At 48.2% G+C, this 70940-nt stretch overlaps 1 protein-coding gene across 1 annotated transcript; it reads right to left on the bottom strand.

The window, feature by feature from the left end:
* Positions 1 to 34880: 34880 nt before the first annotated feature.
* On the bottom strand, positions 34881 to 59700 carry ACTR2 (actin related protein 2). The gene is made up of 8 exons (XM_054383659.1): positions 59554 to 59700; positions 52344 to 52559; positions 47393 to 47465; positions 43381 to 43517; positions 40183 to 40332; positions 38854 to 38999; positions 37708 to 37840; positions 34881 to 35064 (listed from the first exon to the last, which is right to left on the bottom strand). Exons 1-8 carry the CDS (start codon positions 59698 to 59700, stop codon positions 34894 to 34896), a joined length of 1173 nt encoding a protein of 390 aa, XP_054239634.1. The 3' UTR covers positions 34881 to 34893.
* Positions 59701 to 70940: the final 11240 nt, after the last annotated feature.

Genomic DNA, 70940 nt, shown 5'->3' with positions numbered 1-70940 from the left:
ATCATACAGAGAGTGTAATATGAAAGTGATGTTTCTTTCCCTGTGTTTTAGAAGGTTATGTCCCAATGAGCTGCAGAACTGGCCAACAGCTGTTTTGAGGGACTGCTATCAGGCTTCCCAATCTGATCAGGCATTTTTTCTGATTTTCACACTCATTCCTCCACTTCAGCGTTGTGCCAGTGTTAGCTTATTAACTCTTTAAGCTCTCGGTGTGAGAATTCAGTCTCACCAAAAAAAAAGAAATAAAAAAACCCAAAGAACAGGGATAAGGAAGTTGTCAGTGCAAACACTGAGATCCTTGATGAGGAGGAGTCAGGACTGATGTGTTCCCAAAGGTATTCTGTCTTACAAGGTTTCCAGTATTCAGGTTACGTTTAGCTCCAACCTGATTCAGAAACTAAAAGCTCAGGCACTTCTAAAATTTGAAGCATTCATGTCCCTGTGCCCTCAGGGCCATTTCCAACCTTAAAAGCCCAATTCCAGAACTACTAAACTCAAGTGATTTCACTTTAAAAGTGCTTACTCTTTACAGCTTCCTGAGAGCGGTCATAAAAGCCAGGTTAAAAAGCAGAACTTCCAAATGCATTGTGCCACAACTGAGAGCATTTTGGTGTGCACAGCCTACGGAAGGGCTCTGCTGAGTTTGTTCATCAGACTGAACAAAATGAGTTTGTTTCAGAAAACTGAGCAGCTGAAAAGACAGAGTAGAAGGTAGGACTGAATGCAGGTACATGGCTCATCCCAGACATGAAATATATGGAGGGAAGGCTCTACAGAGGGGACCTGGCCAGGGTGGATTGATGGGCTGAGGCCAGTGGGATGAGATTCAACAAGGCCAAGGGCTGGGTCCTGCACTTGGGCCAAAACAACCCCATGAATGCTCCAGGCTTGGGGCAGAGTGGCTGGCAACTGCCCAGCAGAGAAAGACCTGGGGGTCTCCTGGCTGGAGATGAGCCAGCAGTGTGCCCTGCTGGCCAAGAAAGTCAACAGCATTTTGGCCTGGATAATGAAGAGTAGGACCAGTAGGAGGAGGGCAGTGATTGTTCCTCTGTACTTGGCACTGGTGAGGCCACACCTTGAGTACTGTTTTCACATTTAGGACCCTCACTCCAAGAAGGACATTGAGGTGCTGCAGCAGGTCCAGAGAAGGGCAAAGATGGCAAAGGGCCTGGAGAACAGGGCTGGTGAGGAGCAGCTGAGGCAACTGGGGTTGTTTAGTGTGGAGAAGAGGAGCCTGAGGAGAGACCATATTCTCTACAACTCCCAGAAAGGAGGTTGGAGCCAGGTGGGGCTTAGTCTCTTTTCCCTAGTAACAAGTGATGGGAGGAGAAGAAATGGCCTCAAGTTGTCCCAGGGGAGGTTTAGGTTGGAGATTAGAAGAAACTTCTTGACTGAAAGGGTTCTCAAAGCCTGGCACAGACTGCCCAGGGAGATGGTTGAACGCTCATCCCTGGAGCTGTTTCAAAGACTCAGAGATGTGGCTCTGAGGGCCATGGTTTAGCCCCAGCCTTGGTAGAGCTAGAGAGTGGTTGGACTGGAATGATCTTAAAAGTCTTTTCCAACTGAAACAAATCTCTTTCAGCTTTTCTGAGTGGTACCTAAACTGATGCTCCCAGCATTACCATGATGTATGGGGCCTGATGTTCAAGCTGAGGTACCTCCAGCAGTTTCCATGTGTTCCTGCCAGGAAGGGCAGATGGTCTGTGCCTCTGAGAATGCTTCTGTTAAGACCAACAATGCAGCTCAGGCTGCCAAGCAGGAAATGTACATACACATATGTATGCTTGTGAATCCTGCTGGAGCAGCAATCTGAAACTACCAGCAGGAGCTACAAACCCAAGTGATCCTTATCCTTGAGAGAAGTAACTAAGCAGATAAAACTCCAGCTGTGTGGCTGACCCTGGTGGCTTGGCAACAATGAATGGGCTTTTCTATGCAGTAGCCCCCAGTTTTGGGTGTCTGTGCAGGATTTCTCTGCTCCCTGAGTGAACAGACCTCACCGAAACTCCTCATCTTGGGGGAAAACCCCAGCACCACATTAAGGGCCTGAGCCAGACACAGAAATGGGAAGGCTTCCAAAGTAGAAAGTGTAATATTAGCAGCAGGATGAAGCAGAGAGGTCTCTTCTGCCCAGAGGAGTTATCTGCTCTGCTGTGACTTGAGGGTCATGTGCTGAGTGGTCAGTGGCTCTCTTTCTCTGAGGCCAGTGAGGAAACCACAGGCATTTTGGTGACCAGGACAGACAGTGCATTGATTCCTCTGCCTGAAATGGAGAGGCTTGCTGCAAACCATTTGGCCAGAGCAAGGCAGCCTTGGCAGTGATGCCAGCACCACAGTTTCCATCTGGTTTCCCCCATCTGTAGTTCCAGGTGTGGCCAGAAGTGCCACAGGTCTGCAGCAGGCTGCTGGGTGAGGCTTTGCAGGGATTCAAAGGGCTGCAACATGTCAGAGAGGTAGCAAGAAATGCCACATACTTTTTATTTCAGAGCTCTAGCACCCATCAGAGATGCCACACTGTGTACTGCATTTCTGCTTCCCTAGATTTGGAAGAAATGGACTCCTTCCAGCACCAAGTAGGAGAAGACTGGGGAGGAACAGCCCACTCAGTGCCAGGAGATTGCCTTCCCCACTTCCCTGGGGGAAAATCCTGACTCCACTTAAGTCAGTGGCAAAAATCCCATACACTTAGATGAAGCCAGGATTTGTCTCCTGGGATCTGCAGGATTTGGATGCCAGTATCTCAAGGCCTGGCACTCCAAGTACCGCCTGCCCTGGCAGCTCCCTGAGGTGAACTCTCCACAGTCTTCGCCCTCCTCCGTTCTCCTAAGGAGTACAGCACAATGACAGCAAAAGTCCTTGCAAATGAAGTTATTATCTTATACAATGAACAACTTCCTACTCCTATCTTTAAAGGGCTCTGTCTGAAATAGGAGGCACTTCCTGCTCCTACAAAGTTGCAAGTAGATGACTGAGGAGCAAGAACGTCCTGCTGAGAGCAGGACTCCACGAAGCACTGGTTTTAGTCTTAGCACTTAGCTCATCACCCTTTTTCCTGTGCCCAGTTGGTTACCCACAACTTGGACCTCCACAAACTAACTCAAAAAAAATCCAAAACAATAATGCATCTGGAATCACAGAATTGTCAGGGATGGAAGGGACCTCAAGGATCATCCGGTTCCAACACCCCTGCCATGGGCAGGGACACCTCACACTACAGCAGGTTGCTCAGCCTGACCTTAAAAACCTCCAGGGATGAGGCTTCCACCACCTTCCTGGGCAACCTTTGACAGGCTCTCACCACCCTCATGGGGAAGAATTTATTCCTAACATCCAATCTGAATCTCCCCACTTCGAGTTTTGCTCCATTCCCTCCAGTCCTATTACTCCCTGACACCCTCAAGAGTCCCTCCCCAGCTTTCTTGGAGCCCCCTTCAGATCCTGGAAGGCCACCAGAAGGTCTCCTGGGAGCCTTCCCTTCTCCAGATTGAAGAACCCCAACTCTCTCAGGCTGTCTCCATAGGAGAGGACCTCCAGCCCTCTGCTCATCCTCATGGCCCTTCTCTGGACACCTTCCAGCACCTCCAGATCCTTCCTGGAACAGAGGCTCCAGAACTGGATGCAGTGCTCCAGGTGGGGTCTGAGCAGAGTGGAGCAGAGGGGGAGAATCCCCTCCCTGGCCCTGCTGGCCACACTTCTCTTGCTGCAGCCCAGGCTCTGCTTGGCTCTCTGGGCTGCAAGTGCACATTGGCTGCTCATATTGGTAGTGACAAGTTGGCAGGGGCATTCCCTCAGCCACCTTTCACTCATTCTTGACAGCATGGAGGGTTTCCAGCTGGCAGCAGCTCTTTCCAATATTGGGCTGAATTTCCCATCCCAGATTAAGAGGCTGAAAAGGGTGCCTGTGTGCTCACACACACGAGAAAAGGGTATCAAAGAAGCACCCATGAAAGGACTGTGTTTTCAAACCCACTCCCATACATAATGTTTTAAGAGCTGTCACCATCAGAGCACATTTTATGGCCAGTTCCTGAAGGAAGTGGTTGTAAAGATGTGGCATGAAGAGGAGAAAACCCAGGTGCTGAGCAGAGAGCTTTTGAACTCGACAGCAAACGCGTGATGCTTTCTTCTAAGCAGAACAACTGCTGCTTGTGACCATCTGAACTTTGAGCTACAAGAAAATGTCTTTGGGGGTTGTCAGGCTGATATCCTGTCTGTAACCACAGCCTGTACCAGATACTTCAAAGGGAGAGAATACAAGAAACTCTGTATTGGAATCATCTGCCAGCAGAGGAAATTTCTTCCCAGCAGCAGACAATTTGTCATTGATTTATCCCCTCAAACAGGAGTTTATGTGCCTCTTAGAAAAAAAACAAAACAAAAACAAAAACAAAAAGCCCCCCAAAAAAGTCAACAGTAAAACAAATAACTCCAACTCAATGTAACAGCAATGTGAGATTATTCCTTAAGACTAACAAATTTTTCCTGGAATGTTATTTGCTTTCTCCCAGATTCCGTAACAAGCCTTCTACCATTTTTCTCTGGAGATTTTTTCTAGTCCTGGATTGATAGTTTGAGAGGCTTTCCCAGATGGAATTTTATACAGATAGCCCTGCAAATGTGATGATGTTCAGGAGCTGCAGCCCTAGAGCAGCCATTTTGCAAATGTCAGTGCCTCCTCCTGCAAATCCTTCTTTCGGTAAGTGGTTTTAGTCCCCTTTTATGGATCCTCTAACCTTCATTTTCTTATTGTTGAGAGGATATTATGTTATTGTTACACAGTTCCTTTGAAGCATCCTATGTGTCTGAGACAAGACAGATTAAGGCTATGAAGTGGGTAGGGAAAAGACAGCAAATGTATTGGTTTGGATTTTGTCAGATTGCTGACATCAAGCTGGATTTAGAATACTTGTTTTGGAGGACTCAGATCGCCTGAAAGACAGCTGTGCTGTAGCTGTGAATAAAAATCCTAGAAGGCAAACCCGATTCTGGGCTGCTTCAAGAGGACTGTGGCCAGCAGGGCAAGAGAGGGAATTCTGCCCCTTTACTCTACTCTGCTGAGACCCCACCTCCAATCCTGCCTCCAGTTCTGGTGAGCATGAGAAAGACATAGAACTGCTGGAGTGAGTCCAGAGGGGGCCACAAAGATGATCCTAGGGCTGGAGCACTTCTCCTTTGAGGACAGGCTGAGAGTTGGGGCTGTTCAGCCTGGAGAAAAGAATACTCCAAGGGGACCTTAGAGCTGCCTTCTAATGCCTGAAGCAAGCCTGCAGAAAGGCTGGAGAAGGACTTTTCATAAGGGTGTCTAGAGATGGAGTAAAGGGGAATGGATTTCAGCTGAGGAAGGGCAGTTTTAGACTGGATCTTAGGAAGAAAGTCTTCAGTATGAGGGTGGTGAGACTCTGGAATGGGTTACCTAGGGACATTTTGGATGGCTCCTTCCCTGGAGATGTTTAAGGCCAGGTTGAATGAGGCCTTGGACAACCAAGTCTAGTTGAGGGACATTCCCCCCCATGGCAGGGAGGATGGAAGTAGATGATCTCTGAGGTCCCTTTTAGCCTAAGCCATTCCATGATTCTGATGATAAAAACCCAGATGAAGTGGGTGGCTGAGTTGAAGGTGTGCAAAGCCTCTCCTAAGTTACAAGTTGCTTGGCTGAGAGAGGTTTTGAATGCTTTGTTTTCTTCCTGAAACCTAGACAATTTCCCAACTGGGTAGGTGTCAAACACTGAGGTCAATGGCAAACTTCCCATTGGCTTCACAGAATCAACCAGGTTGGAAAAGACCTCAGAGGTCATCAAGTCCAACCGATTACCTAATCCCCAACACCTCACAACAACTAAACCATGGCTCCAAGTGCCACATCCAATCTTTTTTTAAACACCTTGCACTTCACCAAGAGATAATCACTCCCCAAATACAGGGTTAGGCCACTAATTCCTGGCAGCTCTTTTTTGAAGAGCCTGGCTAATACAGAGAGTACTAAAATGCCTCTTTGTGTTTAGTTCGTTGTGCAGAGCTCCTCTATGAGGTTTCCCATTCTTTAAAGAAACACAGAAACATTTTGCAGCTCTCATGGTGACTGCCATCATCTATTTCAGGCTCATCTCTTTGGTCTTAGCCACAAGCAACCCAAGTTAAAGACAGGCTTTGCTTAAAACAAGGCCTGGGCAGGTTCAGCCAAATAGTAGAAACTTAGAGGCTCTGATACAGAAACTCGTTGGGTGATGTTTGTGTCTTCCACATGATACTGCTAATTTGGTTGTTTAGTCATTGTTGGTTGTTTCAACATGATCTACAGATGATCTGAGGAAATCCAGCCAGAGATCACTAAAACTAGTAAGTATAGGGGAGGTTTTAAGGTGTGGGTCCTAAGGCTCTGCACTTCATTGAGTTTAATCACAGCTTGGAGTAAAGAGACACTCAGAGATTCAACCATGGCTTGGTTTCTAACAAAGCTGAATTTACACAGTCAATCTACTGCTTGTTCTACTTCTGTGATGGTTAATGAACCACACAGTCAGTGATAATCAAAAGGAGGCCTTAAAGAAAGTAATGTCCTACAGGCTTCCCCATCTACTCTGTTCTGGTGAGACCCCACCTGGAGCACTGCATCCAGTTCTGGGGCACCCAGTATAAGAGGGACATGGAGGAGGTCATAAAGATGCTCAGAGGGCTGGAGAGCCTCCCCTGTGGGGACAGGCTGGGAGAGTTGGGGCTGTTCAGCCTGAGAAAAGAAGGCTCCAGGGAGACCTTACAGCAGCCTTCCAGTACTTGAAGGAGGCTATGAGAAAGCCAGGAAAGAACTTTTGACAAAGGATTGTAGTGACAGGATGAGGGGCAATGGACTGAATATCAAGGAGGGCAGATTAAGACTGGATTTTAGGAAGAAATTCTTGGCAGTGAGGGTGGTGAGACACTGGAACAGGTTGCCCAGGGAGGTCGTGAAGTCATGAACACCCTCCCTGGAGGTGTTCAAGGCCAGGCTGGAAGAGGCCTTGAGCAACCTGGGCTAGTGGGAGCTCACCCTGCCTAAGGCACGAGGGTTGGAAGTAGAGGATCTTCAAGGTCCCTTCCAACCTAAACCATTCTATGAATCTGTGAATCTATGAAAATAGGCAGCTGGCTGAAATGGAGACCTGTTAGTAGACCTGCTGAGGCAAAGCAAAGCCTGAGCTCATTCCAGAGCAGACACCAGGAAAACAAAGTAGGAAAAACCTTGTAGTGAATGCCCGTCCTTTGGCTAAACTCTCAGCTGCCAGTCATGCCCTACTGGTCACTGAACATCCACCCCACAAGCGCAGCTTTGCTTCCACACCATACCTCTGCCATAAACAGACAGCCATGCTCAAACACATCCTTTGGAAACCAAGCACTGTTGTTCTCATGGCTTGTGGAATCCTTGTTTTAATGTACACCAGTGGTAGCCACGAGGGAAGTGAGAGGTTTTTTCCCATCAGGGCAAAGAAATATGTCAAGTATGCCCTGTTTTCTTCCACTCTGGGTCTAGCTGCTAAAGCGTCTGCTTCACAATTTGTTCTCTCAGCTGAGAATGTTGGCTGCAGCTTTGGAGGGCTGTAGGTGGCTGGGGGTTTGGGTGGGTATTGTTGTTGTTGTTGCCAGATTGAAGAAGATTTAGCCTGGGGAAGGGGAGACTCAGGGGAGACCTTGTGGCAGTTTACAACTACCTGAAGGGAGGTTGTAGCCAGGTGGGGGTTGGTCTCTTCTCCCAGGCAACCAGCAGCAGAATAAGAGGACGCAGTCTCAAGCTGTGCAGGGGGAAGTTTAGGCTGGAGCTTAGAAAGAAGTTCTTCCCAGAAAGAGAGATTGCCCCTTGGAATGTGCTGCCCAGGGAGGTGGTGGGGTCAGCATCCCTGGAGGTATTTAAGAAGAGACTGGATGAGGCACTTAGTGCCATGGTCTGATTGATTAGATAGGGTTGGGTGATCAGTTGGACTTGATGATCTTGGAGGTCTCTTCCAACCTGGTTGATTCTGTGATTCTGTGAAGTCTGCTTTCATCTTTTTTTTGCCTTGTGCATCCATAAAAGTATCTCTCCATTTATGAAATTAAATTATTGCACCTGGAAAGTTAATCACAAAATCTCAGAATCTCTGGTTGGAAGAGACCTTCAAGTTCATCTAGTCCAACCTTGCACCCAGTGCTGCAAGGTCACCACTAAGCACCAGGTCCACACATCACTTAAACATCTCCAGGGATGGTGATTCCACTACCACCCTGGGCAGACTATTTACAAGCAGGAACACAGGAGGTTCCACTTCAACATGAGGAGAAACTTCTTTCCTGTGAGGGTGCTGGAGCCCTGGAGCAGGCTACCAGAGGGGTTGTGGAGTCTCCTTCTCTGGGAACATTCAAAACCCACCTGAATGTGCTCCTGTATGGCCTGCACTGGGTGACCTTGCTCTGGCATTGGGGTTGAACTAGAGGCCTCTTCCCTCCCCTAACATTGTGTGATTCTGTGATTCCAATGTTTGAGAACCCTTTCGGTGAAGAAATATTTCCTAATATCCAACCTGGCACAGAGATCTCCTTGGACTTCCGCTCGCATGATTAGAGAGATTCCTGGGCTCCAAAAGACTTAAACTGTTTAAGTCTTACTAGCAATAACAACCCAAAGGGAACAGTCCAGCTGACTGTATGTAGGCCAGATTTAATCAATTAACACACTGAAAGAATGACATAGCAGCTTATAGAACCTCTTAAATACCATCATGTATGAAGACAGCCACTGGCTACGGGAGGTCTGATGGCTTCACAAAGGAAACAGCACAGAACTGCCAACATTTAGATGTGGGGTTTGCAGAAAGCCACCGAGATAGAAGGGCAGCAGCACTTTCTGAGGAAACCACAGGATCACAGAATGTTAGGGGCTGGAAGGGACCTTGAAAGATCATCCAGTCCAAATCCTCTGCCAGAGCAGGGTTGCCCAGGGCAGGGCACACAGGAACACATCCAGGCAGGTCTTCAATATCTCCAGAGAGGGAGACTCCACAAGCCCCCTGGGCAGCCTGCTCCAGGGCTCTGCCACCCTCACAGGGACAAAATCTCTCCTCCTGTTCCCATGGCACTTCCTATGGCTCAGCTTCCACCACTGCCCCTTGTGCTGGCACTGGGCATCCCCCAGCAGAGCCTGGCTCCAGCCTCTGGGCACTCCCCCTGCACATCTTTAGCACCAGCAATGAGCTCACCCTCAGGCTCCTCCTCTCCAAGCTCCAGAGCCCTCAGCTCCCTCAGGCTCTCCCCATGAGGAAGATGTTCCACTGCCTGCAGCATCTTTGTGGCTCTGTGCTGGACTCTCTCAAGCACTTCCCTGAGGTCCTTCTTGAGCTGAGGAGCCCAGACCTGGACACAATATTCCAGATGTGGCCTCAGCAGGGCAGAGCAGAGGGGCAGGAGAACCTCTCTGACCTACTGACCACAGCCCTTCTGATTCACCCTAGGCTGCCCTTGGCCTTCTTGGCCACCAGAGCACATTGCTGGCTCATGGCCAACCTCCCATCCACCAGGACCCCCAGGGCCTTTTCCCCTTCCCTGCTCTCCAGCAGCTCAGTCCCCAGCCTCTCCTGCTCCATGGGATCGTTCTTTCCCAGGTGCAGGAATCTCCCCTTGCCCTTCTTGAATTTCATTCAATTTCTCCCTGCCCAGCTCTCAGCCTGTCTAAGTCTGGCTGAATGGCAGCACAACCTCCTGTGTCAGCCACTGCTCCCAGTTTGGTGCCATCAGCAAACTTGCTGGCAGTGCCCTCTGTGCCCTCATGCAGATCACTGATGAATATATTGAACAGTCCTGGTGTGTCTCTTTCTGTGCTAATAGCTAAGCTGAAACCACAATAAATAAATAAATGTCTTTCACCTGTGGTCCTTTATGGCTGGTGGCTGCAAGCTGATACCTGTTGGAGTTGCTCAGCCCTAGTCCATGGGACCATTCCTGCAGGACAGGGCCCAGGTATGGAAGTGTTGCTTGCTTTGGGAGCTTTGGCCGAGTGTGCCTCTCTATTGTCAGAGCTCCTGTGAGTGGAAGTTTGTGTAACAGCTCTTTAAGAAGTGGGCCTCAAAATGTCAAAGGGAGCCCCCTTTCATGTAAAAGATGAAAGCCACGTTGTCTTGGCTGAATTCCAGCATCTATCCTTGTGTGTTCAAGCGGATGATGGAGGTTTGCTTGTGGTGGCTCCTGAACCGGTTGCCCTTTTACAGCCAATAAAGCTAAGTCGATTTGCTTTGACTGCTGTGGCATAAACCTCCTTCAAAGGGGTTACAGTAAACTCTTAACTTGTGACTGCTTCAGTATCTGAGCACTTAGCTCACCCATCTGCATGATGTGTCCAGAGAAGGGCCATGACGATGAGCAGAGGGCTGGAGCTCCTCTGCTCTGGACGCAGACTGAGAGAGTTGGGGTTGTGCAGGCTGGAGAGGAGAAGGCTGCCAGGAGACCTTCTTGTGGCCCTCCAGTATCTTAAGGGGGCTCCAAGAAAGCTGGGCAGGGATTTTTAAGGGTGTCAGAGAGTGATAGGTCTGGGGGGAATGGAGCAAAACTAAAATGGGTAGATTCAGATTGGATGTTAAGAAGAAATTCTTCCCCATGAGGGTGGTGAGACACTGGAACAGGTTGCCCAGGGGGGTGGTGGAAGCCTCATCCCTGGAGGTTTGTAAGGTCAGGCAGGATGTGGCTGTGAGCAACCTGCTGTAGTGTGAGGTGTCCCTGCCCATGGCAGGGGGGTTGGAATTGGCTGAGCCTTGAGGTCCCTTCCAACCCTAAAAATTCTGTGATTCTGTGATTCTATGGGTGCAAAAAAAGGAGTCCCTCCTTTTCAGACCTTTTTGCCTAATCTGGTTGGATTGTAATATCTTGCAGGCAGAGATTGTTACCACACCATAATGGGGGCAAAAGGGGGGGTCCCTGCCTTTCAGATCCTATTGTCTAATCTGGTTTGACTGTAAGATCTTGCAGGCAGAGATTGTTACCACATGGTTGCATGTTGTCTATGAGGATGGGGACCCTGGTCCTAGTGGTAAATAACAGCCTTCAGCACTTTCTCTCACGTGAATAAAATACGACCAGCAAAGTGATCCAAGTCATCTATCAAATAACCCACAGCTCCACATGCCTACAGCTCCTCCATATGAATCCTGAGCTTAATTAAAAGAATCTGAAGAATGATGGGGTTAGGGTGATTTTGGTTGAGCACTGAAGAATGATGTATCTCACAAGATCCTCCTGCTGTTCCTTTGGGGTAGAGGCTTTTCACAGAATGGCTTTAGTTGCCCAAGGCCTCACCCAACCTGGCCTTAAACACCTCCAGGGAAGGGGCATCCACAACCTCCCTGGGCAACCTCTTCCAGTGTCTCACCACCCTTGTACTGAAGAACTTCTTCCTAAAATCCAGTCCAACCCTGCTTTCCCTCAGCTTCAAACCATTCTCCCTTTTCCTGTCTCTGGACACCCTTAGGAAAAGTCTGTCTCCAGCTTTCCTGTAGGATCCCTTCAGGCATTGGAAGGCAGCTCTAAGGTCCCCATGGAGTCTTCTCTTCTCCAGGCTGAACACCCCCAGCTCCCTCAGCCTATCCTCATAGCAGAGGTGCTCCAGCCTTTGGATCATCCTTGTGGCCCTCCTCTGGCCTCACTCCAAGAGCTCTGTGACCGTCTTATGCCTCCAGAACTGGAGGCAGCATTTGTTTTACATGGTTGCTGGTCAGTCCTCAAAAGGCCAGCTAGGTTTCTAGCTGCTCTGTGCAGGCTCTGCCAAACTGCAGGTTTAAATATTCATTGCATTCTTCACAGGCCAAATCATCTAAGTTGGAAAGCAGGAGCCCAAGATTTTGCAAAGCTGCTTTTGCACATAAAGACCATTAAAAATTCATTGTGGCAGGGAAAAAAAAACAACATTGCCAGTAGTAGGGAACTTCATGTTGATTTGGCTAATGCTGTGTGAGGCTAAGTTAGAGCTAACCACATTAATCCACTTAAATGGAAGGGTGAGCCTGATCCAGTAAAAGCAATAAATCCTCTTTAGAACTGACCAGACTCGGGTTGCACTAAAGGAGAATGGGGCTGAATGGCAAACAGTTGGCAGGAGGTAACTGGATGGGGCCTGAATTTCCAATGTGCCAGGTAATTTAACCCACAGCATCCCCTTTCCCCCTTATGCACAAGCAGGTTGTGGGTAGGACCACATCACAAAGCTCTTGGTGCCAGAGGGGGAATGATAGACTGTGGGGAAGGGGAACTCCCTGCCAATCCACAGCTGGAAAGGTTGAGAGAGCTCTCCATCATCACAGGGAGTAGGTACCCAAGGTGCCTGCATTGGCAGCATTATTATCCCAGACAACTGGAGCAAAAGGGGTGAGATGCAGGGAGCAGAGATGGACAAAGACCTGGCCTGGAGCTAGTGAGACTCTGCCTCACCTTGGAGGCAGCCTGCAGGCATCAGGAGAGAAGGGCCAGGTGCTGCTGCTTTGCTGTGGGTGAGGGGCTGCCTGGGTTGCTGACAAATTCCCCAGAAAGACCTCTGAAGCTGAGCTGGCTGGGGAGCAACAGAGCTGCGTGCCCGGGAAGCGGCTGGCGCTATCAGAGAGCGATTTTCTCAAGGCTGACCCCAGGCGCGGAACTCAACCCAGGCCGGGCGAATCTCTCTTGTTTCCTTATTCCTCTGAGAAACCCAGCCCGAATTTAAAAGGCTGCTTAACACTTTGAAGCCACCCACAGCTCTGTCTTTGCCTCCCACGCAAGGAACTGAGTCATTCCCGCCGTATTTTGGGCTGCGCGTGGATCCCGCTGGCAACGCAGGAAGATCCCCGCTCAGCCAGGCGAGCTGAGTGCACACTGTGACTGGAACTAGCTGGGCTTGAAAAGGTTTCTCCACGCCGACTCACAGCCCACTGTATCTGCAGACATCTGGCCTGCCTTCTAAAGTAGAGCAGGAACCAGATTCTTTAGTGAGCTGGGTAATTTATGCCCCGGCTGCTGCTTCGCTATTCACAATGCTTCCTTAACGTCGACTATGAAATAGCTGTCTGTAGAAATAAGTGGCACTGTCATCTGCTTTTAAATGAAAAGGGGCCTGCTCTAGGAGCAGGCATTCACCTCTCCTCTCACTGTTCTCCCTGGAAAACTCCTGTGGCTTCTCTTCCCATGGGGATGCTGCTTGGAGTTTTGCAGTGCTATAAAGGGTGCGAGTGATGTGTTCACAGCTCAGGAAAATCAACCAGGCTTTCTGCAAGGGGAGACCTAGGGTTGTCCCTCAGTCATAGAATCATAGAATCACAGAATTATTAGGGTTGGAAGGGACCTCAAGGAGCATCCAGTTCCAAACCCTCTGCCATGGGCAGGGGCACCTCACACTACAGCAGGCTGCTCACAGCCACATCCTGCCTGACCTTAAAAACCTCCAGGGATGAGGCTTCCACCACCTCCCTGGGCAACCTGTTCCAGTGCCTCACCACCCTCCTCCGGAAGAACTTTTTCCTAACATCCAATCTGAATCTACCCACTCCTAGTTTTGCTCCATTCCCCTTAGTCCTATCCGACACCCTAAAAAGTCTTTCTCCAGCTTTCTTCTAAGCTCCCTTCAGATACTGGAAGGTCACGTTAAGGTCTCCTGGGAGCCTTCTCCTCTCCATACTGAACAGCCCCAACTCTTTCAGTATGTCCTTATATGAGAGGTGCTCCAGACCCTCTGATCACTCTCTGCCAGTCTGCTGAGCTCAAAAACTCTTCCCAGTCTGGACTACAGTCCTCATATCTCTGGATTTCTCACTTGCTAATTCTTCCACTGCTGAGGAAAACAACTCACTTCTTGTTGACATCACACTGTCCTCCCGCTGTGCTGTATCCACTGACCCTTTAAAGCTTCATGCTATGCCTGAACAATTACACCCACGTTTTGGCTGGGAAACAGAGACAAATGAAAGCACTTAGAAGGAGGACATGGGAGCCCTGCCTTCCGTTTTCCTGTTCACACTGGGCTCATCGCTGCCACCTTTTCTCCCTGCCCGGCAGCAAATCTCCAGCAGAGACCTGTTGGGTCACTGCTCTGTGCCTTTCCCTGCTTCCCTGTAGGAGACATCTCTGGTCTCTTTGGGTTCTGGACCACTTCTGCATGGCGTGACACCCATGGCACATTCTTTACAGATAAACATTTGCTGGGTTTTGAGCTCGCTGTATGGTTAGAGAAGAGAGGGGGAGTAAACATCCGTCTCAGTACAAAGGAATTGTCAACAAACTCGGAGAAGGAGAGAAATGTCCAAAGCCTTGCTCCAGTTTTGGCTTGTTGCATTTGGTCTCCTTCGTGCAACTCGCTGAATGTTTGCCTCTCTCTGCAAAAATCTGGGGCAAAGGCTTGGCTCTTGTCTGCACTATTAGCTAACGAAGACAGGAATTTACCTCTGTCACCACCTGGGAATTGAATAATGTAAACCCCATCCTGCTGGCACTGGGCTGAGTTCCATTAGCTCCTGAGGAGCTTTTTGGAGTGCAGAGTCCTGACCTGCTCACAGTGGCTAGTATTAGCTGAGACATGAATAAACAATAAAGGAGATAAAGGAGAGGCTGGGTTGAAAGCAACAGCTGTTTCCTATGGACTTCTGAATAAATTCAGGCTCCTCTTGCTGAGGGGCTGGGCTTTTGTCCTTGTGCAAAGGAATGAGCTGCTCTGGGAGCTGCATTCTGATACAGGAGCAGAATGGGATCTGTTTATCAAATGCAAAGAGTCAAATCAAACAGTTTTAAGAAGAAGGGAAAAAAATGCCTATTTTAAAATGTGTTTATTTCAGGTAGTTACAAAACTTTTAGCTGTGTTATCTTGCTCTTGGGAGCAGGGTTACACCCCAGACATGCACGTGTAGATCCTATATGGCAAAGAGCAAAGTCCTTGGCCTGAGATAGCCTTTTGCTGACTTCAGATGTGCTTTCCTGCCATAAACTCCTTTGGAGGCCCAGTGCTACATTACATAAGCCACTCAGTGTTTTTAACATTTCAACAGCAGGAGCTATCCTTCCTCTGTGTAACTAAGCAAAAGGTTTGGCTTGAGCCTGTTGCTATAACGAATTTCTGAAGCCTGGCTTGTGGGAGTGACTCCATCAGCAAAGCATGAGCTTCTGCTCTGCTCTGCCCCTAGGAGAGCACAGAAAGGCTCAGAGCTTTAGGCATTTACTCCTCATTTCCAACAGCGGAGCAGAGAGAAGAGATTGACCAGGAGAGGTGGATATGAGTCCAGAGAAAGGGCAATGAAGCTCATAAAGGGTCTGGGGAACAGGTCTTGTGAGGACCTGAGGGAACTGCAGTTGTACCATCTGGAGAAGAGGAGGCTGAGAGGAGACCCTCTTACTCTCTACAATTAAGTGAATGGAGTCTGGAGACAGGTGGGGGTCAGTCTCTTCTCCCTAGTAACAAGTGATGGTGCAAATTGAAACGACCTCAAGTTGCACCAGGGGATGCTTAGGTTGGATATTGGAAGAAACCTTTTCATTGAAAGGGTTCTCAACCACGGGAATAGACTGCCCTGGGAGGTAGTTGAATCCCCATCCCTAAAGAAGCAGAGATGTGGTGCTGAGGGACATGGTTTAGCACCAGCCTTGGTAGAGCTAGAGAATGGTTGGACTCTATGATCATCAAGAACCTTCATAATCAAAACAATTCAGTGATTCTATGATTTTCCTGGTACTTCACTTGTGTAAACCCAACCATTTGTGTGGAAATCAAGCCTTTCTTCTTTCACAGGGAGATAGAGCATTCAGTTATCTCAGCAGTGCAGCAAGAGGAAATTCTAACATTGTGATCTGGAAAACCAAAAAATGCAATCTCTCTTAATGCAACAGTCTCCTTCTCAGTTACTACTACTAAGTTACTATATCTGAAAATCCTTTGCAGACTCTATTCACTCAGGTAATCTCTTAATTTGTTGAGGGCTGCTTTTGCTTGCATGTATAAAACCTGCAACAAATTTGGATTCCAGATTAGCCAGTCCCTGTCCTCCCCCTCTGCTTCCCATCTGCAGAAGGGTAGCTGCAGACTGCAGCAGTTTGCTTTCAGTGGCATTGGTGCTGTCACCACAGAGACTTGCCCCACAAGAACTAGAGTTTGGAGATTTTGTAGGGTCTGATGTGGGTCACCAGGGTGTATCTACCTTTTCAATACAAAGGCAATTGGTTGCAGCTGCAATAGGAATTCAGGGCAGCTGGGGCTAGTGGGCTGTGCCAGGGGCCAAGGCAGCCACAGATGCAGTGAGTTTGTGGCTCTTAGGTGTGGCTGCAGGGTAAGAGGGGTGCTGGCAAAGTGTCTGCCTAGGGAGAACAGATCATACCAGCCCCTTCTCCTCAGTGGAACTGGTACTGAATGGTGAACGGGAGCTGTGACTGCATCTGTGACATCCAGGTTGTTTGTATCTTCCTTTCTTTGTTGTTTTTATCTTCCTTTCTTTGTTGTTTTTAAGTTGGTTTTATTTTTGGAGGGGAAGGAGAGTTAAATTCCTGGAAAAGTAAAATCTGAGGGTAACCAAGCCTTGTAAACCATTCTGCTATTTGTATGTTTGAAATGAGTGATACCTTGCCTTAAGACAAACCTAAATGTATAGAAATACAAGCCTGCTAACTTTCTAATGCTGCTTCAGAAGAGAGCAGCTTTGGTTTGAAGTTTAATGTTAGCTAGAACTCAGATCCCTTCAGCATTTCCTTTTCTTTCTCTTTCCTATTTTTCACCAACTCTTGCCCATCTCAACTACTTTCCTGAAGCTTTTTTTTTTTTTTTTGTTTTTTTTTTTTTTTGTTTATCCTACACAATTTCCTTCCTTCCTTCAAGTCCAGACCCCCTTGTTCCCCTGGGGCTTCCTATGATAGCTAGGCACTAATCATGTACTTCTGCCTCAGAAGCACAGATAGAGGCTTCCTCCCCCTGCTTCCAGTCAAAGGAGGATGTAAGGCATAATGGTAATCTTAAACAACACTGCTATTCATTGTTTGGGAGATCTGGGAAATATCCTTTAATTCAGCTTGCTAAATTAGCTGCTTCTTGAGTAACCCACAGCTGCTGCCTAGCTGTCCCATTCCCTGTTACAAAAATGCAGCAGTTCTCATTGCATGTGATACTCTCTCAACATATGGACCTTCCATTAGTTTATGTCTCTCTCTCTCTCTCTAGCTCTGTTGCCATGAATGTATACACAGAAACACTTTCTTTTGTACTTAAAAAAGAGAGAGAATCTAACAACCCAAACCCAACAGTTCTTGAAAAGAGATTAAAGACAGACAGTTGCCATTATTCAGATGGAGAGGAGATGGTGGAGTGCCTCAGAAGACAGCCTCTGTCAGGAGCCAATGCTTAAATGAGAATGTTGCTCCTGGCAGTAAAAGTGCAACTGGCGGTGGGCTTAAGGCTTCATCCTTAAGGCACGTGAATATCTGCCTTGAAGTTGGCAGATGTTGCCTTGTGTATGCAGCTAGTGAGAGTCAGAAGGACCCTGGGTGGAAGGTAATGCTTCACCACCTATCTGAGGCTCCTAAGGAGGCAGCGACAAGGTTTGGGGATTTGGCCTTGTGTTTGCTCCTTCACGGTGATTCACAGGGGGATTTGGTTTGAAAGAAGATGGGTCCCTAGTGTGAGTGGATTTACACTCTCTGTCCTTTTAAGAACTTCTTTGCATGAGCAGGGAACTTGAGCAAACTTTGGGGAGAAAGGTTTCTCTCTCCCCCCTGAGTGAGCATCTAGGCTCTCACAGTGAAGCTCTTTCCAGCAGATCGAAAAAGGTTCTCCTCCCCCTCTACGCTGCCTTGGTGAGACCTCACCTGGAATATTGCATCCAGTTCAAGAGGGACAGGGATCTAGTGGAGAGAGTCCAAGAAAGGGCTATGAGGATGATAAGGGACTGGAGCATGTGCTCTGTGAAAAGAGGCTGAGTGCCCTGAGGCTTTTTAGTCTGGAGAGGAGAAGACTGAGAGGGGGTTTAATAAATGTTTATAAATATCTGATGGCTGAGTGTCAAGAGGGAAGGGACAGGCTCTGCTCAGTTGCACCCTGGGATAGGACAAGGGGTAATGGATATAAACTACAGCACAGGAGGTTCCACCTCAACATGAGGAGGAACTTCTTCACTCTGAGGGTCACAGAGCATGGGAACAGGCTGCCCAGGAAGGTTGCGGAGTCTCCATCTCTGGAGACTTTCAAGACCCGTCTGGATGTGTTCCTGCATGACCTGTGCTGGATTCTGTGGTTCTGCTCTGGCAGGGAGGTTGGACTTGATGATCTTCGAAGGTCCCTTCCAAGCCCTAACATCCTGTGATCCTATGAAGGTTCTCAGTGTTAAGAAGAGAGATGGAGAGAGGATTAATATATGATCCTATTAAAACCCAAACTTCCATCTTTGCTGCTCTCCCTCTGAAATAGCTGGCTCCAGCAAGATGGAATCCTTGATGCATCAAGTACTTCAAATAAAAATGCAATGCTAGAACAAGTGAAAATTTCCCTTGGGCCCCCCGGAGCACTGTTTCATTGACTTCAGAAGGAGTGTGGCCAGGGTGCTCAGCTCTGAGCATTGGGGAAAGTGCCACATGTTTAAACACTGACCATTGTTACCTTCCACAAAACAAGGGGAGACAGACCATGGTCCTCTGAAGGGCACCTTGGGTTATGCTTGACTGTGCAGGCATCAGCAAGGGCCAGCAAATGTGTCTATGACAGTGGTCTTGACTGTGTAACTGTGGTTAGTAAGCCAGTAGTATCCATTTCATTGCCCGCCTGCCTGCCTTCCTCCTACCTTCATCCCCTTTGTTGTCCCTCTCCCTGCCTCTCTCTTGTTCTCTTTGGTTTTCTTGAGTTATATTTTCCTTGCTCCATTTCTGCCTTGCCATGAACTGATGACCTGACTCACTTCTGTAACTACACATAGGGCCTCCTTTACTCCTGCATCTGAGCCTTCTGCAACATGCTTGTATCTGTACCTGCTTAGTGCTCCTGTGCTGCAGGAGGAGGGGGGAGGATCCTCTCTCTCTCACAGGAGCTACAGAGCAGCTGGAGACCTGAGTTTCCAGGGATGTGGCTCCTGCAGCCTGGGGCAGCTGCTAGTGGTAGAGGTTGTCAGGTACCCCATCTCTTTCAGGAGTCAGTTGCTGTGTGCAAGGGACTGCCAAAACCTGGCAGATAGGAGAGGCTGGGGACACTGTGGTGTTTTCTTGAAGCCATTCAGGTGCCTAACTCTGTGTTCTGAGGAGATCTCACAGAATCAGCCTGGCTGGAAAAGACCTTCGAGAACATCAAGTCCAACCTATCACCCAACACCTTCTAATCAACTGAACCATGGCACTAAGTGACTCATCCAGTCTCTTCTTAAACATGTCCAGGGATGGTGACTCCACCACCTCCCTGGGCAGCCCATTCCAATGGCCAATCACTTTTTGGGAAGAATTTCCTCTTAACACCCAGCCCAAACCTCCCCTGGTGCAGCTTGAGACTGTGTCCTCCTGTCATTGGTTGCCTGGAAGAGAGACCACCCCCCCACCCAGCTACAACCTCCTTTCAAGTATTGCAGAGAGCAATAAGGATGTGTCCTCCTTGTCAGGATGATACAAACTGAATGTAGAAGGTTCCACCTCGACATGAGGAGAAACTTCTTTACAGTAAGGCTGCCCAGAGATGCTGTGGAGTCTCTTTCTCTGGAGGCTTTCCAAACCCACCTGTCTGTGTTCATGTGTGACCTGCCCTGGGTGTTCATGCTTTGGCAGTGGGGTTGGACTTGATGATCTCTGGAGGTCCCTTCCTACCTCTAACATTCTATGATTCTATGCATGGGCTCAGGAGCTCTTTGCAAGAGAGGCCCCTCCTGTGAAACAGAGGAAGTGGCTTTGGCTTTCCTTTCAGTGGGCCTCCACATCATTTGTCCAGAGCACAGAACTGTCTTTTCCTGGAGGTACTCAGGCCCATTCCTTTAGAAGTCATCTCTGGTTGTGTTAGTATTTGTGCATAAATGAATATTAATGGCGAATGTGGTCTGACTACTGCGCCCATTTCCTCGCACAGCTGCTTTTGTGTGAGACCTGATCCAAAAACATCTTGCACACACATCTTCCAGCCTGGCTCTGCAGGCAGGCTTGATGGAGAAGGCTTTGCTAGTAAAGCTTGTTGTGGTTTAGGCAGGGACACAGCACATAGCTGCTTGGTGTTGTCAGGGTCTCATCAGGATTGCCTTCGCCTCACAGCAGACATTTAGGTACCCAGGGAATTTGTGTTTTAACTGGAAAAAAAGCTTCTGTGCCAGAGGCCTCCCATTGTAAGGCAAGCTGCAGCTGAGCAGAGGTTTTGGAGGGGCTGAATGCTGGAGTTCACTGCTCCAGCTGGCAAGGAAGGCCACCCACAGCTTAGGTGGCATTTCAGGCTCTGGATTTCAACCTGGGTGCCAGCATCTGAAATCAAGCATTGAAACACCTGCATTATAACACTTCCATTTGGCTACAGTTCTATGTGTGTGTTTCTACATTTACCCTTTTTTTTTTTTGTAGATTTATCCCAAAGAGGTTGCTGGGACTGAGCTCTGAGACTCCTGCAGGAAAAGATGGTCTCAGAGACAACAGGTTCTGAGAACAAATACTCCCAGCATTCCGTTTTTTAATCATTAAATGACCGTAACCTTACAGACTGAAATTTATTCAAGTAGGGGAAGGGATTTGTTGTATGACTCACATGTCTGAACTAATTACTACTCATGTTTTTTTGATGCAAGCCCCCTCAGAACTGCTTATGAACAATAATCTGCAGTGGATGTGTGTGCTTGGAAACTCTTGAGCAAGCCATTTTGGACCTGAGAAGGTTGTCTGCAGGTGACGTCCATGCCAACCACTTCGGTTGAGACAGGGCCTCATTTAGAGTGTACAGCAGGCAGCAAAAAGGTTCCCATTGCCCAAAACTAGTCACAAATAATTTGCCTGGCTCTTGGATTTTAATCAGGTGGTCCAATTACAACAATCCCATCCATATGAAATAAATGTTCCCACCTTGGAATATTTTGCTGGTGTGGAAACCCACTCAGAGCATCACGCCTGGCCATTTGCATGTCAGGCTTCTGTTGCAAAAGGTGAAGGGAGATGGAGGAAGGATGGTTGGTGAAACATGTGGCTTGAAACCCCTTCTTTTGGCCCAAAGTGAGAGCAGGGCAGCCCACAGAGATACTGTCACAGATCCAAGCTGGCTGGGGTTAAACGGTTTCCTCAGCTTTTCTCCCTAAATCAATTTGAATAATCTTGGCAAGCTCTGTTACTATGCATGGTGGGCAGCTGTGATTCAAGCAGGGATTTTATTTCTCTCTCCCCCCGCTACCCCTTTCTACTGTCCCAGTCTTCCTGTCTTGTGCAGATGTGATCCTTTCCCTCTGTCTGCCTAACAGCTAATTATTTTACCAGACAAGCCAATAGTCTGAAGAAAACAGACCCTGCATATTCTTGAAAGCAACAACTGTGTTACAACGTGAGGGGGGGATGGGAAATTTCAGGAAAGAAAAAAAAAATAACCAAAAAGAGTCACTTCCTTCTGACCCATTCCACTCCTTAAGAAAACCTCCCAAAATAGCCAGGGTTCTGATTTATAAAGGACCAACCTACCTTTCAAGTTAGTACTCCCCCTACCACCACCACCCCACCCTCAACAGAAGAAAACTTGCACCATGTAATTGGGGAAAGTGGGGAAACAGTCAGCTTGCATATAAAAGCCATCCAGCTAACAGCTCTGTAATCAACAGCAACCCAAAAATGTACACACCCTTGTTACTGCAAGAATGTGGACAAGAGCACATCAGCTGCTCCCCAGAAACAACTGCTGCTGCTGCTGCTGCTGCTGCTGGGCTCACCGAGATTTCACTCCGAGTCACCACTGCGCCTCGCTGATTCGAAACATGGGGCTGGGAAGGGCACAGAAGGCCAATGGCATCCTGGCCTGGAGCAGGAATAGTGTGGCCAGCTGGAGCAGGGAAGTCATTCTGCCCATGTACTCTGCCCTGGTTAGGACACACCTTGAGTACAGTGTCCAGTTCTGGGCACCTCAATTCAAGAAAGATGTTGAGATTTTGGAACATGTCCAGAGAAGGGCAACAAAGCTGGGGAGGGGTCTGGACCACAGCCCTATGAGGAGAGGCTGAGGGAGCTGAGGTTGTGTAGCCTGGAGAAGAGGAGGCTCAGGGAAGACCTCATTGCTCTATGCAACTACCTGAAGAGAGGTTGTAGCCAGGTGGGGGTTGGGCTCTGCTCCTAGGCAACCAGCAGCAAAACAAGAGGACACAGTCTCAAGCTGTGCAGGGGGAAGTTTAGGCTGGAGCTTAGAAAGAACTTCTTCCCAGAAAGAGAGATTGCTCCTGGGAATGGGCTGCCTAGGGAGGTGGTGGGGTCGACGTCCCTGGAGGTGTTTAAGAAAAGATGCAATGAGGCACTTAATGCCATGGTCTGGTTGATTCGTTAGGGTTGGGTGATCAGTTGGGCTTGATGATTTTGGAGGTCTCTTCCAACCTGGTTGATTCTGTGATTCTGTGACTCCACATTCTGGTTTTGGTGGTTCTGTTTGAGGAGGCTTTTCTGGTACAGAGAGATTCTTTAACAGTGAGGGTGGTGAGACACTGGCACAGGTTGCCCAGGGAGTGTGTGGATGCCCCTTCTCTGGAGGTGTTCAAAGCCAGGTTAGATGAGGTCTTGAGCAAGCTGGGCTGGTGGGAGGTATCCCAGCCCAGAGCAGGGGTGTTGGAACTGGATGAGCTTTAAGGTCCCTTCCAACCCAAACTATTCCATGAATCTATGAATGTGGGCCTTGCAGCCCACCCCAAGCCTAACAGCTCTAAAGCAGTGTCAGGCATGTCCCAGGTGTCAGCTGTGAGCTGGAAGAGAGCACCACAACAGTGCAGTTGTGCTTGGTGTTCTGTGGGCTTTCTTTTGTGAATCACAATGGTCGAGGATGGAAGGGATCTGAGATATCTACTTGAACAGGGGCACCTCTCAACTAGACTTGGTTGTCCAAGGCCTCATCCAGTCTGGCCTTGAACACCCCCAGGGAGGAGGCATCCACAACCACTCTGGGTAACCTGTTCCAGAGTCTCATCATCCTTGTAGTGAAGAACTTCTTCCTACGATCCATTCTGAAACTACTGTTTCTCAGCTTCAAACCATTTCCCCTTGTCTTGTCTCTAGACACCCTTGGGAAAAGTCCTACCCTGTAGGCTCCGTTCAGGTATTGGAAGGCAGCTCTAAGGTCCCCCTGGAGTCTTCTCTTCTCCAGGCTCCCTCAGCCTATCTTCATAGGAGAAATGCTCCAGCCCTAGGATCATCTCTGTGGCCATCCTCAGGCCTCACTCTAACAGCTCTGTGTCATCCTTCTGCTGGGGACACCAGAACTGGACACAGTAGGAGCCGGATGAGGTAGGCAAGACAAGCAGAGGAATGCTTCCACATCCCACAGAAACTCAGCACCAGTCTCTGCCCAGAGCACCACTGTGACACAAGAGCTGTGCTGTCCTACTGAGACCTGCTGAGTCACACTCCTCACCTACCTTGATCCCAGAGCAGTGAAGAACAGCAGGTCAGGGTCAGTTGCTGGCTGGTGTGTCCCTTGTGTTCAGGGGAGCCTGGTTCAAGCAGAGAGGTGTCTGGTAGTTTTGTGAGTGGGGCAGTAAGCAATCAAATGGTGAAAGGCAGGAACAAGAGCTCTGAAGCACCTTGAGATGAGGTAGAAGTTGTCTGGCACTTTTTGGAAAGTTAAATTAGAGCCTTGGGTGCTAATCTCTGTTCAGTTCTGGGCCCCTCACTACAAGAGGGACATTGAGTGGCTGGAGCACTTGGGCTAGAGGAGGGGCTGAGGGAGCTGGGGGTGTGCAGGCTGGAGAAGAGGAGGCTGAGGGAGACCTCATTGCTCTCTCCAGCTCCCTGAAGGGAGGTTGGAGTGAGGAGGCGACAGCCTCTGCTCCTTGGTGGCAAGGGACAGGAGCAGAGGAAATGGTTCCAAGCTGCTCTAGGGGAGGCTCAGGCTGGAGCTCAGGAAATATTTCTGCCCTGGAAGGGTTCTCAGAGCTTGGAATGGTCTGCCCAGGGCAGTGCTGCAGTCCCCACCCCTGGGGGTGTTCCAGCAGGCTGTGGAGCTGTGCTTAGGGACATGGTTTGGTGGTGACCCTGCAGTGCTGGGTGAAGGGTTGAACTGGATGAGTTTTGAGGTCTCTTCCAAGAGGATGTTTTCTGTGATTCTATAATTGCTGGTGGGTTTGGCATTCAGGGTAGGAGTTTACAGGTGTCTACTGCTGCCAGTGCTAAAGCTGCAGGGAAATGCCACTGCTTCTACCTGACAGGCAGCTCTTTTCCTAGGTGGGAACAGCATATACCCATTTCAGATGGATCACTGAGTCCAACCATTCTCTAGCTCTACCAAGGCTGGGGCTACACCATGTCCCTCAGCACCACATCTCTGCCTCTTCTAAACATCTCCAGGGATGGGGATTTAATCACCTCCCTGGGGAGCCTCTTCCAGTAGTTGCAAACCCTTTCAGTGAAAATGGTTCTTCTGCTCTCCAACCTAAGCCCCACTTGGGGCACCTTGAGGCCATTTCCTCTCATCCTATCAGTTGTTACTAGGGAGAAGAGACCAACCCCCACCTAGCTCCAACCTCCTTTCAGGGAGTTGTAGAGAGGCAGAAGGTCTCCCCTCAGCCTCCTTTTCTCCAGACTAAACAACCCCAGTTCCCTCAGCTGCCCCTCACCAGATCCTTGGATGTAAAAGGTGACCCATACCGCTCTGGAGACCAGCATCAGCTGCCTTTCTGGATAACCTGGCTCAGGGAATCCTCCTTAATTTTGAGGTGTAGCTCAAAAGATGAAGTTGGTTTTCGGTAAGCAGACTACTCACCTAAATACAAGTTTCCTGCCTCAATAACTCCCTACAGCATTGAGAGTATCAGGATGCAGAGAGCTCTGTCATCCTAGACAGCCTTTTTGAGGAACAGGTGACTTTGCTGACATAACTGGAATGAGAGCCAAAGGAATGAATATTCCTCAGTTCTCTGTTGCCATTCTGAAAGTGGATAACCACCAAATCAGTTGTTCACCCCCTGGGGGCTGTGGAAGTTCTTACATAATTACACAATGAGCAATTACCATCCCAGCATTTTGTTCTCACACCTGGTACTGTGTGAATTCCAGCAGTGACCACATTTCAAAGGCTCATGGGGCAGGTTATTACCCAGTAAGGCTAAGGGAAGCACTGGGACCTGCTGTGCAAGACTTTCTCAGAGGGGATAACCCAGGACTATAGATGCTGAGCTAAATCCCACCTGCTCTTACTCAACTTGCTCTTACTCCACAGTAGTTGGAAGTGGTGTTGGTACCCATCACATGATCATGACACCAAGCTGTGTGGTGCTGCTGACAGGCTGGAGGGAAGGGATGCCATCCAGAGGGACCTGGACAGGCTGCAGAGCTGGGCCCAAGCCAGCCTCAGGAAGTTCAACAAGACCAAATGCAAGGTCCTTCAGCTGGGTCAAGGCTGACCCAGGCACAGATATAGGCTGGGCAGGGACTGGCTGGAGAGCAGCCCTGAAGAAAAGGCCTTGGGGGTGCTGGGGGAGGAGAAGCTCAGCAGGAGCCAGCAGTGAGCACTTGCAGCCCAGAGAGCCAAGCAGAGCCTGGGCTGCAGCAAGAGAAATGTGGCCAGCAGGGCCAGGGAGGGGATTCTCCCCCTCTGCTCCACTCTGCTCAGACCACACCTGGAGCTCTGGGTCCAGTTCTGGAGCCTCTGTTCCAGGAAGGATCTGGAGGGGCTGGAAGGTGTCCAGAGAAGGGCCATGAGGATGAGCAGAGGGCTGGAACTCCTCTGCTATGAGGACAGCCTGAGAGAGTTGGGGTTGTGCAGGCTGGAGAGGAGAAGGCTCCCAGGAGACCTTCTGGTGGCCTTCCAGGATCTGAAGGGGGCTCCAAGAAAGCTGGGGAGGGACTTTTGAGGGTGTCAGGGAGTGATAGGACTGGGAGGAACGGAGCAAAACTAGAAATGGGTGGATTCAGATTGGATGTTAGGAATAAATTCTTCCCCATGAGGGTGGTGAGAGCCTGGCGGAGGTTGCCCAGGGAGGTGGTGGAAGCCTCATCCCTGGAGGTTTTTGCAGCCAGGCTGGATGTGGCTGTGAGCAACCTGCTGTAGTGTGAGGTGTCCCTGCCCATGGCAGGGGGGGCTGGAACTGGATGCTCCTTGAGGTCCCTTCCAACCCTGTGATTTTGTGATCAGGCAGGCCTAAGGTCAGGGCTTAGAGGTGGTTAGAATGCTTCCTGTTGAGTCACAGCGATTTGGGTTAAGCTGAGAATTGTGGACACTGAGACAAGCTCTGAAAAATCTTTCACTGGAGCTTGAGGGGGAGGTTGTTCATGGAGATGACTTACAATGTTCATCAACAGTTGATGCTGCAAAGAGACACATCTGTGATGTTATTTGAACTTAGAGATGCTTTAAGAAGTCATGGCTGATGGAGTTAGCTAGAAAACTTAGTCCCATAGCTCAGGAACGGGCAGCTCTCTGTGCACTGTGCTGGTTGGGTTTTGAGCCTTCTTAAAGCATTCTCTTACTTAAGTTACTGTATTTTTTTTTTTCTCTGCTTGCTGACAAGTCTGGCAGACCCTAAAGAACAGAAGCAGAGGAGCTGGGGTTGCTCAGCCTGGAGAAGGCTCTGGGGAGACCTAATAGTGGCCTTGCAGTACCTGAAGGGGGCTACAAGAAGGCTGCAGAGGGACTGTTTGCAAAGGCCTGCAGTGATAGGGTGAGGGGCAATGGTTTGAAATGAGAGAAGAGCAGATTTAGATTGGGTGTTAGGGACAAGTTCTGCACCATGAGGGTGCTGGAACACTGCAACAAGTTGCCCAGCAAGGCTCTGGGCATCCTGCTCTAGTGGAGTATGACCCTGCTGCCTACAGGGGGATTAGACTAGATGACCTTTGGAGGCCCCTTCCAACCCAAACTATTCTATGACTATATGACAATGTGAAACCTCTAAAAAAAATCCAAGGAGATGATGTGGTTTGGTGCCTGTCACATCCTTAATGCCAGCCTTGCCTTTCCTGCTTTGGCAGGGAAAGCCAGCAGCAGGGTTACACACAGCGGTTCAGAACAGAAACTTACTGCAGGAGACAAAAGTTTAGACTTGGCGTAGCCCCCAGGATAGAGCTGCTGTGCTGAGAAAAGCACCTGATGCAAGTCAAGACTTACAGGATCTACTTGTGTTGAGGTCAACAACTGGCAATTAATTACTTCATTGAAATACCTGGAGAGATTTGAAGTGGGCACATGGTGAGAACCTGCGTGCGAGAGGAGGATCTGGAAAGCACTTCAGCTTTAGGGCAAACAAAAACCAGATGGGAGATGGGTGTGGTGATGAAAAGGTGTAGGCAAGGGGCCCACATCTGTCATTAGTCCTGCAGCTACAATTTAATTACCAGTCCTAGGCTTTGGGGAACAGAGATTTTTGTTGGTTTTTTTTTTTTTTTTAAGGTACGGGAAGGAACACAAGTTTGGTGGTTGGAAGATGCCCCTTAGCAATAGCCCAAGGCTCTGTGAGAGACTCTTTCTATACTGCACTCATCACCCAAAACAGAAACTGCTTCATAGAGTCACAGATTGATTTAGGTTGGAAGGGACCTTAAAGATCATCTAGTCCCAACACAGCGACACCTTCCACTGGGCCAGGTTGCTCTAGGCCTCATCCAACCTGGCTTTAAACACCTCCCCTCACAGAATGGTTCAGGTTGGAAGGGAGCTTAAAGCTCATCCAGTTCCAATCCCCTGCCATGGGCAGGGACACCTCCCACCAGCCCAGGTTGCTCAAGGCATCATCCAACCTGGCCTGGAACACCCCCAGAGAGGGGGCATCCATGACCTCCCTGAGCAAGCTGTGCCAGTGTCTCCCCACCCTCCCTAGAAAGAATTTCTTCCTAATCTCCAATCTCTATCTGCCCTCCTCAAACTTCAATCCATTACCCCTTGTCCTACCCTTACAAACCCTTCCATAAAGCCCCTCCCCAGTTTTCTTGTAGCCCCCTTCAGGTATTGGAAGGCTGCTCTAAGGTCTCCCCAGAGCCTTCTCCTCTCCAGGCTGAACAATCCTAACTCTCTCAGCCTGTCTCCACAGGGGAGGTTCATCAGCCTTCATCTTTATTGTTAAGGAATTGCTGTCAAAGGCAAACAACAAAACATAAAATTGGGAAGCAAAGCCCCAGACTTTCCCTCATCCCTGAACTACTTCTCCTTGTTCCAGCAGCACCAGAGCAGAAGGAAGACACACAGCCCTTCTCCAAGCTGTCTGGGTGATCTGCAGCCCTGCTCTGCAATCCTTGGAGCAGTCATTAGCTGGGACAAGACCAAGACCAAGGCTGCAAGACCAAGTTTCCAACAAGGTAAGTGAGCAGGATGTCACTTCAAGCTCATCTTACTGTAATGCAGCGAAGGGAAGAAGACAAAATGAGCAGCCTGCTCTGGATGGCAGATTGGTTTTACTCCTTGAGGCCTATAATATGAGCCAGCAATGGTCAGGAGCAGCCCAGAAGCTAACAGTGTCCTAGACTGCATCAAAAGAAGGTGGTGAGGGTGGAGAGACACTTGAACAGGTTGCCCAGGGAGGTGGTGGAAGCCTCATCCCTGGAGGTTTTTGCAGCCATGCTGGATGTGGCTGTGAGCAACCTGATGTAGTGTGAGGTGTCCCTGGCAGGGGGTTGGAATTGGATGATCCTTGAGGTCCCATCCAACCCTGACAATTCTATGATTCTAAGTGTGACCAGCAGGACAGGGAAGGACTTTTTACAGGAGCTTGTAGTGACAGGATGATTGAGGAGGGCAGATTCAGACTGGAGATCAGCAAGAAATTCTGTACATTGAGGGAGGTGAGACACTGGCACAGGCTGCCCAGGGAGGCTGTGTCTGCCTCCTCCCTGGAGGTGTTCAAGGCCAGGCTGGATGAGGCCTTGAGCAACCTGGTCTAGTGTAGGTGTCCCTGCCCATGGGGGGGGGTTGGAACTGGATGATCTTGAACCTAAACCACTCTATGAATAGCAAAGTGACTTCCACCACAAGGACAACCACCCCAACCTATGGGAGAACAAGGATCACATGGTAGGGCTCAAACAAAGCAAAATTTCAGCTGAGGTTTTAATATTTGCTGGAAAGGGCCAGACCCTTTTTTTTCCCTACCATCATCGTCCTGGTTGCTAAGAATGCAGGAAGAGATACATTTGGGTTTAAACATCAAACCAAACAAAACACCACCCCCCAACCCCAACCCGATTTTTCAGATTTAAAAGAGCTATTTGTGGCAGAGCTGACATTGCCTGCAGGGAGGAATTCACTATTGAAAAAGCTGACTAGCAAATGGCAACTGAGCTGTCTTTAGCCCTTGCCACACAAAAGCCATGCCAGGCAAAGCAAGCCAAAGGGGAGGAGTGGAGAACATGAATTATTGCTCAGCAAAGGTAAAGCCAGATTTAGCTTTCCTTCCCCCACCAAGGGCATTGATAAAAATCAAGATTGGGGTTAGGGGGATTTTTTTTTCCGCTATCCAAATTCTATCTACCTGTACCTGAGCCACTTTTCCTAGTCACAGATACAGCTGCAGACAAAGCCCAGCTGGGTTCACTCCATAGAAAACAGAACTACAGCACAGGATGTTCCATCTCAATGGGAGGAGGAACTTCTTCACTCTGAGGGTCACAGAGCCCTGGAGCAGGCTGCCCAGAGAGGTTGTGGAGTCTCCTTCTCTGGAGACTTTCTAGCCCCATCTGGATGTGTTCCTGTGTGACCTGTGCTGGATTCTATGGTCCTGCTCTGGCAGGGGGGTGGGACTTGATGACCTTCAGATGTCCCTTCCAAGCCCTAACATCCTCTGATTCTGTGATCCTGTGAACTATTGCCTTACTAGGGACACAATGCTTGGGGAAAGAGCAGGCAGAGCAGCACCTGCAATGAGATGGGATGCAAAGGCTAGTTGAGCCTGTTTCTAAAGCCAGATAAATACATGGAGATTAGTGGGCCAGCCACTAGTCACAGCATCATAGAGTCACAGAATATTTGGGGTTGGAAGAGACCAGGATCACCCAGGGCAGGTCACACAGGAATGCATCCAAATGGATTGTGAAAGTCTCCAGAGAAGGAGATTCCACAACCTCTCTGGACAGCCTGCTCCAGGCCTCCAGCACCCTCACAGTGACAGTTTCTTTTCATGTTGAGGTAGAATCTCCTGGGTTCCAGCTTGGACCTGTTGTGCCTTGTCCTATCACTGGGCACCACCAAAGAGAGCCCAGCCCCTCCATCCTGCCACCCACCCCTCAGATATGGATACATATTGATCAGATCCCTTCTCAGTCTTCTCTTCTCCACACTAAACAGCCCCAGTTCACACAGCAAGTTGAGAACTACACACTTTCAGGTGCCACAGCTGCTTCACACCAGAGCATTTTTCTCCATGACACTTTCAACCCCTCACACAGCTCTTCTGGCAGGGCAAAGGAGGGGTGCAGAACAAGTAGCACAGAAGGTCACAATGACAAGGGGACTTTTCCTAAACAGCATCATTAAGCAACTTCCAAGTTTAGCCAGGGATGAAGACAAAAACTAGCTGAGGGCTCCTCCCATTTTCCAGCACTGAGTGTAGAGCTTGAAGGGGACCTGGGGTTGTTTAGCCTGGAGAAGAGAAGGCTCAGGGGAGACCTTACTCCTGTCTACAACTACCTGAAGGGAGGTTGTAGCCAGGTGGGGGTTGGTCTCTTCTCCTAGGCAACCAGCAGCAAAACAAGAAGACACAGTCTCAAGCTGTGCAGGGGGAAGTTTAGGCTGGAGCTTAGAAAGAAGTTCTTCCCAGAGACTGCCCCTTGGAATGGGCTGCCCAGGGAGGTGGTGGGGTCAGCATCTCTGGAGGTGTTTAAGACGAGACTGGATGAGGCACTTAGTGCCATGGTCTGATTGATTAGATAGGGTTGGGTGATCAGTTGGACTTGATGATCTTGGAGGTCTCTTCCAACCTGGCTGATTCTGTGATTTCTCCATCCTTGGAGTTATTCAAGGTGAAGCTTAACAGGGCTCTGGGAGATCTGATCTAGTGCAGGATGGCCCTGCTGACTGCAGGGGTGTTGGACTGGATGACCTTTACAGGTCCTTTCCAACCTGGGTGATTTCTGGCTATGATTTCTGTCCAAGAAAAGAATGCAGAGCTTGAACTAGCAAAGGTTTCTGTCCAAGACAAGGAATTTATTTTTAAAGAAGCTAGGGTGGAGGGAGCAGACTGTTGGCTAGAGAAGGGAGCAAGGGGGCTTTTCTCAACTCCACAACAGCCATCAAGGGGGAATGTGTTATTTTGTCATGTCAGATTTCCTCAGCATAAGGAGCTCATGAGAGTTTGATGTTGGAAGTTAAGAGGAAAAAAAAAAAAACAAACCCAACAAATAAAACCCAAAACAAAAACCCCAAACTGACAGAGCTGTGATTTCCCCAAAGGAAAGAGAACAAACCACCTACTTTGCAAAACAACTCTTGCTTTTATTTTTTGCATCGTCAATTTAAAGAGCTGTTTTTATTTCCATTCCTGGTCTCCACCAGCCTGGTGTTGGTAACATCATTCAGAACTGTATAAAAAAAGTGTTACATTGGTTAACATCCTACAACACTGGAGGGTGGGGTAGGGCAGGGGTTGAAACAGTTTAACATTAAAAAAAAATAGGATGCCCCCCTTTCCCCTCCCCCCCCCCCAAAAAAAAAAAAAACCAACAACTTCCCCACTGATGTGGCATCTTCTATTCTGATAGGAGCTGAAGTATATTGCAAATACAACTCAAGTCATTTGGTCTTCAAGAAAAAAATAATAATGATAAAAAGGACACAGAAAACCTCAACCCCACTTTAAAACCAGGTTGCTTTCACAGCAACAGTGAAGAGAACACACACATAGAGCCTCCTCTGTGCAGAAAACACACAGGGAGAGCCACAACTGGAACACCCCATCCAGGGTGTGGGTGACATGTGTGTGCTCCTGCATCCCTGCTAGCTGTCATTTCAAATGCTAGTTGCCTTTTTTCCCCCCCACCCCACCCCACCCCACCCCACCTGCTCATCTAGCCACTGTTCCCATGGAAACCCAGGGTCCTGCACAACCCCCTGACATTTATTACTCATGGTGCTGTGAAGTTCTTGAGCCAAACTCCATCAGCCTCACTCAAATGTGCCTGTACCTACCCGAAGCTAATGAACAGAGGAGAAGATGGTTTGGAAAAGGAGGTGGGGGGGTGTGTTTGCAGGGTCTAGACTTGGAAAACAAAAAGATTGGGGGGGAAAAAAAAAAAAAAATCGCATGACAAATTGTCATTAAAAAAAGAAGAAGAAAGAAAGAAAAAAGGTTTAAAAGTCATTCTTTGGTTTATTTCCATGATTCTCAGCACTGTCTGAAAAGCCCAAAGACAGCCACATGAGAAACCATAGTTCTCAAGCAAGACACCCCCCACCCCCTCAGCATTTTTAAGTCTTGTGTATTAAATGTTCAGAAGACTACAGGAATTCAGAGCACCCCTTACATTCATGTCCCCAAAAATCTAGTAACTGCTGAAGTGCATGCACTGAGGCATGACCAGCATGCCTGTAAATTTAATATTGTTCAAGTCAAGAGTAAATATAGCTGCAAAAAAAAAAAAAAAAAAAAAACCAGCCCCAAAACCCACCCACCTATAATTAAATGCTCATCACTAGCAATACTACAGCAACAAGTGTCTTGTTATTAAAGAAATGCAGACACGGTTTCTGCTCAGCCCAAAAGGAAGCTGTCTGCCTGATTTAGAAAGAAAGCACATTTGGAGAATCCAAAAGGAGTTCAATATTTCCACATTCCAGGGGGGGGGGGTCAACTGTTAATGTAAAAATGCAGACAAATGGCAAGCAGATGAAAGCATCTCTCGTACATTCCAAGGTTTGGGGAGTCAAAAGAGGACCTTAACTTCCTTATGCTTCAGTGTTATGGTAGGCTTGGAAAAACCAGTAAGGGGTGATAAGAGTATTGCCATGAAAAGCAAAGTAAGGACTGTGTCTAACTGGCATTTGCATGCAAGCAGCTTTTGCTATAAGGCAGATTTGACTGCTAAGATAGTCTGCTAGCAGGAGGAAAATACAGGCAACTCTGCTCAGAAGAGGATGGCTTGATAATTACTAGTGACAACTTCTCTTTTTCAGAACAACTCTTCTTTAATGTACTTTCTGGAAACAGCATTTTCATCACTGGTTTTCACCTCCTTCCCCATCCCATGATAAAAGTATCTAAAACCAAACCAAAACAACCACCCCCACCCCCCAAAAAAAAAACACCAAAAAAAACAGAAAATCCCAACACCCAAACCCAAGAGTGGACAAAATGAATTGTAGATATTTACCAACCAACATCATCTCATATTTCAATGTTATTTTTAACTGGAGCAAATATAGGTCATTCTTTGTAACCTCCTGCCAGGGCTTGTTTATAAATAATCTGCTTGCTGGAATAAACACTGCTCATTGAAATATTCATTTGCAGGAACTACTTGGCACTAGGGTTAACATACTTCTAAAAGTTTAATGGAAGTGCTTCTGATGGACATCCAAACACTTAAAACAGCAGACTTTTAAAAACTGGAGTTGTTTTTTTTTTGTTTTCTGAGGGAGAAGAGGGGGGAGAGAGGGGGTTAATATCTACATTTATAGTTTTCACAATCATTTCTTAAAAGTATTAAATCTCTTCAGAAGTGTAGAGGCTCCTGTCTCAGCGTCTCTAGTGCGTTATTTTATTTTAATTAAGATTTTTTTGCAACAATTACAGAATAATTTATTTAACATTCTTGATCCCTAATGCTGAAACAACACTGTACCAAAATTTAGCTATTAAACAACAAAAAAAAAAACCAACCAAACAAACAAAACAAACAAAAAAAAAAAAAAATAAACAACAAAAAAAAAAGGCATTTTTGGTCAGGTTGACCCCACTCCTCCACTCCCCGCCAGCTGTCCCTTAACAGAAAAGCAACACAGCTCAAACCTGTCTGCTCCCCTCCAGAAGACAACACCAAAGGCCACAAATGGACATTTGCCAGAGCACCAGGTGCCTCTCCCTTTGTGGCAGCTGTGGACATGCCCACTTCAGAGAAATACAGTCTGAGAGCTCCACCACCACCTTGAAGATCACCCACCTCAGAAGCCAGCCTAGGCAGCAGTGCATTTGGAACCACATTACATCAAAACAGTGTGTTAAAGCCATTCCAGCTGATTAAAACTAGGTTCTAACAATGTTTAATCAAAATTCCTAACTTCAGGAAAGACCAAAAAAAAAAAAATTAAAAAAATTAAAAATCTTGATCATAGAGAGGCAAAAAAAAAAAAAAAAGAAAAAAGAAAAGATGGCAAAGATGATCACTGCAATGATCCAGTAGCCAAAACTCCCTGTTTCAAGGTTTTCTTATGCTAAAAAAGGCACACAACCCCTTGTGAGCTAGAGACAAAAGCTAGCAGCACTACAGCAATAAACCCAGAAGAAGAAGAAAGAAAATAAACAAACAGAAAACCCCAAAAGCCTACCAGAATTACCCAGTTGCCTACTGGGAAGGAACAATGAAGTTAGACAGGGCTGCTCTTGCTCTGTTTTGTTTGCAGGGAAGTGGTCAAACTGAACTAGTCAAATTTTTTAGCCACGTTAAGAAAATGTTTAACAAAAGCTACCCCAAGAAACCAAGAACCAAACCCTGCCCTTCAGGTCAAAAGGCCACAACCAGGCCCTTTCCATAGCATGTAGCTGAGTGAGTTCAGAGATTGGCAATGAAAGGAAAAAAAAAAAATAACAAACAAACAAAACCCCCAAAACAACCAGAAAGCTTTAGCCATGTGCTGGGAAGAAGCTTTGGGATTTATCGAACAGTCACACCAAGCTTCTCCAGCACACGCACTCCCTTCTCTTGGTATTCTTGTCGGGTCATCCAGAAGTTGTCTTTGTCTTTCATGATGTCTGCTAGGACTGCACCACCCAGGAACACCATGTGCTTCCGGCGAGGGGGATCCTCGATCCGGATCTTGAATTTCTAAGGAGAGACAAGAAACTGTCATGGGGGGGTCCTGAAACAAAGCCACTCCAGAGAAAACTCAGCTTCTCATGGCAATCAGCTTGGAACTAGACGATCCTTGAGGTCCCTTCCAACCCTGGCAATTCTGTGATTCTATGAGGACAGGCTGAGAGGGTTGTTCTCTTTGGAGAAGAGAAGGCTCTGAGGAGATCTTATCGTGGCCTTCCAGTATCTGAAGAGAGCTCCAAGAAAGCTGGGGAGAGACTTTTGAGGGTGTCAGGGAGTGATAGGACTAGGGGGAATGGAGAAAAACTAGAACTGAGTAGATTCAGATTGGATGTTAGGAAAAAATTCTTCCCCATGAGGGTGGTGAGACACTGGAACAGGTTGCTCAGGGAGGTGGTGGAAGCCTCATCCCTGGAGGTTTTGGAGGCCAGGCAGGATGTGAGCAACCTGCTCTACTGTGAAGTGTCCCTGCCCATGGCAGGGGGTTGGAACTGGATGATCCTTGAGGTCCATTCCAAGCCTGACAATTCTGTGAGGACAGGCTGAGAGATTTGGGGTTGCTCAGTCTGGAGAACAGAAGGCTATGAGGAGACCTTCTTGTGGCCTTCCAGTATCTGAAAGGGGCTACAAGGACAGGGGGGGAATGGAGCAAAACTAGAAGCGAGTAGATTCAGATTGGATGTTAGGAAGAAATTCTTCCCCATGAGGGTGGTGAGACACTGGAACAGGTTGCCCAGGGAGGTGGTGGAACCTGATCTAGTATGAGGTGTCCCTGCCCATGGCAGGGGGTGTTGCAACTGGATGATCCTTGAGGTCCCTTCCAACCCTGACAATTGATTCTGTGATTCCCACCAGAAACAATGAAATGAAAACTGTTCCGTGAGAGAAAAGGCAACCAGAAAACTAAAACGCCAAGCACAGGGGCAACTCTGTGTGAGCTCCAATTTGTGCAACTGAAGTAAAAGAACTACTCCACACTGGACATTAGAGAGAGCTATTGATGCTTTCCCCAAAATTACACTTGCAGTGTACCTGCAAATATCCCAGAAGTCAGAACACATGGTGGTAAAGAGTGACATGCTTCCTAAAAAGCTTGATGGCTAAAATTGTCAGAAGTTACCAGATCATCAAATCACAAAACATTCTTTGTAAGGCTGTCTAGGGACAGGCCAAGGGGGAATGGTTTGAAGTTGAGGGAGAGCAGGGTTAGACTGGATCTTAGGAAGAAGTCCTTCAGTACAAGGGTGGTGAGACTCTGGAATAGGTTGCCCAGAGAGGTTGTGGAGGTGTTCAAGGCCATATTGGATGAGGCCTTAGGCAACCCGGTCTAGTTCAGATGCGTGCGTGCCCATGGCAGTGAGCTTGGAGTAGATGATTTCTGAGGTCTCCTCCAGCCTAAGCCACTCTAGGACTCTATATCAAGTTTTAGAAGGGCAGGTGGAACAGATTTTAAATGTACACAACCTAGACCATCTTAATTAATACTGCCATAGACTGGAGATTAGGAAGAAATTCTTTACAGCAAGAGTGGTGAGACACTGGAACAGGTTTGCCCAGGGAGGTTGTGGATGTTCAAGGCCAGGTTGGATGAAGCACTGAGCAACCTGGTCTAGTGGAAGGTGTCCCTGCCCACGGCTGGGGGTTTGGAACTGGATGATCTTTAAGGTCCCTTCCAACCCAAACCATTCTATGAATCTAAATTCTTTGATGCTGAAGCTCTCAGTTCAAGAGCAACTACAAGTACAGTTAAAGCTGCGTGTGAAATACTTCACCTCAAAACATTCTGTATAATCGAGTCATTCCACAGAGACTGCAGAAGATCTTTAGAGAACACTGTATCAAGAAGCAGGGAAGTTCAGTTCAGTTCAGTTCAGCATTAGAAGTTCCACTCAAAGGAACTTTCACTATAAATATCTCCTGTGTGAAAAGCAGACAGCGCTACAATGCAGTCTTTACCTCTGCAGAGTGTAACTCTTGGCTGCTTATTACAGCAACCAAGGAACATGGGAAATTCATTCCACTTCAAGGTGTGTGAGAAGTCCAGCTTCTGACTTTTGAGTATTTCATAGAATCCTAGAATTGTTTCGATTGGCAAAGCCCATCAAGATCAAGTCCAGCCACTCTCTAACTCTACCAAGGCTGGTGCTAGCCTGTGTCCCTCAGCACCACATCTCTGCCTTTCTGAAACACCTCCAGGGATTCAACCACTCCCCTGGGAAGCCTATTCCAGTGTTGAACCCTTTCAACGCAGGGGTTTCTTTTAACATTTAACCTAAACCACCCCTGGCCCAATTTGTGGCCACTTCCTCTCACTTCCAGCAAGAACCGAAACTTTCACAGCTTACAAGAAATTATTTTGCTCAGTGATGTCTTTAAGGCTAAGACCTAAAGTTGTGTCCTTTGGGCATTTATCAGCCCATTTTACACTCAAACAAACCAAGACTTCGGGACTTGCTAATTATTAGCACGGACCAGAAGGCTGCTTTATGGGCAATATACGGACAGAAGCCACCTCTAGCAAAGGCAGGGTTGTGGCGAAGCAGCAGCACTTTTGGCCAGCGACAGATCCCCTCATTTCTGACTGCTTGGCTCCCTCTAGTGGGGATCCAGGATAGACCTCGCCCCCACACACAAAGCAGCGACTCTGGGACCTACCGAGAGCTTTTCCACATCTCCTTTCAGGACCCGTTCCAGGTAGAGCTGTTTCAGTTCTCGCTCCAGTCGTGAAGGCAGCCCTGGGTACATGGTGGACCCTCCAGACAGCACAATGTGCTTGTAGAATTCAGACCTGACCACAAAAAAACAACAAAATGAGTCTTTCTAGTGTCCTCTGTCATCCTCTGCAGTACAAGGAGGTGCCTGTACATGCCTGGGAGGCAAACACCAATCCAAACCCCAGTCAACTACCCAAAGACAGACATTTACATGACTTGGGCAGCCTTGCTCATGCTTTATCAGGCGACCCAGACAGCAGCAGTAAAGAAAAAAAATTAAGATAATCTTGTGCTTGCAAGATTTTATCTGCTCATTCACACCAAAACAAGCAGGATTCCAAAAAACTTGATAAGCTCCAAGATGGATTGAAGAGCAGCTCTGGGGAAAAGGAGCTGGGAGTTCTGGTGGACAAGTGGGTGACCATAAGCCAGCAATGTGCCCTTGTGGCCAAGAAGGCCAAGGGCATCCTGGGGTGCATCAAGAAGAGTGTGGCCAGCAGGTCAAGGTTATCTTGCCCTGGTGAGGCCACATCTGGAGTAGTGTGTCCAGTTCTGGGCTCTCCAGTTCGAGAGAGACAGGGACTTGATGGAAAGGGTATGGTAGGGGACTGAGGGGGGATCTCATAAGTGCCTGTAAATACCTAAAAGAGTGGGGGCCAGGAGGATGGGACCAGGCTTTTTTTCAGTGGCACCCAGTGCCAGGACAAAAGGTAAAGGGCACAAACTTGAAGGAGGAACTTCCTTAATTTAAAGGTGCTGGAGCAGGCTGCCCAGAGAGGTTGTGGAGTCTCCTTTTCGGGAGACATTCAAAACCCACCTGGATGTGTTTCTGTGTGACCTTCGTTAGGCAAACCTGCCTTGGCAGGGGGGTCACACTTGATGCTCTCCAGAGGTCCCTTCCAATCCTTTCCAAGTCCTAGCATAGTGTGTGACACTGATCTCAGCCTAAGACCCCCCCTCCCAGCACAGCCCCTCCCCAGCACCGTACGGATTAGTATCTAGAGCACAAGAAGCTATTATTGCTTGAATGTGGTCTCTGCATGCAAACCTGCAGCCTGACAGAGGAGTTGAAGTATTTAGCTCTTACCTGGTATCGATGTCAGCAGCCTGGATGGTGTTAAACAGCAATTCAGCCACACCAACCCCCTCCACATTGATTAAGTGAGGCTGGAAGAGGGCCTCGGGGGCCTCGAACCGTTCTCCACCGACTTTGATAATTCTGCCATCTGGGAGCTGGTTAAGTAAAAAAAAAAACCAACCACAGTTCAGAAGAACACTTTGAGCCACTTGGTTACTGACCAAACCAAGAGGAAATGACCTACATTGTTTCCTAATGTTCTGAAACAGGAAATTGTTGATAATTCTCACCACTACAAGAAGTCATTCAGTACTACTGACAGAAGAGACAAATTCTTCCACCATTATGTAATTTAAAGAGACATCAGAGGCCAGATACTGTGATCACAGAATCATAGACTCCTTTAGGTTAGAAAAGGCTTCTGAGTCCAACCATTAGAGAGAGCTGACACTGACGTACCAAACATTTCCAGCTCTCAGTGTCAATTTAGAAGCTGTTTTCCAGCAGAAAGTTCCTTCCTTCTGTGTGTGATCACAGGAAGTTTCCTTGTACTAACAGCAAGTTTACCATTCTTATCACCAGGAGCAGTCTCAGATGTGGTACTGCTGGATGGATGAAGCTGAAACAATCTGACATGCTAGAGTAAGGCCACTTTCTCTACAGGTTCCTCCACTGAAGCATTCTAATGTCAAGGATCTACAATGACAATAACGAGTACAAAGGGACTGGAGCATCTCTCTCATGAGAGCCCCATGGCTGTTTAGTCTGGAGAGGAGAAGGCTGAGAGGGGATCTGATGCATGTCTATCAATATCTGAGTGTGGCTGTCAGGAGGATGGAGCCAGGCTATTTCTAGTGATGTCCAGTCACAGGACAAGGGGCAATGGACATGAACTCAGTCACAGGAAATCCCATCCCAGCAGGAGGAGAAAATTCTTTGGTGCGAGGCTGCTGGAGCCCTGGAGCAGGCTGCCCAGAGAGGTTGTGGTGTCTCCTTCCCTGGAGATCTTCAAAAGCCAGCTGGATGTGCTCCTGGGTGACCTTCCCTAAGCGGTCCTGCTTTGCAGGGAGGGTTGGACTCGATCTTTGGAGGTCCTTTCCAACCCCTAGCATTCTAGGATTCTAAGACCTGAAAAGAAAACACTCAGCTTTTGACCAGTTTCCCAGAACCCAGAAATCCGATTCTACAGACTCCTTTGTCTGGGAAGTGAGCTACTGCCAAGCAAAATTGAGAAAGAATCCAAGCTAAATGCTACCTGAATTTAAACCTATGAAGTTTAGGCTTGGGGGGGGGAAATATATATATATAAAAATAAAAATGCTGTCTCCAAAGACTTACTGTGTAGGATTCAACTAGTACTGTGGTCTCTAATGCCAGCTTCTGCTCCTGCTCAATGTTGTATCCCACGTAACACAGCTTCTCCTTGATCATGCGAACGGTCTCAAAGTCAGCAGAGTGGTTGAAAGCGTAGCCTCGGAGTAAGAGCAGCTAGAGGGGACACAGCAGGTTAGCAGTGATTTAGAGGCTGAAAGCAAGGCAAGTGGTAAATGGCTGGCCCTGCAATTAATCTGTATGAATTCCTGCAATTAACTCGGGAATCATGCCCTGGTGAGTCCTCATCTGGAGTATTGTGTCCAGTTCTGGGCCTCTCAGGTCAAGAGGGACAGGCATGATCAGAGGAGGGACCTGAAGGCTCTTTAGTTTGGAAAGGAGGAGCCTGAGGCTGACCTCATTCATGTTTATAAAGATGTGCAGGGGGAGTGCCAAGAGGCTGGAGCCAGGCTCTGCTGGGGGATGCCCAATAACAGCACAAGGGGCAATGGGTGGGAGCTGAGGCAAAGGAAGTTCCACGTGAACATGAGGAAGAATTTTGTCCCTGTGAGGGTGGCAGAGCCCTGGAATAGGCTGCCCAGGGGAGGTGTGGAGTCTCCCTCTCTGGAGATATTGAAGACCTGCCTGGATGTGTTCCTGTGTAACCTGCTGTAGGTGATCCTGCTCTGGCAAGGGGGTTGGACTGGATGAGCTTTCGAGGTCTCTTCCAGCCCCTGACATTCTGTGATTTTGTCATCTTCCATCTTTTGATCTCAGCTGGTAGACAAAGAGGTTAGGATATTGCACAAATAACACAGAGGAGCTTGTGCCTACAAAATACATTTCTGTTGTTACTGCCAGAGAGCCAAATCACAGAGAGGCAATTCCAGGCTGGTTGAGAAGCAAGTGTATTTTTTGAGAGATGGTGTATCCTTGATTAACATTTTGAGTCTGCTCTATCAGAATAAACTGCTCATGTTTCAGTACCAGGAGCAAGCAGAGCATTTGCAGCATTCAGCAACCTTCATATTTCGAAGTATAGAAAAAGATACAGAAAGTAAACTCTCAGTATCTTCTCAGGAAGATGAGAGCCCAGAGAACTTGTGGCTACCTCATCCCTGGAAGTATTTAAGACCAGGCTGGATGAGGCTTTGAGCAACCTGGTCTAGTGGAAGATGTCCCTGCCCACAGCATGGGGTTGGAACTGGATGATCTCTAAAATGCCTTCCAACTCAAACCATTCTATGTTTCTATGATACTCTCATAGTAAGAGCAGCTAGAGGGAATACACCAGGTTAGCAGTGAACTAGAGGAAGAGCCCAGTGCTCTTTATCAGTAGGTGGGTACCTTCAGACATACCACAAGTGCTGGAATGTGTCCAGAGAAGGGCCATGAGGATGAGCAGAGGGCTGGAGCTGCTCTGCTCTGGAGACAGCCTGAGAGAGTTGGGGTTGTGCAGGCTGGAGAGGAGAAGGCTCCCAGGAGACCTTCTGGTGGCCTTCCAGGATCTGAAGGGGGGCCTAAAGAGAGCTGGGGAGGGACTTTTTAGGGTGTCCAATAGGACTGGGGGGAATGGAGCAAAACTAGGAGTGGGTAAATTCAGATTGGATGTTAGGAAGAAATTCTTCCCCATGAGGGTGATGAAACACTGGCAGAGGTTGCCCAGGGAGGTGGTGGAAGCCTCATCCCTGGAGGCTTTTAAGGCCAGGCCAGATGTGGCTGTGAGCAACCTGCTGTAGTGTGAGGTGTCCCTGCCCATGGCAGGGGGCTGGAACTGGACGATCCTTAAGGTTCCTTCCAACCCTGACAATTCTATGATTCAAAAAACGTTAGAGCCAAATACAGAATGTTGGTGCTTGGCTTTCATTAACCTCTCAACTAATTGGTGATCACCATGTTCTTGTGCAGCACACATCATTTCCTCCCATTCTTGGGAACAGAACAAAGGCAAAGGGCTATGATCTTCAAAAATTACTTCCCCTTTTTTACCTGCAGATTTACTATGAACTCCTATTTATCACCAGAGTAGCAGAACAACAGTAGCATCACTAAAAGTGGGGAATGATTTTCTTCATCACTACAACTTTTAGTGTAACAGTTACAAAGCTGAGTGAAAGATAAGCAAAATAGTCCTTGTATTTAGGAGTTCACATCAGAACAGCCCAGCATTCCAGTTTAACCAGAATATTTGTCAATCCAAAACAATAAATCATCTCATTTAATAATAAGGGAAAAATCACTACACTTCCCTCAGAAAGACAAAGTCTTTCTGACAAAGTCTTTCTGAAAGACAGAGTCTTTCTGAAAATAGATCAGCAGAATTGAGAGGACACAATTTTAGTTTCATTTCCTGTAGCAAGAAAGACAACTCCTTGAGTTTGTTGAATAAAATCCTTTGCTACAAGACTGCCACTACGAAAATGTGCAGCCTCTGAACAGGATCAACAACGTGACTTAGATGGGGATATATAATAAGGATAGAGAATAGAGGAGTTCTTTATCTAATTAACAGATGAAAAATAAAGGGAAGACAGTGCTGGTTGACAGCTGGCTGAACAGGAGCCAACAGTGTGCCCAGCTGGCATCTCAGCTTGTATATAAGAAGAGTGTGGCCAGCAGGACTTGGGATGGAATTCTGCCCCTGTACTTGGCACTGGGGAGGCCTCACCTCGAGCACTGTCTGCAGCTCTGGGCCCCTCACTTCAAGAGATACTGAGATGCTGGAGTGGGTCCAGAGGAGAGAAATGAGACTGGGGAAGGGACTGGAGGGAAAGCCTGATAAGAAGAGGCTGAGGGAGCTGGGAGTGTTCAGCCTGGAGAAAGGAGACTCAGAGGGGACCTTATCACACTCTACAACTACCTGAAGGGAAGGTGTAGTCAGGTGGGGGTCAGGCTCTTTTCCCAGGCAACTCGTGAGAGGGCATGGCCTGAAGCTGCACCAAGGGAGGTCTAGGATGGATGTTAGGAAGTACTTCCTCACAGAAAGGGGAATTAGACACTGGAATGGGCTGCCCAGGGAGGTGGTGGAGTTGCAATCCCTGGAAGTGTTTAAGGAAAGATTGGAGGTGGCACTTAGTGACATGGTCTGCTCGATGTGGTGGTGTTAGGCCATAGACTGGATTTGATGATCTCAAGAGGTCTATTCCAGCCTCAATAATTCTGTGATTCTGTGAACCTGAATCAAATGTCGCACAGCTTCAGCCTTCAAACTTCTCCAGAGCTTACCTTGATGAGATACCTTGTGATATCCCTCCCAGCAATATCTAACCGTCTGGTGAGATGAGGGAGAGAGAAACCTTCGTAAACTGGGCAGATATGAGTTACACCATCTCCAGAGTCCACAACAACGCCAGTCAACAAACCTAAAGGAATGGGAGGGAAAAAAAACCAACCAAACAAACAGAACAACAAACAAACCACAAACACTGATCAGCACCTTCACAAAACAAACAGAGTAGCAGCAAGTTGAAGAGCATTTTCTTTTTCCGTTGTCATCTTAACACAGCCTCTCTTCCTCTTGTCATCTTAACACAGCCTCTGTTCCTCTTGTCATCATTTTGGCAAGAGCTGCCACAATCTAAAATTCAGTTCTTGCCATTCAGCTGGATTTTTAAGCTTGGTTTTCAGAGCAATAAATGCTTTCACAGATGTTTTTATAAAGCGTAACATAGACGCTTCAACTCTACCGGTCACAATTTTGACATCTTAAATTGCACTCTAATTAAAGAGAAGAGCTCAGAGCATTAAATGTTGGGGGGGGGGGGCAAAAATTCCTCCTCAGATGAAACTGGATATTAGCAGCCTTCTATCAGTTTCTCAAACATGAAGAAATCTGGAAGCATTCAGGCCACAATGATACCCTGTTTGCAATTATTAAGACTTGCCTATACCCCAGTTGCAAATATTAGGACTTGGATTTTGACTGGTATTCAGAAAACAAAACAATGCTTTCATCATAAGGCAGAGAATATTTGGGCTACACAGCACACATCTCGAGTCCAGAGGAGGCTACAAAGATGCTCCAAGGGCTGGAGCACCTCTGCTATGAGGATAGGCTGAGGGAGCTGGGGGTGTGCAGCCTGGAGAGGAGAAGGCTCCAGGGGAACCTTAGAACTGCCTTCCAACAGCTGAAGGGATCCTAAAGGAAGGCTGCAGAGAGACTTTTCCTAAGGGTGTCTAGAGCCAGGAAATGGTTTGCAGCTGAGGGAGAACAGAGTTAGACTGGAGCTGAGGAAGTTCCTCAGTACAAGGGTGGTGAGACTCTACAACAGGCTGCCCATGGAACTTGTGGATGCCTCTTCCTCTGAGGTCCCTTCCAACCTGAGCCATTCTGTGATTACCAAGAACTAGGTTTTGATACCTATACCCCTTTTCAAGGCACCCAGAAATCCAGGGAAAAGCAGCAATTCATCTATAGAAAGTTTTAAGAGCAGCCCTGAAACGAAGCACGTCTGTGTATGCAACCTGAGCTGCCACTTTCATCTGTAATGCAATCTCAATAAGCAGGGTGTTTTAAAGGGCTTTGATTAGTAGTATTATTATTTATAAAAGCAAATGTTCAATTTCTGTGCCACTGGGGGTCTTTTCTATCTTAGAAGGTCTTTCAATGTTGTGTTCCAGAAACACTGTGGACTGCCCTAATAGTTTTACATTTTGTTATTCACAAATCAGCTCAGCACTAGACCAGAATATACAGGGACAATTCCAGCAGAGTTTAAGACTGTATATGCTGGTCATTTCAATACTTATAAGGAATCAAACCAAAGAAATTAAAAACAAAAAGTTAAAAAAAAGGAATAATATCACAGCAAACAAAATCTACTTCTGTTCATGGACACAGAAAATACAGGGACATGGTAATGGACAAGGGCATTTATAGCCCACTATGTGACAGCTAAATAGAGCCAGCCCTTGGTAAACTGAGGTAAAGAGTCATGTTATCAGAACTGACGTGCTTGAAGGACTTGGGGGTGCTGGGGAGTGGGGGAGAAGCTGGAGAGGAGCCAGCAATGGGCACCTCCAGCCCAGAAGGGCAGCCTGGGCTGCAGCCAAAGCAGCATGGCCAGAACTGGAGAGAGAGGATCCTGCCCCTCTGCTCTGCTCTGCTCTGGGGAGACCTCACCTGCAGGGCTGTGTCCAGCTCTGGGGCCCCCAACACAAGAGAGACCTGGAGCTGCTGGAGAGGGTCCAGAGGAGGCCACAGAGATGCTGAGAGGGCTGGAGAAGCTCTGCTGTGGGGACAGGCTGGGAGAGTTGGGGCTGTTGAGCCTGCAGAGGAGAAGGCTGCAGGGAGAGCTCAGAGCTGCATTTCAATGTCTGCAGGGGAGCTGCAGGCAGGCTGGGGAGGGACTGTTGAGAAGGGCTTGGAGTGCTAGGCCCAGGGGCAGGGCTTTGAAAGTGGAGCAGGGCAGCTTGAGGTTGGAGCTGAGGAGGAAGTTGTGCCCAAGGAGAGTGGTGAGACACTGGCACAGGCTGCCCAGGGCTGTGCTTGAGGCCCCAGCCCTGGAGCCATCCAAGCTCAGCCTGGCTGTGTCCCTGTGCAGCCTGCTCTAGCTGGAGGTGTCCCTGCTGAGTGCAGGGGGGTTGGGCAAGATACCCTTTGAGGGCCCTTCCAACCAGATGCAATCTGTGAGTAACCTCTCAGAACCCTAGATGGATTGCAGTCAACGGTAGGATTCCTATCACATTTAGTGAACCTGTAGTTTTCTCCTCAGGGTGAGGATCACTTATTCTACATTTATCTACTGGGGAAAAAAAACAAACCAAGGACAACAAAAAATAAAACCAAACCGTAACAAAAAAACCCCCACAACAACAAAAAACAGACCAAAAAGCCCTAAAAAACCCCCATCAAAAAAACGCCAAAACATAAAACAATTAAAAAAACAAACAAACAACCAAACAAAAAACAACAAAAAAAATTCCAAACAAAAACCAGAAAAAAAACAAACAAAAACCCCCACAAAAATAGGAAACAAAAAACCCAAAACCCAAAAACCCCAACCACCTCAAAAACACAGAACCCCCAACCAAACAAGAAACAGCCCCCCTCCAAAAAACCTTAAAAAAAAAAAATCCATCAAAAAACAAACAGGAAAACAAACCAACCAAACACCACCACCAAAACCAAACAAAACCTCCCAAAAGGCAAAGCAAACAAACAAAACCAACCAACCAAAAAGCATTTTTTCACCCCCTTTTCAATCTGAAACTAGTAGCAAAGCACCTGGTCCTCTTCCTGACTTTTACTCATGGTCACACTTTTTTGGTCCTTCTCCAGAAAATCCCAAGCATGTCCTTAAGACTTGCTGCCAAAGGCTAAATGCCTGCAAGCCCAAATCACTGCCAGTTTTGCTAGGGCAGATTTTTGCTTTTCCAAGCACATTGCCACAGTTGGTTCATGCAAATAACACCAAGAGTGGTACCTATAGGAGTTCCTCTAAACAAACAGTTGCCAGCCGGCTGAACAGGAGCCAGCAGTGTGCCCAGCTGGCCAAGAAGGCCAATGGCATCCTGGCCTGCATCAGGAACAGTGTGGCCAGCAGGAGCAGGGAAGTCATTCTACCTCTGTACTCAGCTCTTGTTAGGCCACACCTTAAGTCCTGTGTCCAGTTCTGGGCTCCTCAATTTAAGAAGGACATTGAGACACTTGAAAATGTCCAGAGAAGGGCAGCAAGGCTGGGGAGGGGTCTGGAGCACAGCCCTGTGAGGAGAGGCTGAGGGAGCTGGGGGTGTTTAGCCTGGAGAAGAGGAGGCTCAGGGCAGACCTCATTGCTCTCTACAACTGCCTGAAGGGAGGTTGTAGCCAGGTGGGGGTTGGTCTCTTCTCCCAGGCAACCAGCACCAGAACAAGAGGACACAGTCTCAAGCTGTGCAGGGGGAAGGTTAGGCTGGAGGTGAGGAGAAAGTTCTTCCCAGAAAGAGAGATTGGCCATGGGATGTGCTGCCCAGGGAGGTGGTGGAGTCAGCACCCCTGGAGGTGTTCACAAAAAGACTGGACGTGGCACTTGAAGCCAGGGTTTAGTTAGTCATGAGGTGCTGGGTGATAGGTTGGACTTGATGATCTCTGAGGTCTTTTCCAACCTTGTTGATTCTATGATTCTATGAAAAAAAATCAAGCCCTTAATTCAGAGCTGAGCTTACAGCAGCGTTGCATTAAGCCCAAGACCCATTCACACCACAGTGGCTCAGCAACACATTGAGAAACAAAAGAGGTTTTGAAGTTATCTTTGCCTACCTTGAGCATACAAAGTAAGAACAGCCTGAATGGCAACATACACCCCAGAAAACTGGTATGTCTCAAACATCACCTGCAAGAGGAAGGCAAAAATTAATGTCTAGAAACAGGACAAACACTTTGGAAATTTCATAGGTGTATGAAAAGTGCATTTCAAGAATCCTGTAATTTTTCTTTTGCTAATCAAAAAACACCTTTCAAGAAGTGTCATAATTCAGGTTCTGCATGAATATCAGTAACTTATTTCAAGGCAGCAGGACATTCAGTTCTAGACCTTACCTGATGACCTAAGAGCAGCCATACAAAACATTCCACATCCCTTCAGCCCCCACAAGAAAATGTACACAAAGAAACCCACACAGCAACTCCTGCAGCTTTTTGAGGGGCAGGCAGTACTTTAGATCAGCCAAATACTCCACTACTGAAGTGTGACATGGGAAGGAAATATCTGTTGAAGGTGTATCCCCTGCAGGAGTAGGTCCAGAGGAAGGCCACAAAGATGCTCAGAGGGCTGGAGAACCTCTGCTGTGGGGACAGGCTGAAAGAGTTGGGGCTGTTCAGCATGGAGAGGAGAAGGCTGCAGGGAGACCTTAGAGCTGCATTCCAATATCAGCCCTGCAGATATACAAGAAGGCTGGGGAGGGACTGTTCAGAAGGGCTTGGAGTGATAGGATGAGGTGCAATGGTTTGTAACAGGAGCAGGGCAGATTTAGGCTGGACAGCAGGAGGAAGACAGCACAATGAGAGAGACACTGGCACAAGCTGCCCATGATTGTGACCCCATCCTTGGAGCCATCCAAGCTCAGCCTGGCTGTGTCCCTGTGCAGCCTGCTCTAGCTGGAGGGGTCCCTGCTGAGTGCAGGGGGTTGGGGAAGATGCCCTTGGAGGCTCCCTTCAATGTGTGAATGTATGACCTTCAGGCTTAATGAAGTTCAGGGATTTGTTTTGCTTCTTCGTATCAAGCCCTTGCAGAACTTTGTACGACTGCAGACTCCGTTGCAGTCATCCCTGCAGACATTCAAGGTCAAACTTGACGGGGCCCTGAGCAACCTGATCTAGTTGGAGATGTCCCTGCTGACTACAGGGGGGCTGGACAAGATGACCTTTGAGGGTCCCTCCCAACATGATGCATTCTGTGATTCTGTGTTGCAGCAAAGACCAAAGACATATGGGTCTAGAGTAAGTCCAGTGTCACAGATTGTTCTCTGCATCTGGGATACCTTTTTACCTCCATGAAAGCACAGCAAACTACTAGAGCAAGTGAAAAATCCACTACAACTGACATAATACAGGTAGGGTAAGTCCTGTCACCACCTATCAGAACCCATAGGTTTGCAGACCTCTTACTGAAACATGAAAAGTAGCTGCCTGCATCATAGACTCGGTTCCCATAACCACTGAACTGGTTTCAGCAAAGAAATAGCCTAAAATTAAAGGCTGGGCAGTTTACAAAATCACAGAATGTTAGGGCTTAGGAGGGATCTCCAAAGATCATCCAGTCTAAACCCCCTGCCAGAGCAGGAGCACCTAGAGCAGGTCACACAGGAACACAGCCAGGTGGGTTTTGAATATCTCCAGAGAAGGAGACTCCACAACCTCTCTGGGCAGCCTGCTCCAGGGCTCTGGCACCCTCACAGTGAAAAAGTTTTCCCTTCTGTTCCCATGGAACCTACTCTGCTCCAGCTTGCCCCCAGTGCCCCTTGTCCTGTCCTTGGACATCCCTGAGCAGAGCCTGGCCCTGTCCTGACACTGCCCTGCACATCTTCATCACCAGCAATGAGCTCACCCTCAGGCTCCTCTGCTCCAAGCTGCAGAGCCCCAGAGCTCCCTCAGCCTGTCCTCACAGGGAGATGTTCCACTGCCTGCAGCAGCTTTATGCCTCTGTGCTGGATTCTGTCAAGCAGTTCCCTGAGGTCCTTCTTGAGCTGAGAGGCCCAGAACTGGACACAATATTCCAGATGTGGCCTCACCAGGGCAGAGGAGAGAGGGAGGAGAACCTCTCTGACCTACCTGTGACCTTTACAAACACAAAAAAAGTCCACCTAAACCAATCATATTCTAGAGCAATTTTCCCCTCCAAATAGTCAGATGCCCTCTGACTATTCCAGCACACAGATAAATTTTACTGTTTGCTGTTCTGCAGCATTCTGAACACTTCTGCAGTTTCCAGGATTAAACTCATTAAACTCTAAGTACTCCCACAGCTCAAGTAAAAGAGCTAAATATTTGCAAAGAGAAAGGAGATGACATCTGACAATTTTAGCATTCTGAACCAGAGGACCTCCTCTCTTAGGACAACCTCATTTTAAAAGGCTGCCCTGAATCAACCTCCTGATCCTTCAAGTCAAGGTCATTATTTCACAGCTGTATCAAGCACACCATAAATCCCTTGGGAAGCCTGATGCTGCCTTTCTTGGAAGGTCAGTGACAAGTGGAGTTCCTCTGGGGTCTGCACTGGGTCTGGTGCTGTTTAACACCTTTGTCTGTGACATGGACAGTGGCATTGAGTGCACCCTCAGCAAGTTTGCTGATGACACCAAGCTGGGTGCTATGCTGGACTCACTTAAGAGAAGAGACCCATACAGAAGGATCTTGACAGGCTTGAGAAATCAGCCAGTGCCAACTGCATTAGGTTCAACAAGTCAAAGTGCAAGGTTCTGCAGCTGGGTTGTGCCAACCCCAGGCACTGATGCAGGCTGGGTGCAGAATAGGTTGAGAGCTGCCCCAAAGAAAAAGACTTGGGGGTGTTGGGTGCTGAGAAGCTCCCCAGGAGCCAGCAGTGCCCTCCTGCAGCCCAGCAGGCAGCTGTGTGCTGGGCTGCAGCCAGAGGAGTGTGGGCAGCAGGGCAAGAGAGGAGATTCTGCCCCTTGGCTCTGCTCTGCTCACACCTCACCTCCAATCCTGCCTCCAGCTCTGCTGTCCCCAGCAGAAGGAGGACACAGAGCTGCTGGAGTGAGGCCAGAGGAGGCCACAAAGATGCTCCAAGGGCTGGAGCAGCTCTGCTGTGAGGCCAGGCTGAGGGAGCTGGGGGTGTGCAGCCTGGAGAGGAGAAGGCTCCAGGGGGACCTCAGAGCTGCCTGCCAGTACCTGAAGGGAGCTACAAGAAAGCTGCAGAGGGACTGTTTGCAAAGGCCTGCAGGGACAGGACAAGGGGCAATGGTTTGAAATGAGAGCAGAGCAGATTTACACTGGATGTTAGGAACAAGTTCTGCACCATGGGGGTGGTTGAACATAGCAACAGGTTGCCCAGAGAGGTAGTTGAGGCACCAACCCTGGAGATATTCAGTCAGGCCCAACAAGGCTTTGAGCAACCTAATCTAGTGGAGGATGTTCATGCTGACTGCAGGGGAGTTGGACTGGATGCTCTCTGGAGGTCCCTTCCAAGCCCTAACATTCTGTGATTCTAACTGCACTTTTGTTAGACTGAATACTTACATTAACTGAAAATAGCTATGATTGAGGAAATAAAAAAAAAAGAAAGGGCAGTGGGGGAAATTGAACTTTTTATTCTGGTCAAATATTACTGTTCTTCAAAATTGAGCCTTTGTCACATGGTGCCAGAGCTGAACACTACAGATCTGATGACCTATATTAATGCAAGGTGCAGATGGAGTTTAGGTCACCCAGGGCAGCACTATGAGATCCAGGATTCAAGAACCAGGCTTTCCTTCTTAGAAGGCTTTCATTGATAATCCCTAGCCTTAATCAAAGATTAGTGAATTGGTTGTCATCACACCTTCATCTCAGCTACCTTCATCTCCATCTGGTAAGCATCATCTTGCTCAAGCCTCAGTCTCCTCTGAAGCATTACTGGCTTACAGGAATCCAAATCATTTAGAGCAATTAACAATGATCTCACACTAAGTAATTGACATATCTTAAACACACAGAGATAAGCATGTACTGTGTCCTACTGCTGGAAGCCTGCTTACAGCTTGTCAATGAGGCTGGCTTAGAATCAAGGAATTGTTTTGGCTGGGAAAGCCCTTTAAGATCACCCAGTCCAACCAGTCTCTAACTCTACCAAGGCTGGTGCTAAACCATGGCCCTCAGCATCACATCTCTGCCTCTTTGAAACACCTCCAGGGATGGGCATTCAACCACCTCCCTGGGCAGTCTGTTCCAGTGTCCAAGAACTCTTCTAGTCAAGAAGTTTCTTCTAATCTCCTAATCTCCAACCTAAACCTCCCCCTGGCATCACTTGAGGCCATTTTCTCTTGTCCTATCACTTATTACTAAGGAAAAGAGACTGACCCCCCACCTGGCTCCAACCTTCTTTCAGGCATTTTTAGAGACTGAGAAGGTCTCCCCTCAGCCTCCTTTTCTCCAGGCTAAACCCCCTAAATTCCCTCCCCTGCTTGGTTGAATTTAACCATTGCCTGAGGACAAATTTTGGTTACAAACCAAAACTGCTTTGCTTCACAGTCTCACAGTATATCAAAGGTTGGAAGGGACCTCAAGAGATCATCAGGTCCAACCCCCCTGCCAGAGCAGGATCACTTAGGGTAATCTGCACAGGAATGCATCCAGGTGGGGTTGGAAAGGCTCCGGAGAAGGAGACTCCACAACCTCTCTGGGCAGCCTGTTCCAGGGCTCTGTCACCTTCACTGTAAAAAGTTCCTCCTCATGTTGAGCTGAAATCTTCTATGTTCTAGTTTCAATCCATTGTTCCTTGTCTTATCACTGTGCACCACCCAAAGGACTCTGGCCCCCTCCACTTGACCCCCACCCCTCAGCTATTGATAGACATTGATCAGATCCCCTCTCAGTCTTCTCCAGACTAAACAGCCCCAGGCATCTCAGTCTCTCTCCATAGGGGAGATGCTCAAGTCCCCTAATCACCATCCTCCTGGCTCCAATCATCCTTGTGGCTTCAGCCTTCCAAGAAGTTAAGATCCCTTAGCAATGCAGGGTCTGACAGCACAGACCAGTTCCTACCGGGCCCACATACCTCCACGATCTTCTCCCTGTTTTTAGTTGGGTTCATGGGAGGTTCTGTGAGCAGAATTTTACAATTTTTTGTGTCAATATTAAGTTTCTCTGGTCCAAAGGTGTAATCCCAGAGGTGCTTCATATCATCCCAGTTCCGGACGATGCCGTTCTCCATGGGATAATTCACCTCCAGCATCGAGCGCAATTCGCTTGCTTCGTCCCCGACCATCAGATCCTGCAAAGTTTTAAAACACAGACACCTGTCAGGGCTTGCAAACTTTGCCAAACATCACAACCCTCAAGAGGGAGGGAGAGAGAGTGAGCTGCTCCAAGCCTGTGTCCAGAACTGTGTTCTTAAAGCCCACATTTTAGAATCATTTTCAGGTGCTTAGGAGAAAAGAGTAACATATTTCACTTAGGATTGCAGTGTGGTAGGGGCCACATCCTAAACCTCTTCCAAAAATCAACTTTGTGAATTCCTGTTACAGTTTAGAGCTAGTACCCTAGTTTAATGTCTTCATTGTAAGTAAGAATTTTCCAGAGACTTTGAGTCTAAAGAGTAAACAATTTTAGGGACTGGACACAGAATGATGCAAGATAAATTTCTATCATCCCATTGGTTTGTTGGAAATCTTCTATTTTGTACCACAGATTAGTCTTTCTCTTTTCTCCCTGTGGCTTCTCGCTTGCTTGCTGCTTGCCTCTCTCCTTGACCTTGCTCCTGCTCTCTTGTTTTGGCTCTCTGTGTGTGTGAAGTACAGGGATTGGGGGTGGGGGGTAGGGCAGCCAAAAGCAGGCTAGCTGCATTCAGCCTCCTTTGGGACCTTTGTGTCCAGAGGGGTTTGGTGGGGGAAGAGAAGAATTATCGTATAAGGGCAGGGGATTGCTGATGTTGTTGAACTGTGAACAGACCCCGAATGTGTTTATTGCCTTTTATAATTTCATATTTAGTCTATTTTTGTAAATGCAACTTCATTTGGCTTCCAAAATTCTGAGCTCGCGTGGCAAACTTATTCTGAGAGGTAAACCTCCCATTTGTTTTGGGGGCAGATCCAACCCACAACAATTTCATTCTCCAATTAACCTTAAACCAAAAAACCCTGATACAGTTAGGCACCACAAAGGCCTTTAGAAGTGCAGATGTTCCTCCACTGACACCTCCAAGTTTCTTCTAGCAAATACTGCTCTCAAAAAGATAAAATGCAAACGAGGGCAGTAAGCGGGACTGGCAGAGAGTTCTCCCATGCATGCTGCAAACTTCTGTGCACAACACCAAAAGAGGAGTAATGAGTGGTGAATAAGCAGACTCAACAGGAGTAAGGGCATGGAAGAGGTTCTAAGCTCCACTTTAGACATTAAAAGAAACAATGGTTTACACATTGTCTATGTCTACAGAGCGCAAAGAGACATCTAAATATAAAATACACCCTCTGCAGTTCCATGCCCAAAGTCCCAAGCCAAAAAGCCCAGTACCACGTTCTTACACACATCTAACCCCCCAGTGCACAGTCTGCACAGTCATTTCACACTGATGAAGCAACTGGTTTATTAAAGTTAGTGATGCAAACATTGCACATTCAAATTAGCAGCATTGTATCTTCTCCTTTCCCATGTATTTCCCAGGGCAGGTGTGCACAGCAACATCTGGAGTACTGCAGCTGCTTCTGGTGCCTCCAGCATGGAACTGCTTGAGAGGGTTCAGAGAAGGCAAGGAAGATGATCAGAGGGCTGGAGAATCTCTCCTATGGGGACAGGCTGGGAGAGTTGGGGTTATTCAGCCTGGAGAGGAGAAGGCTCCAGGGAGACCTTTGAGCGGACTTCCACTACCTGAAGGGACTCCAGGAGAGCTGGGAAGGGACTTTGGAAAAGGGCTGGGAGTGATAGGATGAGAGACAATGTATTGAAGCTTGAGAAGGGCAGATTTAGACTGGAGATTAGGAAGAAATTCTTCACAGTGAATGTGGTGAGACACTGGCACAGGTTGCTCAGGGAGGCTGTGGCTACCCCTCCCTGGAGGTCTTCAAGTCCAGACTGGATGAGGCAACCTGGGCTGGTGGGAGTGGTCCCAGCAGTAGATGACCCCTAAGGTCCCTCGCAACCTAAACCATTCTATGAATCTTACCTTTGTTTTACCCCATACAGCCTCTCGTGGCTTGCTCATATTTAGCCTAGAAAGACATATTTCTAGGCACCAAGAGCACTGTTTCTGTGCCAGCATTACATTCATTTCATTGCAAGAACCCCAGCTGCTGAATACACAAATACAGCACCACAATTCAGTTACTGTGGCACAGATACCTTCCCAGGGAAGGTTACTCAACCTGCTGTTCAATGCTAGGGAAAAAAATAAGATACAGAATAAAAAAAAATCCAGAGTCTGGTTGATAATGCCTTAAGAAGTAACTAGATAAAAAGGAAGTTAATTGGAAACCGTTGAAATCAAACCATTCCTCTTCCAACCTCTCAATCTGACGAAGCACTTTATTTGTTTGCTCTTGCACAGCAGATTCCTGGAATCATGGAATGGTTTGGGTTGGAAGGGACCTTAAACATCAACAAGTTCCAACCCCCCTGCCATGGGCAGGGACACCTCCCCCCAGCACAGCTTGCTCAAGGCCTAATCCAGCCTGACCTGGAACACCTCCAGGGAGGAGGCAGCCACAGCCTCCCTGGGCAACCTGTGCCAGTGTCTCCCCACCCTCACTGGCAAGGATTTCTTCCTCATCTCCACTCTCAAACTGCCCTCCTCAAGCTTCAATCCATTCCCTCTCATCCTGTCACTCCCAGCCCTTGTCCAAAGTCCCTCCCCAGCTCTCCTGGAGCCCCCTTCATGTCCTGGCAGGCTGCTCTAAGGTCTCCCTGGAGCCTTCTCTTCTCCAGGCTGAACAGTCCCACCTCTCCCAGCCTGTGCCCATACGGGAGAGTCTCCAGCCCTCTGAACATCTTCGTGGCCTCCTTGGGACCCAGTCCAACAGCTCCGTGTCCCTCTTACGCTGGGGGCACCAGAACTGGAGGCAGTGCTGCAGACTGACTGTAGAGAAGACAGAAGTGTCTCTAACAGATTAAAATCAAAGGCAGTCCAGTGAAACCATGCTGTGAAAACTCCACCACACAGCCATGTTACTCCTGAGCATGTGAGACCACAGAAACTCCATCCGTTAGAAGAATCAGAAGCTTTTTGTGTGTGTGTGTTGCTCTTTGAAGCTCTGTGCTGCTGAACAGGACTAACCCAACCCAGGAAAATCCACTATTCAAATATGCAATGAAGTGTTCAAAGCCAGCTTGGACAAGGCTTTGACCAACCTGGTCTTAATGGAAGGTGTGGAGGTTGGAGCTAGATGATGTGCAATGTTCCTTGGAACCCAAACCACTCTGTCATTCTATGCTGATTCTATGAAACCTGCACCAAACTTTCCAGATCCTTTTTAAACAAAGTCTAAAGGGCAGAACAATTGCTCTGAAGAGCAACATAGCAAACATGCACACTTACGAGGTGAAGAGGAAAGCAAGCACAACTGAATTTGCAGAGAGGAGCCCCTTATCATGGCATTCAATGTCTCCACTGCTTGGGTACTTGGTAATTTGTGCCTAATTGAAATCTTGCAGGTTGTTTCAAGCTTTTGGTCCATAAAATGTTAAACAGAACGATTCCTAGTGCAAAGGTGCTGAGCTCATGCTGATCTTCAGGAGTTAATTCTTACAGCTTGTAAAAATACAGATCAGGTAGCATTTAGAAGCAATAAAGAATTTCATTAATTAGTTGCTAGTAAACCAAAGCCAGGAACAACATCCAAAATAAGTAAGGATTAAAATGTAGGACCAAACAATGAATAGCATCAAAAACGAAGTAACAGCTACCAGATCAAGCAAAAAAGGCAAAGAAACAGCACAGGGGCACCTCACTTACCATCTTTTTGTTATTCTACTTCAACAGGTCAAGAAAGGTGAAGAAAGAAGGTAGAAGCAAGAAAGTCAGAAAGGGCCTAAATGAAATTCTCAAATTATTGCAAGCAGACAGCAGAAAGAGGCTGAAAAGAGATGCAAGTACAACAGGGAACCATCTGAGTTAGTTCAGTTAGGGCCAAAGTAACATTTTTAATCTGAAAGCCTGAGAATGCCTCTTGAAAGGAAGCTGTTGCCACCTGGTTGGACCTGGTCATCTGAAGGATCTTTTCCAATCTGAATGATTCTGTGTCAGTGGCATGTCCTCTTACAAACAAGATCAGTGTATCCACCTATTTCTTACACACAAATACTCTGTAACACTGGGGTTTTACCCTGGGAAGGGCATGTACTGAAACAGACAAGACTCTGCACAAGGCAGTTGACCACAACTAGCTCTGACAAATGCTATATTTAAATTTGGGGTTAAAAATTCTGCTTTACATACCCAGGAACTGAAAACTGTAAGAAAAGCCTTCATCTCTAAGCAGGGTAATCCATCCATGGATCATGGAAAATAAGCTCCAAAACAGATCAAATAAGAGAGAGAGTTACTTCCATTATGGCATCTGCTCTCAGAAAAGAAAGCAGTGATCGTGAAATGCAGTAAGAGCAGTGCCTCAGACCCCTTCCCCTTTAGCCAGCTATGGAGGGAGGAAGATGAGGTAGGAAGCTGCTAGAAGGTATCTGAAGCACGTGTGGCACAACCATTGTCCAGAATAATACTAAAGCCATTTCCATGATTACTGAGATTTTTTTTTCATCCTTCAATTGAATTCAGTTTGAATCACCTGAGCTGTCAAAAGCCATAGGATAACTATCAGCAGTACCATCAGGGCAAATCTACTTATTCTGCAATTGGTGTCAAAGGAGTTGTCTGAGAGAAACCTACAGGAAGGCAGGGCAGGGACTGTTCAGAAGGGGCTGTGGGAATAGGATGAGGGGCAATGGTTTGAAAGTGGAGCAGGGCAGATTTAGGTTGGAGCTGAGGAGGAAGTTGTGCCCAAGGAGAGTGGTAAGACACTGGCACAGGCTGCCCAGGGCTGTGCTTGAGGCCCCAGCCCTGGAGCCATCCAAGCTCAGCCTGGCTGTGTCCCTGTGCAGCCTGCTCTAGCTGGAGGTGTCCCTGCTGAGTGCCGGGGGGTTGGGCAAGATGCCCTTGGAGGCTCCCTTCCAACCTGAGGCATCCTGTGACTCTGTGAAAAGGAGGTTGTCTCTGGCAGCGTACCAAAGAGGCTGGTCAGAGGTTGGCCTTCCTTCTCCTCACTTCAAATCCAGAAAATTATCTTCTCCAGGCCACCTTTGGTAGAAACTGAAAAGAACTGTAGGACTGTGGCTCAGCAGGTGTGAACTGCCCAGGGCTATGAGCTCCCAAACCTGCTGCAAAGCACAGGAAGCCTGTAAAAGCTCAGAGCAGCATCTACACCTCTGCTTTCTGAGTTCTCAGGTTGCAATTTTAAGCAAAATAATCCCAGCAACAACTGAACTTCTGTGTTTATGTCCTGGAGCTGGTGATTATGAGTAAGAAAAAAAAAAAAAAAAACTACATTCCTGCTGCTGGCTGAAACAGGAATCCAGCAGGAAAATGTGGCCAAAGCAACCTGAAACCGGTAACTAAACAGATGGATGATAACCACTGTTTTGATCAGCTTCCAGACTCTATTCAGGGAGCTTCTGTGAATTTCATTTGACAGGAATGACAGCTTTTCTGAAGAGTTTTGAAAAGTCAAACTGATAATCCTCTTGCCAGCTTCCTTTACTCAGTTTTAAGTTTATCCTTTCAGAACTCGCAGCCAATGGCTGGGATCAAGTTGTGGCATAAACCTCATCTGCTAAAATGCTTTCCTTTTTTGAGGAAATCTGCAAGAATCTCACAAAGGAAAACAGCACTCACACTGAACAAGTCTTCCTACTGGTATTATATCCTACTGGGATACCCAAAATATCCATGGCAGGGATTTCTTCTCTTGATGCACTGTTTCCTTAAGGAAAAGCGCCAAGCCATTGTAGGCAGATGACATAAAACTTCAGAGAACTACTGAAGGGCTACGAGGATGAGGAAGGGACTGGAGCACCTCCCTCACAAGGAGAACCCTGGGGCAGTTTAGTCTGGAGAAGAGAAGGCTGAGAGGGGACCTTATCAGTGTCTACAAATATCTGCAGGGTGACTGGCAGGAGGATGGAGCCAGGCTCTGCTCAGTGATAGGATGAGGGGCAACAGAGGTAAACTCAATCACAGGAAATTTCACTTCAACATGAGAAGAAACTTCTTTACTGTGAGGGGTGCTGGAGCCCTGGAGCAGGTTGCCCAGAGAGGGTGTGGAGTTCTCTCTCTCTAGAGATCTTCAAAACCTACCTAGATCATAGAATAGGCCAGGCCAGAAGGGACCTCCAAAGGCTATCCCATCCAACCTCCCTGCAGTCAGCAGGGACATCCTCAACTCGAGCAGGCTGCCCAGGGCCTCATCGAGCCTCACCTTGAATATCTCCAGGGAAGAGGCCTCAACCACCTCCCTGGGCAACCTGTTCCAGTGATCCACCACCCTGATAGTAAAGAGCTTGTTCCTAACATCCAATCTAAATCTGTTCTTCTCTAGTTTGAAGCCATTTTCCCTCATCCTGTCAGTGCAGGCCTTTGTAAACAGTCTCTCTCCATCCTTCACGTAGGCTCCCTTCAGGTACTGGCAGGAGGCTCCCCAGAGCCTCCTCTTCTCCAGGCTGAACACCCCCAGCTCCCTGAATACAGCCTCTCCATCTCTAGCTGGTAGCTTCATCTACCAAGAGCCAGAAGAAAAGCCAGCAGGAACACTGAAATGCAAACACAACCAAGGTTAAGCACCTCACAGATGATCAACTGTAAGTAGAAAGCAAGTAGTATAGAAAGACCTAGAAGCCACAGCAGTTCTTCAGCACCATCTCAGAATCCAACAGTACACTTTGGTGACAAACATCAACAGCTTCTCTCTGATTTCTGCCTTCTAATCTTGACTTTATTCACATACTGCCACATTTCTTTTTTTGCCCAGAACCACTCAAGCCCTACCTGCTGCCACCTCAGTTGCACTATCTGAAGACCTCCAGTGCTTTAGATCACTCCCTTAATAATTTTGTCATTTCTTAGCAGGCTGAAACCCAACACAGAAATGAACCAAGAGACACTAAAACAGCATAAAGGTGAACTAAGGAGAGAAAAATAAAACACACCATTTTTTCAGACGTTCTGTAAGTCAAAAGCTGCCCTAAACACTTTTATCTGTCAGAAAGGAGTAATAATGGGAAAGATTTACCTTGATTTCAATGTTGCCCACTTTAGCAGTTGATCTTATGATGGGTCTGCCAACCAAAGCTGGAAAAATGTGCTCCGGGAAATTTGAGCCTGCATAGCCACATTTCACAAACTGGAAAGGAATAAAGAATTGTATTAGGACAGGCATGACTTCAGCTCACCAACAGAAACCTGCTTGAGGGTAAAAAAAGAAAAAATAGCAGGAAACATCAACATTTAAAGCATGCAACCCACTGGAAATCAATTGGATTTACAATTTTAGACATTTCAGATGATGTATGGATCTCTAGAATGGAATTGTAGTGTTCTCCTGAATGTTTAAAGGACTACATACATGGAGAGGTGTGCAAAAAGTCCCTTGTTTGAATCTGGAATTCCTGCCACTCCATTAAAAAAAAAAAAAAAAAAAGTGGGGGGGTGATGAGAAGCTGGACAGGAGCCAGCAATGGGTACTGGCAGCACAGAAGACCAAAGGCAGCATGGGCTGCATCCAGAGCTGGAGAGAGAGGATCCTGCCCCTCTTCTCTGCTCTGGGGAGACCTCACCTGCAGGGCTGTGTCCAGCTCTGGGGCTCCCAACACAAAAGAGACCTGGAGCTGATGGAGAGGGTCCAGAGGAGGCCACAGAGATGACTCAGAGGGCTGGAGAAGCTCTGCTATGGGGATAAGCAGAGAGAGATGGGGCTGAATGGGTTGCCCAGAGAGGTGGTTGAGGCCCCATCCCTGGAGGTGTTTAAGGCCAGGCTGGATGAGGCTCTGGCCAGCCTGATCTAGTGTGAGGTGTCCCTGCCCATGGCAGGGGGGTTGGAACTGGATGATCCTTGTGGTCCCTTCCAACCCTGACTGATTCTATGATTCTGTTCAGCCTGGAGAGCAGAAGGTTGTAGGGAGAGCTCAGAGCTGCATTTCAATCTCTGCAGGGGAGCTGCAGGCAGGCTGGGGAGGGACTGTTCAGAAGGGCTTGGAGTGATAGGCCCAGGGGCAATGGTTTGAAACTGGAGCAGGGCAGATACAGGTTGGACATCAGAAGGAAGTTCTGCACAATGAGGGTAGTGAAATACTGGAACAGGTTGCCCAGAGACATGGTTGAGGCCCCATCCCTAGAGATACTCAAGGTCAAACTTGATGGAGCCCTGAGCAACCTGACCTAGTTGAAGGTCTCTGTTGAGAGCAGGAAGGGGGGTTGGTCAAGATGACCTTTAGATGTCCCTGCTGACTGCAGGGAGGTTGGACTGGATGACCCTTGGAGGCCCCTTCCAACCCTGACCATTCTATGATTCCATGTCCCTACTGACTCCAGATGACATTTGAGGGTCCCTTCCAAGCCAATACATTCCATGGCTACAGGAAGCTCTCTAGCAGCCTGCAGCCCATCATTTTGCAATGGATCACCTTGGACGAGTACCCAACAAGTCCAAATTAAATTGACTCTCCAATTAAGACTGTAGAGTAACATAAATTACAGACCAGAAAAGACCTCAACCTCCTGAAGCCAGGTCTTCTGCTGTTACAGAAAGCCTCTCACAGTCACCTAACAGACTGTTTGTGGGTGGGTTTTGCTGAGCTTCATCATTTGCAGCCTTTTTTTTTTTTTTTTTAAAGATTAAAGTTATGTGCCTCCAGCAAGCACTTTTAAAACAAACAGCACAACCCAAAACCTCAGCTGATGACACCTCACACCAAACAGGATACTCTGAAAAGTGTTTGCTACCCACGTATGTGCACGAGGAAGCTTTGTACCTCTGGGCCCCAAGACAGTCCCTACACTAAGAAAACAGTGAGGATTAACTGAGCACAGAAAGAAATAGATTTATGTAGTCACTAGAGGAAGATCACCTGTAAACCAAGAACCTCAGATGCACCAGTAAGAAGTTACAGTAATAGCTAATGGATTGTTTTGGCTGGAAAAGACCTCCAAGAAAAAGTCCAACCATTATCCCAACACCACCATGGCCATTAAACCACATCCCCAAGTGCCATGGCTACATAGAATCATAGAATCAAGAAGGCTGGAAGAGACCTCAAAGATCATCGAGTCCAACCTGTCACCCTAAACCTCATGACTATCTAAACCATGGCACCAAGTGCCACATCCAATCCCCTCCTGAACACCTCCAGGGATGGTGACTGCACCAGTTCCCTGAGCAGCCTTGCAGGACCAACTCTTGCAGGAAAGAAATTTTTCCTTATCTCCAATCTAAACCTCCCCCGGCATAGTTTCAGGCCATTTCCTCTCTTTCTATCACCTGATACCAGGGAGAAGAGACCTATCCCCACCTCAGTCCAACCTCCTTTCAAGGAGTTGTGAAGAGCAGTGCGGTTTCTCCTCAGCTTCCTCTTTTCTAGACTACACAACCCCAGTTCCCTCAGCTGCTTCCTCACCAGATCTGTTCTCCAGACCCTTCATCAGCTTCATTGCCCTTCTCTGGACACACTCCAGCCCTTCAATGTCCCTCTTGTAGTGAGGGGCCCAAAACTGATCCCAGTATTGAAGGTGCAGCCTCAGGCATGAGGAAATGATGCTCTTCCGTTCTCTTATTCATCTATTATACAGCACTGTTCAGGTTGGAGGGAAGCCCAGGAACTGCCTTGTCCAACCTTGGGCTCAAAGTGGTCAGCAGGGAATTCAGACCAGGATGGTGTATAGATGTGGCACGTTAGGATATGGTCTAGTGGTCATGGCAGTTGGGTTATCACAGGATCACAAGATGCTAGGAGTTGGAAAGGACCCCTGGAGATCATCAAGTCCAACCCCCCTGCCAGAGCAGGACCATAGAATCCAGCACAGGTCACACAGGAACACATCCAGATGGCTCTTGAAAGTCTCCACAGAAGAGGACTCCACAACCTCTCTGGGCAGCCTGTTCCAGTACTCTGTGATCCTGACAGTGAAGCCTCTTCCTCATGCTGAGGTGGAACCTCCTGTGCTGTAGTTTATATCCATTGCCCCTGGTCCTATCACAGGGTGCTACTCAGCAGAGGCTGTCCCCTCCCTCTTGACACTCAGACATTTATAAACACTTATTAAATCCCCTCTCAGCCGTCTCCTCCTCTAGACTAAACAGCCTCAGGGCTCTCAACCTTTCCTCACCAGGCAGTCTCCAGTCCCTTCAGCATCCTCATAGCCCTCCACTGGACTCTCTCTCGAGTCCCTCTTGAGCTGGGGAGCCCAAAACTGGATGCAATATTCTGTGCTGACTACTCCCGATCGTCGTCTTCTCTTCCAAGTGCCTAGAGATGCCCTCCAGAATGAGCTGCTCCATCATTTTTCCAGGGATGGAGGTGAGGCTCACTGGTCTGTAATTTCCTGGAACCTCTTTCTTGCCCCTTTTGAAGACTGGAGTGACACTGGCTTCCCTCCAGTCCTCAGGCACCTCTCCTGTCTGCCAAGATTTTGCAAAAAATGATGGAGAGTGGTAGAGTGACAACAAGAATGCAGCACTGCTAGGAGAAAGCCAAAAGTGGCCACAAGCATTTCCTGATCATGCTACCTGACTACACCAGAAGACTTTTATACTAAATGAAACACAGAGAGACAATCTGAAGGCCTGAGTCAAGTCCAGAACACAGTGCCTGAATAATCATTTTTTTAACAATAAACTTCCTTTCAGACTTTTCAAGTTCCTGCATTCAAGGCACTCACAATTTCTGCTGCACCTCAGGTATCTATGTATGCTTGTTCTCAGCTTCACTGGACAGTACCTGGTCAAGATGAAAAGAAGTTTCATACAACAGCCCATAATATCCCACCCTCTAGCTGAGGGTCTCCTGAGTTGTTCTACATACAACCACAAGCACAGATTTGCTGACAGCTTCTGTTCCTTTCCCTTCTCCCAGCATGAAACACCTCCCTACCAGTCATTACAGGTTTGGGGCTGACCTGTTGGAGAGTGTTCCTGGGGAAAAGGACCTGGGAGTGCTGGTGGTCAACAGGGTGACCATGAACCAGCAATGTGCCCTTTGTGGCCACAAGAAGGCCAATGCACTCCTAGGGTGCATCAACAAAAGTGTGGCCAGCAGGTCGAGGGAGGTTCTCCTCCCGCTCTGCTCTGCCCTGGCGAGGCCACATCTGGAGTACTGTGTCCAGTTCTGGGCTCCCCAGTTCAAGAAGAACTGGAACTTGCTGGAGAGGGTACAGTAAAGGGGACTGGAGCATCTCTCTCGTGAGGAAAGACTGGAAGAATTGGGGCTGGTTTAGTCTTAGGAGAAGAGAAGACTGAGGGGAGATTTCACAAATACTTAAGGTGTGGCTATGAGGAGAATGGGGCCACTCTTTTTTCAGCAATTCCCAGTGACAGGGCAAGAGGTAAAGGGCACAAACTTGAAAGGAAGAAATTCCACCTCAACCTAAAAGGGAACTTCTTTAATGGTGTTGGAGCCCTGGAGCAGGCTGCCTTGAGAGGTTGTGGAGTCTACTTCTCTGGAAACATTCAAAACCCACTTGGATGTGATCCTGTGTGACCTGCCCTGGGTGATCCTGCTCTGGCAGGAGGGTTGAATTTGATCTTTCAGGGTCCCTCCCAAACCCTAAAACTTTGTGACTGGAACAAGCTTCCTCATCAATGAGAGCCTCCCCACTGTAGTATTCCCTATGACATGACGTGGAATATTCTGCTGGTTCATGATGACAAAAACACTGGAAATTATGGCTGAAGAACCAGACTTGGTAAAGCTACCAACAGGTAAAGGCACCTAAGAAACACCACCCTGTCCACAGAACAGATCCTGAACAATTTTAGATTTTTGAAGGGGTACAAGAAACCTCCCTGGTGAGGCCACATCTGGAACATTGTGTCCAGTTCTGGCCTCCTCAGCTCAAGAAGGACCTCAGGGAAGTGCTTGAGAGAGTCCAGCACAGAGCCACAAAGATGCTGCAGGCAGTGGAACATCTTCCTCATGGGGAGAGCCTGAGGGAGCTGAGGGCTCTGGAGCTTGGAGAGGAGGAGCCTGAGGGTGACCTCATTGCTGGTGCTAAAGATGTGCAGGGGGAGTGCCCAGAGGCTGGAGCCAGGCTCTGCTGGGGGATGCCCAATGCCAGCACAAGGGGCAGTGGTGGAAGCTGAGGCATAGGAAGTGCCATGGGAACAGGAGGAGAGATTTTGTCCCTGTGAGGGTGGCAGAGCCCTGGAGCAGGCTGCCCAGGGGGGTTGTGGAGTCTCCCTCTGTGGAGATATTCAAGACCTGCCTGGCTGTGTTCCTGTGTGATCTGCTCTAGGTGATCCTGCTCTGGCAAGGGGGTTGGACTGGATGAGCTTTCGAGGTCTCCTCTAACCCCTAACATTCTGTGGTTCTGTGAAACCTGAGCTACTTCTCCCTTCCTCACAGAAGAGCCTCCAAAATGTTCAATTAAGCATCACAAACTGCAGTAATTTGGAAGAAAATCAGCAGCTTCTCTTTTTCAGTGCCAGACAAGAAATACAGGCTGTTCTTTCCACTCTCAGTTTGAAAGCTTCTAATACAATTTAAATATAGAACCCTTTTTTCCCCTCCTCCACCTCTTCATGTGCACACTCCTTGGAACACTTGCTCCAGTAATTTCAGTACAATGCTAGGCAAACACCACATCCTGAACAGTAACCACAGAATCATTTCAGATGGAAAACACCTCTAAGATCATCAAGTCCAACCGTGGACAAATTGTAAGGACAAATATTCAGTCCCTGCCGGGTCAGCCACAGATTCCAAAAGCACTTTATTCAATGTGGCATCCAAAACAGTTTGAAATAAGGCCATCAACATAGGTGAAGTGCCATGGAATCATTTTTGGTTGGAAAGGGCCAAAAGGATCATCAAGTCTGACCAGCACCTAACTCTACCAAGTCTGGTGCTCAACCATGTTCCTCAGCACCACATCTCTGCCTCTTTGGAACACCTCCAGGAACAGGGATTCAGTCACCTCCCTGGGGAGCCTGTTCAGGCTTGCACCTTTCTGTGCACCAGTCTCGCACACTCTGCTCTTGAACATCGGACATATCCCCCTGTTTCAGGCTGACACCTCAGAAGAAGTTTCTTCTAATATCCAACCTTTAGGCTATAGCCCTCTTGGTGCAACTTGAGACCACTTCCTCTCCTTCTGTCACTTGTTTCTGGGGAGAAGACCAATCCCACCCTCCTTTGGGGTTAACACCAATGCTCAGTGAATTTATACATCCTCATAAGCAAGCCAAGAATTCATTCACAGATTCCATTGGGTTGGAAGGGACTCTCCAAGGGCATCTTGTGCAACCCCCCTGCACTCAGCAGGGACACCTCCAACTAGATCAGGGCTGCTCAGGGCCACACTGAGTCTGATCTTGAATGTCTCCAGGGACAGGGTCTCAACCACATCCCTGGGCAACCTGCTCCAGCATTTTACCACTATCATCATCCTTCATTTTTGCAAGCAGTTGATTCAGAAAGCTTTAAGAGCAGCTCCCCAGCTTGCCCGTGGGCATGCCCACCACTGTAAGAAGTTTTACCAAATATAGCTGCTTCTCCGTTTCGCTGTGGTTCACACCAACTCTCTCACTTCCTACTGAGTCACCCAACAGAAAGAACTTGCATCTGTAAGTCTGCTCTCAAACAATGAGGAAGCTCTAACACAGCTCACGTGGCAAGTTTTAAAATGAAGACTGACATCCTTGTCAGGTCCTTCTGCTTGCTTCTTTCCATTGATGCAGCTGTCAAACAGAAACCTTCCATGCAATGAGAGCAATGTTACAGGACACTATAAGGAACTGATTGTTTGTCCTGCACCAGCAACAACATCCACCCTAAGCCTATGAGGTGCCAATGTCTGCTTCTCCCCCACAGCACATGTTGCAAGGACTTCCTTCTAGTACCTCTTCCTCAAAGAGTCGTTGCAACCAGACACATTAGAATCATAGAATTGTCAGGGTTGGAAGGGACCTCAAGGACCATCCAGTTCCAACCCCCCTGCCATGGGCAGGGACACCTCACACTACAGCAGGTTGCTCACAGCCACATCCAGCCTGGCTGCAAAAACCTCCAGGGATGAGGCTTCCACCACCTCCCTGGGCAACCTCTGCAAGGCTCTCACCACCCTCATGGGGAAGAACTTCTTAATATCCAAACTGAATCTACCCATTTCTAGTGTTTTTCCATTCCCTCCAGTCCTATCACTCCCTGACATCCTAAAAAGTCCCTCCCCAGCTTTCTTGGAGGCCCCCTTAAGATACTGGAAGGCCACAGTAAGGTCTTGGAAGTCCTGCTGCAGCAGAACAGTAACAGCAGATTTCAAAGACAAGCCTCAAGCTAAAAATCACATCTCATTTTTCTAATATTTTATGTAATATTTCTGATACCTTGCAAGAGATTTAATTTCAATCATGGCTTTCAGTATGACACATCACAGCATATCAGCAATCACTGTCACAAAGCATCTCCTCTTGGCCAGACAGAAAAAACCCTTGTATCAAAAAGCCTGACAATGTAGGGCAACTCGAGTGTCTCAATATGCAGTTGAGGCTTCCAAGACTTACTGAATGAAATTTTCTTCCAGTTTAATCACCCCAATTCTGATTTAATTATTCCAATTCATAGAATGGCTCAGGTTAGAAGGGATCATCTACCCCAACCCCCTGCCATGGGCAGGGACACCTCTCAACTAGACTTAGCTGCTCAAGGCCTCATCTAACCTTGCCTTAAACACCTCCATGGAGGGGCATCCACAAACCTCCCTGGGCAGCCTGTGCCAGAGTCTCACCACCCTCACCCTGAAGAACCTCTCCCTCAGCTCCAGTCTGACCCTGCTCTGCCTCAGCTTCAAACCATTCCCCCTTGGCCTGGCTCCAGACACCCTCAGCAAAAGTCTCTCTGCAGCCTTCCTGCAGGATCCCTTCAGCTATTGCAAGGCAGCTCTGAGGTCCCCCTGGAGCCTTCTCCTCTCCAGGCTGCACACCCCCAGCTCCCTCAGCCTGGCCTCACAGCAGAGCTGCTCCAGCCCTTGGAGCATCTTTGTGGCCTCCTCTGGCCTCACTCCAGCAGCTCTGTGTCCTCCTTCTGCTGGGGACAGCAGAGCTGGAGGCAGGATTGGAGGTGAGGTGTGAGCAGAGCAGAGCCAAGGGGCAGAATCCCCTCTGCTGCCCTGCTGCCCACACTCCTCTGGCTGCAGCCCAGCACACAGCTGCCTGCTGGGCTGCATAAGCACAACCTAAGTTTGAGTTCACTGAATTAATAATTATTTCTTGATGCTCTGCTCTCCCACACAGTGAACTCTCTGGCCAGGGTAATTCCACATAGAGACCACTTCTGCTTGAAGGCCAAACCCAAGCTGAAGTGACACAGAGCCCTCCTTTCAGCACTGCAATAGCACAATAAAGGCACCTTCCAGTGTTATAGTTATTTATATCCTACTGGTACAGCTCATGGAGGAACAAAACAAAAGAGGGGCAAAAAAAAAAGGTATAATTGCAAGATGTCTCCTGATGTAAAAGCAGGCACAGATCCATTACCCTGCACAAAATCAGTGTTGCAAACCCAGTAGAATGCTGCCCCAGGCCTCATGCCTTACTGGGACCAGCTGAAGCACAGCACTGCTGGCAAACTAAACATTTGACAATTCAATGATTTATTGCTACATGAAGAACCACACTAAAAGGAGGAAGTTCTACTTTTCTTTTTTCTTTTTAATATGGCCAGGCTGGATGAGACCTTGAACAACCTGGTTTAGTGGAAGATGTCCCTGCCCATGGCAGCAGGGTGTTGGAACTGGATGATCTTTAAGGTCCCTTCCAATCTAAACCATGCTATGAATCTCTAAGTAAACAATGCAAAAAAACCCTAACCCAACACAAAAGCTTCCACATCCCTTTTGTGAGAAGAAAAGGGGAAATGCTTTCTTTTTTCTTCTCCTTTTGCTACAGCACTGTGTTGAAAGTACCCAAAGGGTCCGGACCCCAGGCCTCTTAAGGACCATTTTTGCTACAGGAGACAAAAAGGAGAAGGTATCACAACTGTCAAATCCCAGAACCATCAAATACAACACACATCCTCTAACACTTCAGATGTTAATTGGAAAACTCTCTAATTCAGGAGACTGAATCTCTTACAGTGACATCCTTTGTCTCCACTATTCCCTCTTGAGCCTGGAAAAAGACATTTCTTCTTTATACCAACTGTTTTAAAATAATAGAAATTAGGGGGGGGGGGGAAAATCCTCTTCCTTATCTTTTTTTTTTTCCTCTCCATTCAAGAGATCAGTTGTGTTAACTCTCCAGATATTTCCTTGCTGGGGGACTGCTAAACAAAATTACCATGGGGAAATATTTATCTTTTTTTTGTTTGTTTGTTTGGATTTTTTTTTTCTTTAAAATGGTATCTTGGCAATTTCCTTCTGAGCTGCCTCAAAGCCTGAGTACCACACACAAAAAGGATGAATTTCTAGTGGGTGCCACCTCGCTGAATGAAAGCAGAAAAAGATCTTTTCCAAACCAAAACGATTCTATGATAGGATGGAGGAAGAAAAACGTTTGTGGCTCTCTTAATCAAGAAAAACCAAAAAAGACAATGTGGAGTATGTTACAGATTAGGAACATATTAACAAAAAGACGCTGCTCCATTTTAACCTGTGGCTGAAGAAAAAAAAAAAAAAAAAACACAAAGAAACAAAAAGAAACAAAACCCAAACCCCACACACCCAAAACTCAAACAAAAAGCCATTTCCCTAAAACTGATAATCCTGCATTGAGAGGACACATCTCTGATTGCTCCATATAGGATGTGCTCATTCAGAATTTTCCTAAAAAAGGGTATTTTTGGTTAGAGGCTCTCGTTGCTGCAGAGAAAGGAGATATTCACAGCAAGCAGCGAAATGCTGGGGGGAAGGGGAAAGACAGGGGCGCGTAGCGCAATCTCCGTGCCCCGGACGTAGCACTCCTCGACGGTAAAACGGGCTCAGCCGGTTTGAAAAGAAGCGAACAACCAGCAAACCGCCGGGATCGGAGTTTTTTCCGCGCCGGGCTCTCCTCGCCCATTCATTCCGAAAGGCCCGCACGGCTCTGCCGCGGGCCGGGGCTGGCGGAGGGCGGCGAGGCCCTTCCTGGCCCCGAGCAGCGCCTCGGAGCAGGGGTGGGAGGTAAAACGCGGCTGGGCGCGGTAGCGGGGACGGCGGTAGCACTAACAGGCCGGGCGCGGCCCGCGGGCGTGCCGGCAGGAAGCCGGGCCGGGTCTGGCGGGGGGAGTCGCCCTGCTTCCCCCTTCCTCCCCTCCTCCTTCTCCGGCGGCAGGGCGGTTCCCGGTGCCGAAGCGACTCACCCCGGTGCCGTTGTCGCACACCACCACCTTCCTGCCTAGCGTGTCCATCCCAGCGCGCCGCCGCCCTGCACCGACAGAGACCCAAACTCGGCCGCCGCTGCTGCTGCTGTCTCCTCCTCCCCCGCCGCCCCAGCCCCCGCGCCGCCGCCGGCTCCCCCCACGGCCCGCGCGCTCTGCCGCCCGCCGCACGCGCACGCCGGAAGCCGTCAGCGTTCGCCACCGCCCAATCGGCACTGCGAGAGCCTCTCCGACACCACCCACTCAGCCTCGCGACAGCTCCACCGCCGCCCAATCGGCACCGCGATAACCCCTCCGCCTCTCCCGCCTCTTTCCCCTCCGTCCCGCCCTCGTTCCCATGGCGGCGGCTCCGCGCCCCGCGCTCTTCTCCCTCACCACAGATCGCAAAGCAGCCTGAAAATGGAGCTAAATAACGGGATCTCGTATTTGCTTTTCACTTTTCACCCAGGCCGAGACGCGGGACACGGTGCTTCGGTGGTGGTGGTGTGTGGTGTGTGGTGTGTGGGGCGGAGGGTGGTCAGCGAGTAGCTGCCTGTGCTGTCGTGACAGAGAGACAGACACACAGACACACGCACATAGACACAGACACACACACACACACACACACGTATACACACACTTCCTCTGTGGCCCCGGGAGTGCATACTCGAGGTGCTTGGGGCAGCCGGGACAGGGAGCTGGGCAGGAGCAGCGCTCTCTGCCTGCTGAGGAGTGCAGGCCGCACGCCTTGGGGTTGCCTGCCTGCCTGCCTGCCTGCCTGCCTGGTCCCCTCACCCCTTCACTTCCCCAGCAGCCTGCGCAGCAGCGAGTTCATCTGCCAGCTCTCCTTGCATTGAGCGAAATTAGGGAGCTGTTAATGAACTATTGTTAATATTGTGTTATTTCACAGCTCAGCGTCCCAGAAGAACTTGGACACTCTCCCCCCCAAGAGATTTTGCCCAGGTCTGCTTAGCAAACACTTTGCATTTGTCTGTTGGACTCCAAATAAAGGAAAGAGTAAGTATGATTTCCTGGCTAGATCACAGGATGTTAGGGGTTGGAAGGGACCTCTGAAGATCGAGTCCAAACTCCCTGCCAGAGCAGGACCATACAATCTAGTACAGGTCATACAGGAACA

The sequence above is a fragment of the Indicator indicator genome, chromosome 9 (assembly GCF_027791375.1).
Source record: "Indicator indicator isolate 239-I01 chromosome 9, UM_Iind_1.1, whole genome shotgun sequence".
Lineage (NCBI taxonomy): Eukaryota > Metazoa > Chordata > Aves > Piciformes > Indicatoridae > Indicator > Indicator indicator.
The sequence above is the reverse complement of the archived record's forward strand: the minus strand, read 5'-3'. Positions and strand labels throughout refer to the sequence as shown.

What these genes read in the sequence shown, in the direction of transcription:
- ACTR2 (XM_054383659.1), bottom strand. Translation starts at nt 59,700, where the DNA reads ATGCCTGTCCTAATACAATTCTTTATTCCTTTCCAGTTTGTGAAATGT. An exon ending in TCTTACTTTGTATGCTCAAG is followed by an intron (nt 43,518 to 47,392) that starts GTAGGCAAAGAT and finishes CCATTCCTTTAG; the next exon opens with GTTTGTTGACTGGCGTTGTT. An exon ending in TACTAGTTGAATCCTACACA is followed by an intron (nt 39,000 to 40,182) that starts GTAAGTCTTTGG and finishes TTACTTAACCAG; the next exon opens with CTCCCAGATGGCAGAATTAT.